This window comes from Chiloscyllium plagiosum, unplaced genomic scaffold (genome assembly GCF_037043375.1).
Source record: "Chiloscyllium plagiosum isolate Xiang-an unplaced genomic scaffold, Cpla_swu_hap1 HiC_scaffold_14, whole genome shotgun sequence".
NCBI classification, from domain to species: Eukaryota; Metazoa; Chordata; class Chondrichthyes; order Orectolobiformes; family Hemiscylliidae; genus Chiloscyllium; species Chiloscyllium plagiosum.
In genome coordinates this window covers 65,828,509-65,889,456 of record NW_028270152.1, presented here as the reverse complement: position 1 = coordinate 65,889,456, position 60,948 = coordinate 65,828,509, and the positions used below count along the sequence as shown (strand labels likewise).

Below are 60,948 nucleotides of genomic sequence, written 5' to 3'. Positions count from 1 at the left end.
TTGCAGCCTAGATTGGAGTTGTGCATGGAAACCCTGCAGAATTCATGATGGAAGGTTCTGATGGGCAATTCTTGAATGTCTGGAACCTTCAAAGTCTTCATTTAAATCTGAGAAATCATAAGGTTCTCCTATAGTAATTCAAATAAATACTCTGGGAAAAGTTGGACTGTTTTTTGTTAAAAGAAGCACCTTTAATCTAACTCCTGAGTAAGTATTAAACTTAGAGCTGGCTTATCCTACACTCCAAGTACACCCTCCCCCAGACCACTTACACTCCTGACCCCTCATTTCTCAATGACAGACTTGACCCTCAATTTCCCTGCTATGCTTACTCAACCTCAGCAACTGATTCTCTCTCTTTCTTTATGTAGGTAAAAATCACAAAATATCAGGTTTGTTTGGAAGTACTAGCTTTCAGAGCGTTGCTATGGAGCAGGATCATAAGACACAAATTTTATAGCAAAAGATCAGTGTCATGCAACTGAGAGGATATATTGATCAAACCTAGATTGCTGTTAAGTCTCTCATCTTTTAGAATGGGTTGCAGGTTTTGGTTCATTAATATGTAAATCCTAGAATTACTTTTAAGTCACGTTCTGGATAACAAGGTTTTATATTAAAAAAGACATCTCAGCTCAGACAGTGTATTAGGTGTGAGGTTAGAGTCTGCCTGAATCCCAAGCTTGAGTGAGTCTGGTTCTATTTCCAAAATAGGAATTTATAAAATATTACATGGGTTGACTGCCTGCAGATTGTGCTTTTTGAGCAAAGTAGAATGTATCTGCAAATGTAGGAATTGTCGAGCTGGCTGGTTCTAATGCTGGAGCTTTAAATCACAGAATATAACACAACTGGTGTGAGAAAGGGTTTTGTGGTCTGTCGTCTTCCTGTCTGTCTTGCTCTACGAGAGACCTGTCAAATATGGCTGTACGTTTCTAAAGGAGAATTAAACCAATTTCCTGTTGGCATTGAAATACTCTTCACATTTTAAAAAAAAAAAATTGCAGAGTGACTGCATGTGATCACCATTTATTGTAAAATTTGGCCCCTGGTTTTTTTATGATAACATTGGAAACACACAGGGAAAGTTTACTGATTCCTGGAATGAAGAGATTCTTTTATAAAGTTTTGAGCAGGTTAGGCCTGTATATGTAGTTTTAAATAAAGATGTGATCTTATTGAACCTTTAGATCCTGAGGGGGCTTCACAAGGCAGATGCTGGGCGGATGCTTCCTCTCAGGCACTCAGTTTGGAAATTACAGGGCTCCCATTTTAGAAATGAGATGAGCTGTGATTTTTGTTATCACAAGCTTGCTGACATTTTGAGTTCCCTCAGCAGTGGAGGTTACGTTATTAGAGATTGAAAGCTACAAGATACTCATTCATTTCGATCGAAAGGGCCCCTGGTTATGGGATATAGGTGAGAAAGTGGCATTAAGCCACAACAAGATCAACCTTGACATTTGAAAGGCAGAGCAGACTTGAGTGGCCGAATAGCCATTGTTCCAGCAGCAGGAGGTGCAGGAGGCTGTCGGGAAGGTGAGCAAAAAAATTTCAAAACTCACCTCTAGCGTCGGGGCCCGCCTTTTTACAGGAGCAGAGGTGAACACTGGAGGCTGTTGGCAATATATTTGGGCAGCCCTGAACCCAAGACACTACACGTGCAGTGTCTCCCACCCGTCATCCTCCTCTAACCAAAAGAAAGGACTCTGGTGGGTTGCTAAGGTAAGCTGATTGTTAAAGATTTACATTTTTATCTTCTATTAATTGGTTAATTGAATAAGACCAGTGCAGAGAAGTACTAGAAATTATTTAACACCAATTTGTATGTATTAATTAACTAGGCAGACATGGCTGGTCAGGTGATATGCTGTAGCTGTAGGATGTGGGAGCTGGCTGATCCCATTGTGAACGGTAGTGATCACATTTGCAGCAGCAAGTGTTGGTTGCTGGGAGAACTCCGGCTCCGAGTTGATGATCTGGAATCTGAGCTTCAAACGCTGTAGCACATCCAGGAGGGTGTCAGTTACCTGGATGTTTTGTTTCAGGAGGCAGTCTCACCTGGTAGATTAAATAATTCAAATTCAGTTAGTGATCAGGGACATCAGGGTGTGTTTGCAAGTGAGGCAGGTAGGGGGATCCTGAATTCAGGAGTAGGGGAGCCTCAGCTTTTGAACTTATCCAAAGGTGAGATTCTTGCTCCCTGTGTAGATAAGGAAAAGGCCTGCGGGGAGGATGAGCCAGCTGGCCATGGTGCAGAAGGTCATTCAAGAGGGGAGAGCAAAAAGACAAGTGGTAGCTATAGGTGATTCTTTAAGTTAGGGGGACAGATAGGACTCCCGGTCTGGCTTGCAAATGATACTATGTGGTGTGTTGCCTTCTTGATGCCAGGGATCAGGACATCTCTGGCTTGAAAAGATATTGGAGCACGAGGGGGAAGGGTCCAGTTGTTGTCCACGTTGGGACTAACCGTGTAGGCGACGGTAGGATGGAGGACCTGTTTGGGGATTATCGAGCACTAGGGACGAAATTAAGGAACAGGTCCTCAAGGGTCATAATCTCCAGATTACTGCCCGAGTCACGTGCAGATTGGCTTAGGGACAAGAACATTAGGGAATGGCGTGGGAAAGAGGGGTTCCGTTTCAAGGGGCATTGGCATCAAGTTTGGAACTGGAGGGATCTGCACCGATAGGACTTTCTCCAACTGAACCAATCTGGAACCAGTGTTCTAGCGAAAAAGGATAAATAGTGTGGTCACTAGGACTTGAAACTAGTGATTTTGGTGGTTGGGGGGAAGGAAGGGAAAGGGAAAGCCACAAGTGTAGTGATAAATGAAAAGGTAAGCAGCAGGTTAGCATGTATGAAGGAGGATTTAAGTTCAAGACAAACAATGAAAGAAGCAAAAATGAAGTATAACTCAGGAGATATTAGAGATGTTGTGAATCATGACAGTAAGAAAGCTAGCATAAAGGCACTTTACCTGAATGGTCGGCGAGTTTTGAGCAGATTTATAGCTCAGGTTGAGGTTCTGGATATAAGTTTGCTTGCTGAGCTGGAAGATTCATTTTCACACCATACCAGGTAACACCATCAGTGATCCTCTGGATGAAGCACTGGTGGCGTGACCCACTTTTTATTTGTGTTAGGTTTCCTTGGGTTGGTGATATTACTTCTTGTATCATTTCCTGTTGTTTTTCTTGGGGATGGTAAATGGGATCCAAGTCAATGCGTTTGTTGATAGAGTTTCGGTTGGAATGCCATGTTTCGAGGAATTCTCGTGCATGTCTCTGTTTGGCTTGTCCTAGGATGGACGTGGTGTCCTTCCTCATCTATATGTAAGGATATTAGTGAGAGTGGGTCATGTCTTTTTGTGGCTAGTTGATGTTCATGTATCCTGGTAGCTAGTTTTCTGCCTGTTTGTCCAATATACTGTTTGTTACAGTTCTTGCAAGTATTTTGTACATGACATTAGTTTTGCTTGTTGTCTGTGTAGGGTCTTTCTTGTTCATCAGCTGCTGTTTTAATGTGTTGGTAGGTTTGTGGGCTACCATGACAAGGGGTCTGAGTAGTCTGGCAATCATTTCCGAGATGCCTTTGAAAGGGGAGAGTGGCTAGGGTTTCTGGACATGTTTTGTCTGCTTGTTGGAGTTTGTTGCTGAGAAGTTGGTGGACTGTGTTCATTGGGACATGTTCCTTTTGAATCAACAAACACATTGACTTGGATCCTGTTTACCACACACTGAGAAAAAGAAGAGGAAATGACATCACCTACCCAAGGAAACCTAAACGCATAAACAAAAGGCAGGCAATGCCATCAGTGCTTCAACTGGAGGATCACGGTGATGTTACCTAGTATGGTAAGAAAACGTCTGAAAAATAACCTTCCAGCTCAGCGAACAAACCTACATCCAGATTCGTAACAAGGTTGATGAGTTAATGGCACAAATCATTGCAAATGAATATGATTTGGAAGCCATCACGGAGACATGGTTCCAGAATGGTCATGTCTTGAAAATAAATATCCAGGAGTATCAGACTGTTCTGAAGGACAGACAGAGGGTGTAAGGGAGGTGGTGTAGCTCTGATATTCAAGGACGACGTCAGGGCAGTGCTGAGAGATGATATATAGATTCTATGGAGCATGAGGTTGAATCCATTTGTGTGGAAGTGAGGAATTCCAAGAAGAAAAAGTCACTTGGGTGTAGTAGGCAAATAATAACATCGCATTGTGGTGGGCAATAAACATGGATATAACTAATGCCTCCAAAATTGGTATGGCTATTATCATGGATTTTAATCTGCATGTGCATTAGCCAAACCAGCTCAGTCAGGGTAGCCTTGAGGTGGAGTTTGTTGAGGGTATCTGTGTTAGTTTTCTTGAACAGTATGTAATGGAACCGATGAGGGAGCAAGCTATCCTACATCTGGTCCTGTGTGATGAGACAGGAATAATTAATGACCTCATAGTCAGGGATCCTCTTGGAAGGAGTGATTGCAGAATTTAGAATACAGATGGAGAGTGTAAAGATAAAAATCCAATACCAGAGTCCTATGCTTAAATAAGGGGGATACGATAGAATGAGGGAGGACCTGGCTAAAGTAGACTGGAAACAGACATTTTATGGTACGACAGTTGACGAGCAGTGGAGGACCTTCAAAGAAATTTTTCAAAGTGCTCAGCAAAAGTATATTCTGATGAGATGAAAGGACTTTAAGAGGAGGGATAATCTGTCATGGGTGTCTAAGGAAATAAGGCAGGTTATCAGAGCAAAAGAGAAGGCATGCAAAGTGGCCAAGAACAGCAGGAAACTAGAAGATTGGGAAAACTTTAAAGGTCAACAGAGCCACAAAAAGAGCTATAAAGAAAAGTAAGATAGAACTTGAGAAAAAAAAACTAGCACAGAATATAAAGAGAGTGAGTAAATGTTTCTGTAAATATAAAAAATGAAGACTGGATAAAGTAAATGATAAGGGGCAGTTAGTTATGGGATATGATGAAATAGCTGAGGCATTGAACAGGTACTTTGCATCGGTCTTCACTAATAACATGCCAGTAAACGACAAAGAGATGAAGGTAGGGGAGGACCTGGAAACAATTATTATTACAGAAGAACTAGTGTTGGGTAAGCTAATGGAGCTAAGGATAGGTCAATCTCGTTGCCCTGATGGAATGCACCCCAGGGTACGAAGAGAGATGGTGGGAGAAACAGCAGGTGGACTGGCGGTAATTTTCCAAAATTCTGGGGCAGTCCCAGCAGATTGAAAAATAGCAAATGTGACGCCAATGTTTAAAAAGGGAAGTAGACAAAAGATGGGGAATTATAGACCAGTGAGCTTAACCTCTCTAGTGGGGAAGATGCTTGAGTCTATTATCAAGGAAGAAATAGCAGGGTATTTCAACAGAAATTGTCCTATTGTACAGATGCAGCATGGGTTCATGAAAGGCGGGTCATACTTCACAAATCTTTTGGAATTCGATGAAAACATTTCAAGCAAGGTAGACAATGGGGACCCAGTGGATGTGGTGTACTTAGATTTCCAAAGGCCTTTGACAGGGTGCTGCACGTGAGGCTGCTACATAAGATAAGGAGGCATGGTGTTAGGGAAAGTATTAGTGTAGATAGAGAATTGGTTGACTGCCATCCAGAACAGTACTCATTTATCCCCACTGCTTGCTTCCTGTCAATCAGTGACTAGTGGTGTGCCTCAGGAATTGGTGATCGAATACAATGTTAGTAAATGTGAAGTTGTACATTTTGGTAGGAGTAACATTAAAATAGATTATTACTTGAATGGTAAGAAGTTGCAGCATGCTGATTTAACAAAGGGACCTGGATGACCTCGTGCATGAATCTGAGAAGGTTGGTCTGCAGGTACAACAATTAATTAGGAAAGCAAATGGAATTTTGTCCTTCATTACTAAAGGGCTGAGTTTAAAAGCAGAGAGTTATGTGGATGCTCCAGCTGGGTTTCCAGTTAATAGGGCCTCTGAATGTTGATTGGAGGGACAATTGATATTCTGAAAGAATAGGGGGAGGGGTGATCTTTCTATTTATTTTTTTTCATCAGTTTTAATTGTAGCTAAATGTATTGCTTTACCTTGTTATTATTGAAGGTTTGCATTCAATATGATCAAAATATCAATTTGTGCAGCATTCCCACTGTCTGAGCATCAGTAGCCTTTGAGCTAGGATCAGCCTCATTTTGGTGAGTCAGACAATGGTTGGACAGATTGCAGATGTGCTGGCCGCCAGTTCAATTTCAGTCCAGCATGATGGTTGGAGGGGTTGCCCTGCGTTCCTTTCTATTGGTTAGATTTTGATGGAGGGGTGGGGTGTGAGGAAAACATTGGAACAGCTCAAGACAGACTCACCTGCCTCTCCTCCAATCTAGTTTACTGTATCCAGTGGTCCTGATGTGGTCTTCTGTTCTCACTGATGTACAATGTAAACTCTAGGCATGTTTTGCCAAGCAGGGCCCTCCTGGTTACCACCCATTTCAACTCCGCCTCCCACTCCCTTTCCAACATTACCATCCTTGGTCACAGTAAATCAGACTGCAAATTGGAGGAACAACCCCATATGTTCTGTCTGGGCAGACTATAGCCTGAGGACTCAACACTGAGTTCTCAAATATCAAACAACCTCTGTCCCCATCCCCCGACTCCCCTTCCAGTCCCCCCTCCTCACTTCTCTCTCACTCTCTCCCTCACACATGCATGTACACACGAGTCGGTTGGGTGAATTTGTAGTTGCAGATCTATATTTGCAGGACATGCTATTTTGTTCCAAAAGTGCACAATATGTAGGCATTCGATCCATGTCTTTGGAATTCCTACTTTGGAAATAGAACCAATCTGACTCAAGATTGGAATACAGGCAGACTCTAACCTCACACTTTTAATGCATTGTCTGAGCTGAGATGTCTCCTTTTTAATATAAAGCCTTAAGTGAAATGTGACTTGAACCTGCAACCCATTCTAAGTGTTAAAGACTTAACTGCAATCTAGGTTTGTTCAAGACATCGATTCACTTGTCTGACACTTCGATCTTTTACTGTAAATTGTGTCCTATGATTCTGCCCAAAATCCACAAACGATCTCCCATCCACTGCCTCCAACCTCATAGTCCCACAACCCCGCACCGCCCGCTTCTACCTCCTGCCCAAAATGCACAAAGGATCTCCCATCTACCGCCTCCAACCTCATAGTCCCACAACCCCGCACCGCCCGCTTCTACCTCCTGCCCAAAATCCACAAAGGATCTCTCATCCACCGCCTCCAACTTCATAGTCCCACAACCCCGCACCGCCCGCTTCTACCTCCTGCCCAAAATCCACAAACCTGACTCCCCTGGCCGACCCATTGTCTCCGCCTGCTCCTGCCCCACCGAACTCATCTCCGCATACCTTGACTCGGTCCTGTCCCCCTTAGTCCAAGAACTCCCCACCTGCGTTCGGGACACCACCCATGCCCTCCACCTCCTCCATGATTTTCGCTTCCCCGGTCCCCAAAGTCTTATCTTTACCATGGACATCCAGTCCCTGTAAACCTCCATCCCCCATCACGAAGGACTCAAAGCCCTCGCTTCTTCCTTTCCCGCTGGACCAACCAGTACCCTTCCACTGACACCCTCCTTCGACTGACTGAACTGGTCCTCACCCTGAACAACTTCTCTTTCCAATCCTCCCACTTCCTCCAAACGAAAGGAGTAGCCATGGGCACCCGCATGGGCCCCAGCTATGCCTGCCTCTTCGTAGGATATGTGGAACAGTCCATCTTCGGCAACTACACTGGCCCCACCCCCCACCTTTTCCTCCGCTACATCGATGACTGTATTGGCGCTGCCTCGTGCTCCCACGAGGAGGTTGAACAGTTCATCCACTTTACCAACACTTTCCACTCCGACCTCAAATTCACCTCGACAGTCTCAGATTCCTCCCTCCCCTTCCTCGACCTTTCTATTTCTATCTCAGGCGACCGAATCAATACGGACATCTACTATAAACCGACCGACTCCCACAGCTACCTGGACTACACCTCCTCCCACCCTGCCCCCTGTAAAAACGCCATCCCATTCTCCCAATTCCTTCGTCTCCGCAGCACCTGCTCCCAGGAGGACCAGTTCCAAAAACTTACAACCCAGATGGCGGCCTCCTTCAAGGACCGCAATTTCCCCCCCCGACTTGGTCGACGATGCCCTCCAACGCATCTCTTCCACTTCCCGCTCCTCCGCCCTTGAGCCCCGCCCCTCCAACCGCCACCACCACAGAACCCCACTGGTCCTCACCTACCACCCCACCAATCTCCATGTACAGCGCATCATCCGCCGTCATTTCCGCCACCTCCAAACGGACCCCACCACCAAGGATATATGTCCCTCCCCTCCCCTATCAGCATTCCGTAAAGACCACTCCCTCCGTGACTCCCTTGTCAGATCCACACGCCCCACCAACCCGGCACCTTCCCCTGCAACCGCAGGAGGTGCAAGACTTGCGCCCACACCTCCCCCCTCACCTCCCTCCAAGGCCCCAAAGGAAACTTCCATATCCGCCACAGATTCACCTGCACCTCCACACACATCATCTATTACATCCTCTGCACCTGATGTGGCCTCCTCTATATTGGGGAGACAGGCCGCCTACATGCAGAGCGTTTCAGAGAACATCTCTGGGACACTTGGACCAACCAACCCAACCACTCAACACTTCAACTCCCCCTCCCACTCCACCAAGGATATGCAGGTCCTTGGACTCCACCATCGCCAGACCACAACAACACGACGGTTGGAGGAAGAGCGCCTCATCTTCCGCCAAGGAACCCTCCAACCACAAGGGATGAACTCGGATTTCACCAGTTTCCTCATTTCCCCTCCCCCCACCTTGTCTCAGTCAAATCCATCGAACTCAGCACCGCCTTCCTAACCTGCAATCTTCTTCCTGACCTCACCGCCCCCACCCCAGTCTGACCTATCACCCTCACCTTGACCTCTTTCCACCTATTGCATTTCCGACACCCCTCCCCCAAGTCCCTCCTCCCTACCTTTTATCTTAGCCTGCTGGACAAACTTTCCTCATTCCTGAAGAAGGGCATATGCCCGAAACGTCGATTCTCCTGTTCCCTGGATGCTGCCTGACCTGCTGCGCTTTTCCAGCAACACATTTTCAGTCCTATGATTCTGCCCCACTAGCTACCTGACAAAGGAGCAGCACTCCGAAAGCTTGTATTTCCAAATAAACCTGGTGCTGTATGATTTCTAACTCTGTCCACCGTGGTCCAAAACTGGTATCAACACTGCTTCTATTCCTCTGACTACCCCTTCCTTTCAGCTAACATCCAGATTCATCCCTCCCATTGACCTGCTCGGCTGTACCCTCTACCTGTGGTCACCTATCCCTATTTCACCACTCTGCCCCTCTCCACCCCCTTTACCTGAAGCATCCCTGATCTCTACACATACTCCTGAAGGGGTTACACCTCAAACAGCTTGTTGTGTTCATTCAGCTTCCTTCTCATCGACCGACCGTTCACATAGGTATAATATTAGCGAGTTTTGAGAAGATTTGTAGCTCAGGTTGAGGTTTTGGATGTAGGTTTGCTCGCTGAGCTGAACCTTTCAGCTCAGCGAGCAAACCTACATCCATAGGTATAATATGTTATAAATTCCACTTTGTCAAATTCTATTTCCAAAGGGTCAGTTAGATTCGAAATGTCAGCATTTTCTCTGGTGGAAATAGAATCCGTCTGACTCAGGATAAGGATACGTGCGTGCGTACGTACGTGCAAAATTAACAGGCCTGAAGTCTGACAAGTTCCTCTGGACCTGACAGTCTGCATTCTTGGTTTTTAAAGGAAGTGACTGCAAAGGCAATGGTCACATTAGTTACGCTAGATTTTGAACCTTTAATGCATTGCCTGAGCTGAGATGTCATTTTTTAAATATAAAACCTAAACCTATCTTGAGAATGAGTCTAAAAAGATGTTCTGGCTTTATGTATTAATGAACGAAACCTGCAACCCAGTCTAAGAGATGAAAGACGTTACAGTAGTCCAGCTTTGTTCAACATATCAATTCATTTGCAATTCTTTAGTCATGTGCTATAAATTCTGTCTGTTGCAGTCCTGCTCTACAGCTATGTCATGAACGAGCAACGCTAAGAAAGCTAGTGCCTCCAAATACTGTAAACCTATTGGACTATAACCTGTTGTGTGATTTTCACCTTTCCAACTCAGTACAACATTTTTCCTCCACACCATACGTTCACGAAGGTTGAAATTGTCACATCAATGAACCAATGAATGAGCAACACGCCAAAGGGTTTCCCTTTACTGACCCGCCCCTATTTAGAATTGACTTGAGTTCAGGCCAATAAGTAGGTAGCACGTGAGAGAATTGCCATCCCATTGGCCATATGGTGTTGGAGTGGCGGGCGGGGTAAGTGTTGGAGATTGATGCACAGATCGACCAATGAGCGAGCGGTGTGTCAAACCCCTGTCCTTTAAATGGATGGAATGGGTGAGGGGCGGCCGGAAGGCGGCGATGACGTCTACGATTGACGCGGGGCCAGGCCAATGGACAAGCGGGGCGGGGGGGGATAGCTGGTCCAATGGCGGGCGGGGGTTGAGTGTCGACCCCGCCCCACTGCCGGAGAGCCCGCTGAGGCGATGCGGCCGCCGCAGTCTGAGAATGCAATGGCGCTCGATAGTGTTGGGCCTCCTGCTGCTGCGGCTAGGCCTCCACCTGAGCCTCTGGCTTCTGTTCGGCTTCGGACCCAGCCTGGGCTTTTACCAGAACCTGGTGCCCTTCCGGCTCGGCTTGACCATGGTACGACAGTCCGAGGCCCCGGCGCGGCCTCGGGCCAGCGGTAAGCCTTCCTGGTTCGACCAGACCTGGGCGAAGCGAGAGGCGGCGGGCGGCGAGCCGATGGTGTGCCGGAGGCGGCGGCCCGCGGCCTCGAGCCCCGCCGGGCCCGGCTACAACTTCCTGGACGGCTTCGGCGAGTACAGCCGCAAGTACAGCGCCTTCCCCGAGCCGCAGCGCCGCCGCATGAAGGAGGCCGCCCTCCGGATGTTCTACTTCGGCTACGAGAACTACATGGAGCACGCCTTCCCCCAGGACGAGCTAAACCCCATCGACTGCCGGGGCCGAGGGCCCGACCGGGATAACCCGTGAGTACGGTCTGGAGGGGATGGGAGATGGGGGGGCGTGAGAGGGAGGTGGGCACGGAGGTGGGGGGGGGGCGTGAGGGGGAGGTGGGCACGGAGGTGGGGGGGGGGGCGTGAGGGGGAGGTGGGCACGGAGGTGGGGGGGGCGTGAGGGGGAGGTGGGCACGGAGGTGGGGGGGGCGTGAGGGGGAGGTGGGCACGGAGGTGGGGGGGGGCGTGAGGGGGAGGTGGGCACGGAGGTGGGGGGGCGTGAGGGAGAGGTGGGCACGGAGGTGGGGGGGGCGTGAGGGGGAGGTGGGGGGGGCGTGAGGGGGAGGTGGGCACGGAGGTGGGGGGGGCGTGAGGGGGAGGTGGGCACGGAGGTGGGGGGGCGTGAGGGGGAGTTGGGCACGGAGGTGGGGGGGGCGTGAGGGGGAGTTGGGCACGGAGGTGGGGGGGGCGTGAGGGGGAGTTGGGCACGGAGGTGGGGGGGGCGTGATGGGGAGGTGGGCACGGAGGTGGGGGGGGGCGTGAGGGGGAGGTGGGCACGGAGGTGGGGGGGCGTGAGGGGGAGGTGGGCACGGAGGTGGGGGGGGCGTGAGGGGGAGGTGGGCACGGAGGTGGGGGGGGCGTGAGGGGAAGGTGGGCACGGAGGTGGGGGGGGCGTGAGGGGGAGGTGGGCAGGGGGGCGTGAGGGGGAGGTGGGCACGGAGGTGGGGGGGGGGCGTGAGGGGAAGGTGGGCACGGAGGTGGGGGGGGCATGAGGGAGAGGTGGGCACGGAGGTGGGGGGGGCGTGAGGGGGAGGTGGGGGGGGCGTGAGGGGGAGGTGGGCACGGAGGTGGGGGGGGCGTGAGGGGGAGGTGGGCACGGAGGTGGGGGGCGTGAGGGGGAGGTGGGGGGGGGCGTGAGGGGGAGGTGGGGGGGGCGTGAGGGGGAGGTGGGCACGGAGGTGGGGGGGGCGTGAGGGGGAGGTGGGCACGGAGGTGGGGGGGGCGTGAGGGGGAGGTGGGCACGGAGGTGGGGGGGGCGTGAGGGGGAGGTGGGCACGGAGGTGTGGGGGCGGCGTGAGGGGGAGGTGGGCACGGAGGTGGGGGGGGCGTGAGGGGGAGGTGGGCACGGAGGGGGGGGGCGTGAGGGGGAGGTGGGCACGGAGGTGGGGGGGGCGTGAGGGGGAGGTGGGCACGGAGGTGGGGGGGGCGTGAGGGGGAGGTGGGCACGGAGGTGGGGGGGGCGTGAGGGGGAGGTGGGCACGGAGGTGGGGGGGGCGTGAGGGGGAGGTGGGCACGGAGGTGGGGGGGGCGTGAGGGGGAGGTGGGCACGGAGGTGGGGGGGGCGTGAGGGGGAGGTGGGCACGGAGGTGGGGGGGGCGTGAGGGGGAGGTGGGCAGGGGGGCGTGAGGGGGAGGTGGGCAGGGGGGCGTGAGGGGGAGGTGGGCACGGAGGTGGGGGGGGCGTGAGGGGGAGGTGGGCACGGAGGTGGGGGGGGCGTGAGGGGGAGGTGGGCACGGAGGTGGGGGGGCGTGAGGGGGAGTTGGGCACGGAGGTGGGGGGGCATGAGGGGGAGTTGGGCACGGAGGTGGGGGGGCATGAGGGGGAGTTGGGCACGGAGGTGGGGGGGCATGAGGGGGAGTTGGGCACGGAGGTGGGGGGTGCGTGAGGGGGAGGTGGGCACGGAGGTGGGGGGGGGGCGTGAGGGGGAGGTGGGCACGGAGGTGGGGGGGGCGTGAGGGGGAGGTGGGCACGGAGGTGGGGGGGGGCGTGAGGGGGAGGTGGGCACGGAGGTGGGGGGGGCGTGAGGGGGAGGTGGGCACGGAGGTGGGGGGCGTGAGGGGGAGGTGGGCACGGAGGTGGGGGGGGCGTGAGGGGGAGGTGGGCAGGGGGGCGTGAGGGGGAGGTGGGCAGGGGGGCGTGAGGGGGAGGTGGGCACGGAGGTGGGGGGGGCGTGAGGGGGAGGTGGGGAGGGGGGCGTGAGGGGGAGGTGGGCACGGAGTTGGGGGGGGGCGTGAGGGGGAGGTGGGCACGGAGGTGGGGGGGGCGTGAGGGGGAGGTGGGCACGGAGGTGGGGGGGGGCGTGAGGGGGAGGTGGGCACGGAGGTGGGGGGGGCGTGAGGGGGAGGTGGGCACGGAGGTGGGGGGGGGCGTGAGGGGGAGGTGGGCACGGAGGTGGGGGGGGGCGTGAGGGGGAGGTGGGCAGGGGGGCGTGAGGGGGAGGTGGGCACGGAGTTGGGGGGGGCGTGAGGGGGAGGTGGGCACGGAGGAGGGGGGGGCGTGAGGGGGAGGTGGGCACGGAGGAGGGGGGGGCGTGAGGGGGAGGTGGGCACGGAGGAGGGGGGGGCGTGAGGGGGAGGTGGGCACGGAGGTGGGGGGGGCGTGAGGGGGAGGTGGGCACGGAGGTGGGGGGGGGCGTGAGGGTGAGGTGGGCACGGAGGTGGGGGGGGCGTGAGGGGGAGGTGGGCACGGAGGTGGGGGGTCGTGAGGGGGAGGTGGGCACGGAGGTGGGGGGGGCGTGAGGGGAAGGTGGGCTCGGAGGTGGGCACAGAGGTGGGGGGGGCGTTAGGGGGAGGAAGGGGGCACGGGGATGGAGGGGCGTTGGCGGGGGGAAGGGGGCACGGGGATGGAGGGGCGTGGGGGGGGAAGGGGGCACGGGGATGGAGGGGCGTGGGGGGGGAAGGGGGCACGGGGATGGAGGGGCGTGGCGGGGGAAGGGGGCACGGGGATGGAGGGGCGTGGGTGGGGGGAAGGGGGCACGGGGATGGAGAGGCGTGGGGGGGGAAGGGGGCACGGGGATGGAGGGGCGTGGGGGGGAAGGGGGCACGGGGATGGAGGGGCGTGGGGGGGGAAGGGGGCACGGGGATGGAGGGGCGTGGCGGGGGAAGGGGGCATGGGGATGGAGGGGCGTGGGGGGGGAAGGGGGCACGGGGATGGAGGGGCGTGGGGGGGAAGGGGGCACGGGAATGGAGGGGCGTTGGGGGGGGGAAGGGGGCACGGGGATGGAGGGGCGTGGGGGGGAAGGGGGCACGGGGATGGAGGGGCGTTGGGGGGGGGAAGGGGGCACGGGGATGGAGGGGCGTTGGGGGGGGGGAAGGGGGCACGGGGATGGAGGGGCGTTGGGGGGGGGGAAGGGGGCACGGGGATGGAGGGGCGTTGGGGGGGGGGAAGGGGGCACGGGGATGGAGGGGCTCTTTTTCTCCCTAATACTTTTAAACGTAATTTGCACTTGGTGTGATTGAGGAGTCCAGGTTCCAGGGAGATCAATCCCTGTGATTTCTGCAACACTGTCCATTAGGTGGACTTTGGAATGGGTTTCACGACTGCTGTATGAGTGAATGAGTGCCAGTTTACTCCAACCTTTTAACTTTGTGAAACGTTTCACTGAGTTGTACTCTCTTTGGAAAGGGATAATCAAAATACATGTAGCATTTATTTTAATATATTTGTTTCTATCATATATTTCCGACAACTTGTCCAGCGCTAGTTTCAATGTTAAAGAAAGAGCTTTCCCACCAGTTTTTTTTAATTTCAACACTGCTATAGTTTATTTCAACTGCAGATTAGTAGAAAATGTCCAAGTTGTTTGTGTTGTGCTAGGCAATATAACTATTTAGTGAGCAGCTAATGCTGGTAGTCTGTTTTGTGGCAAATAATCACTGTTTTTATTTGCATGAACACTTCAGGTGCTTGCTGTGTGAATTGAAACCGATAAATGCAAATGATACTCATTATAGTTAACTGAGATTCCAATACATTTTTAATGTATATGAAGAGTTGTGACTTAATTGCAAAGGTGAAGTAAGAACAAATTTTGAGCAGTGGTTTTTGTGTTGGCATATAGGTATTTCAGACCTTTTTTTTTAAACCATGGTTTTCACAAACCGCTTTGCTAAAACCTAAGCATTTCTGAATTATAAAGGAATGCTTTGAATAGTTGAAATCAACTCGGCAGTCCTAGTTTTTTTTAAGGACTTCCTTATACCTGTTTCTTTGTGAATCTGCTTTCTGTAACTTTCTTCCTTGTATCTATTCTCATTGAGGAATGTCACTATGCTTTTAAAAAAATCTAAACGGCAAAACCTTTTTAGTGGAAAATTAAAATGGAACCCACAAAATTGAATGTCACAAATGGGCACAACTTTCATTGTTCAGTCATAAACTTTATTTTGAACATGTTAAATTCTTTCTGTTCTGTTTGAGCTTTTAATGTGAAAAGAATTTAATTTTGCCACATTTGAAATTTTTAAATAATTGAAAATCTTATTTTTTAACATTTAAATTGCAGTATAGAAGTTAATTGTAAGTCATGTCTTTTGCTAAACTGCTGAAATGGGGAGAAATTTTGTGCCATGCCATACAAGAAGCAAATTTCATGTCAGCTTTTTCATATGGGCATTTGACCTGCTGATAATTTTTCAATTGGTGAAATTGAATGCGATGCAGAATCTGTTTTCAGCTGCTTTCATTCAGTTGGCATTGAGCAATTGTTTAACCTGCCCTGACAATACCACTTATCTCTGTCCAAAATTATTGCAAATGACTGACAGATTACATTTTCTTGGTTTAACTGAAAGGAGCCAAAAGTAGTTAGCAAATGATAATCGCTAACATATAATAGGCAAATAGCTTAATTTAAATTCCTTTAAACATGATGGAGAAAGGAATAGGAGTTTGATCAATGAGTCGAGGAAGTTGCTGTTGAATATAAACCAGTAAGGCTGAATATTCTAGGCTTTATGTGAACACCTGGAACACTTATGTCTGGTATCATGGATAAACCACTTGAATTTGCAGGAGAAAGATCATACATGAGAATAAATTATAGAGTCATACAGCACAGAACAGTCCCTTTGGTTCACCATATTTATGCCTTCCAACAAATACTAAATTACACCAATCCCATTATGTGCACTTGGTTCATGTCCTGGCATTTTAAGTACTGATCAGTTGCTTCTTAAATGTTGCAGGAATATTTGCCTCCGCCATCCTCTGAAGCAGCACGTGAGATATATCTCCTTCCTTGCATCCCATAGCAACCCAGGTCTCAAGTAGTCTTTGCTATTCATTAGGATCTTAGTTGATTTCATTGATCTAACTTCACCTCTGTGCCTACACTAACCCCAATACTTTTAAGTCTCCATACAGGATCAGAAACCTTCTACCTCACCCTTGGATGTATCTATTGACTTAATCACTCTGCCCTCTGTCGAAGAGGATTCCAAATGGTAATTTCTCTGAGGAGAAAGCACCATAATTCCTGGTTTAAAGGAAAGACTCCTTGTTTTTAAAGTGTCCCTAGTTCGAGACTGGAAAGCTTTGTTTAAGCTTTTCATTTGAAAAACCCCTTGTCCAAGATTCAACCAAGTGAACTTTTGCTAAACTCTCTCCAGTGCACCTATATCCCTCAAGGAATCCAAAGCTCTGTACACCGTTCTCAGCATTGTGACTTTTATACTCCACCTTCTCCTCCGTGGATTACTTACTTGAATTGCTTGCTGTGTCTGCATGTAAGCTTTTTTGTAATTCTTTGTACTTTTATACGTTATGGGTGTCGTTGACAAGGCTAACATTTGTTGCCCATCCCTAATTTTCCTTACTTGAAATGGTTTGGCCGGCCATTTCAGGGTACTCTTAAGAATCAACCACTTTGGATGGTCAGCAAAGCAGGCTAGACTAGTTAAGGTTGGCAGATTTCCTTCCCTCAAGGACATTAGTGAGCCACATGGGTTTTTACAACAAGTGATGACGGTTGTTATACTCACTATTGCTAATGGCCAGCTTTATCTTTCAGATATATTAATTGAATTCAAATTCCACCAGCTGGTCTAGTGGGATTTAAACCCAGAACATTAGCCAGGCCTCCAGATGAAGCAGCATTTTATCAACATTTTCCTACATTTGTATGCTGTAAAGGTAGAACACGGATACAGAGTATAAATATAGCTATGCACCAGATAATGTATTTTGGCGAATCATTCATATTGCCACTTTTTTTATGATATGTTTTTGGTTACTTACAGCTGCAATGAAAATCCCTGCTGGATTGTTTAAATGATCTGCAGAAATAAGAGTTAGCATTTGACTTCATTGTAGCTTTGGAGTAGCTTTTCAGATGTGTGCACCAACGACTCTTTTAGAAAGAAAAACTATATGTTAGATTTTTATCATCAATTGTGGTTTTATGCAGGTGTGTGCCATCTCTAAAGATATAAGAAATTGGAGCAAAACTGTACCCTTGTCCTTTCAAGCTGGCTGTTAGTCAACAACACTTGTGCAGCTGAGCTCCACCTTCCAGACTTCAGTCTTCTCAGTTTGATGACAACTGGAGGTCTAATAGCAGCAGTCTCTTGAAAAAGTGCCCCATCTCCCCTATCAAGTATTTGTGCTAATGCTGGTAACGTTTAGGTTTTGAAAGCAGTATTCAAATACTTAGTCCAGTTCCACTCAGTTTGCAGAACAGGAAACAAATCTTTCTCATTATGAAGACTTGTAGTCCAGAACTTGGTAAACCTTGAGCCAAGCTGTTCCAGTAAAGCTACAATATTGATATTTACCTAGCAATGTAAAAGATAGCCTCAGTATATCCAGAATCGTAGAATCCCTACAGTGCTGAAGCAGGCCATTCGGCCTATCGAATCCACACTGACCCTCTGAACAGCAGCCCACCCAGACCCATAACCTGTGGCTGTAAACATAGATATCCCATTGCTGATCCATCTAGCCTGCACAGCTTTGGACACTATATAGGCAATGTAACATGGCCAATCCATCTAACCTGCACCTCTTTGGGCTCTTGCATGGGAAGGTGTATGGGTTATTGGAGTGGAGGAGGAGTGCGTGCACACTGCAGGCCAAATCAAAACTAGCCAATTATTGCACCATCAGTCTAATCTCTATCAATAAACTGTTAGAAAAGGTAATCAACAGTGCTCTTAAGCAATGCCTGCTTAGCAATTACCTGCTCAGTGGTTCTCAGCAAAATGAATTGAAACGAAGAGCTGTCAGTGCTAGGAATCCGAAGCAAAAATAGAAATTGCTGGAGAAGCTCAGCATGTCTGACAGCATCTGTGGAGAGAAAGCAGAGTTAATGTTTGGAGTACAGTGACCCTTCAGGACTGATTGTAGCTAGGGAAAGGTTGGTGTATGTACCGAAAATGGGGCGAAAGGCCGGTGAACAATACATCAATACGGAGCCCAGAGAGAGAAAGCGAACGAGACAACAGCAGTTGGACTGAAAAAGAGTGGGTAATAGTCAGCCTGGGAGAATCAGTAGTTGCTGATGGGGACTATTTGTATCTGACAGTGAGTTGGTTGGGTAGCAGCCCATGTGACAACAAAGCCTGGTGTGTAGGAGTTGGGGGAGGACATGGTATGAAAATCACGAAGGCTGCAGGGTCTCCAAGTGGAAAATGAGATGCTTTTCTTCCAGTTTGTTTCGTTGGTGCATTGCAGCAAGCCTGAGGCAGATGTTGACTGGGGAGCATGGTGCATTGAAGTAGCAGGCGTTGGGATAACTCAGTCATTTTTGCTGAGAGAACATGGGTGTTCTGCAAAGTTGCCACCCAGTCAGTGTTTCATTTCCCAGTGTAGAGGAAACCACGTTGTGAGCAACAAATACAGCAAACTAGATTGAGTGAAGTAAAGGTAAATCGTTGCTTCACCTGGAAGGTGTGTCTGGAGCCTTGGATACTGAGGTGGTGGGGGCAAAATAAATGGGCTGGTGTTATACCTTCTGTGGTTGCATGGGAAGGTGCTGAGGGAAGTTGGGAGTGGCAGAGGAGTGGACCAAGGTGTTCCAGAGGGAACCGACTCTGCAAAAGGCTAACCATTACCCATTCCTTTGTTTGCCTTATTGCTGTTTTGTGGGTTTGATCTCCGTCTGCTGATTACTCTACCACCCCAACATCTTTGGCATAAGTGCCAATCTTTTCCTAGCTACAATCAGTTCTGCTTTCTCTCTACAGATGCTACCAGACCTCCTGAGCTCCAGCAGTTTTTGCACTGATTCTCACCTGATTTGCCATTCAGTTTCTCACCTCATTACAGCCTAGTTTCAAACATGGATAAAAGAGCTGAATTCCAGAGGTGATAGCAAGAGTGCATCAAAGCTGCATGTGACTGGGCCATGGCTGATTAGTCATGTGAAGTCAGGAATTCTAATCATGTTTAAAAATGCTGCTGCACACCTCTGGAGCAAGTGGGGATTGAATCCAGACTTTCTGGCTCAGAGGCACCCTACCACTGCACCACGAGTCCCCCCACCCCCGCCCCGTTCTTTAGGCAGCCACATCATCAATGACATTCCCTCCATAAGGAAAAGATTTGACAGTTTTCTTGTTATAGGTGAAAAACTCTGTTAATATCCCAATCATGAATTACTTGGGGTAAATTTTGCTTTTGGAACTGTTAATTGATTTTGTTTTCCTTCTAGTTCAAACATAAACATTAATGATGTCCTTGGGAACTATTCTTTAACTCTGATCGATGCACTTGATACATTAGCGGTGAGTAACAGATGTTTAGTGATATAACTACGTTTCTCAGTGGGACTTTGCAATCTTTTTATTCTGTTAATTTCAGTTGAGTAAATTTCTTGTTTTCCCAAGTCATTTGTATGGAGCCTTAAAGCTTATTTTGAATAAAAATGTTCATCTGTGTTTGAGCTATGAAGTAACTTGAACATATGTACTTTGGGTGTTAATCCTCTAAAATTCATTAAGATTCTTTTGATTCTTTTTATTTCCTTCACCAAGGAAAGTCGAGTTCTAAATATTTCTGGTGATTTTAACATGGTCATTTTATGCAAACAACAATCAAGATTGCTTGGATCGTGAAATTTTGCATAAATGAAACATGAAACAGGTGTTTCCAATTTACAGTGAACCTGAACTTGATGCAAAATACTTGTGCGTTCATGCCAATAGCATGATTTTACTGGGTGATTTACTAACGAGTGAAGGAGAGAGAAATCAAGTTCCTACTCTCTGTGAAATGTTGCATGATTTGCATCACAACCCTGTTGACTTCCATTGATCCTTAACTGTGTAAAATGTCATGTAATTGCTGGATTTGCACTTAATAAGAAAGGTCTCATTTAAAGGTTGGTAACTCATGTTATAAATCACACAGTTAACAGGCTGCTTATTCAGTCAATCTTGGAAGTGTGGACAGGGAGTAAATGCATCTGTGCTTGTCATCTTAACTGGTGATTTGCTCCTGGTTTTACCATTATTTGCCTGTATTTTTATGTTAGATTTTGCTATGTTCCTTGCAGGTTTTAAGTTCTTATATTTAAGATGCAAGGCTGTTTTGTGACTCAAATGCCAGTTAGATTTATTTCAGAAAACTTTTGGTTAAAGTGCATGACAAAGAATGTTCATGCATTTCACAAGTTGCCCTTCCGTTTACTTATTAATGTCCTCTTGATCAATGCGATAATTTTCAACAACACCTGGTTGTTAGGCTGCTTTTCTGTTCCGTTTTGCCTTCCCTTTCTGCTTCTCTTCTTTCAGTCCATTCTTTCTCTGTCGTTAAATTCCATTGGCGAAGGAGATGCTATTTTGGACCAGACTGTTATGAGATCCCAGTGACAACATTGGTGGGCGGCACGGTGGCACAGTGGTTAGCATTGCTGCCTCACAGCGTCAGAGACCCGGGTTCAATTCCCGCCTCAGGCGACTGACTGTGTGGAGTTTGCACATTCTCCCCATGTCTGCGTGGGTTTCCTCCGGGTGCTCCGGTTTCCTCCCACCATCCAAAGATGTGCAGGTCAGGTGAATTGGCCATGCTAAATTGCCCGTAGTGTTAGGTAAGGGGCAAATGTAGGGATATGGGTGGGTTGCGCTTCGGCGGGTCGGTGTGGACTTGTTGGGCCGAAGGGCCTGTTTCCACACTGTAATGTAATCTAATCTAATCTAATCTAACATTGACGTTGAGGCACTATTTAGTTTCTTATTTATGGCACAAAAATTAGTCTACTCATGATGAGGTAAAATCCCAGTTTATGATGTTTCCTGTTTTAAGTCCTGTTCCAGAAGTTTTTGGGCAGATAAATCATTTTCCCCAAGAAGGTCCAAATTAGATGGGCCAAACAGTGATTACGCTTAAGCCACCTTTTTGATAATGAAGCCAGAGTAGAAGCTGATCTAATTTTCTACTGTGCAACTTACTGCTGTTTATCAAGCTGTTGTAGGGTTTGCTTAGCTCAGTTAGTTCATGGGCTGGGTGGCTGATTTGTGATGCAGAATGTATTCTCACTGTTTGCATCAGTTAGCTAAGCAGTTTTATAGTTTGGTGAGACTGTGATAACTTTTTAACTTCTAATGCAATCAAAAATCCTAGCAGACGTTTGGTGGCAGTGAATGCTGTCTGAGTATTCAGGTCTGACTTAATGCTTACCTGATGTTCTCCCACAACCCTTTTCCTCCCCACCCTCACCATATTGAAGCAGAGACAATGAAACCTGTCTGCTTTGAGAAGCTTGTTATGAGTTGACACTGTGGCATACATGCTGTATCATGAGGTGTCAAGGTGACAATTTAATTGCCCTGTTGCCTCGTTGGCTGTAGTTTCAGATCTTGGCTACATGTAATCCCTTTGCAAGTCTAGCAACAGACTACTATCCAGGGTGATATGCACAGATACTCCATCCGCTGGCTCGTGCAAGAACCTCCCTCCCATTAGCACATTCCACTAAAGCTAAAACAGGCTTTTACCCCTGTCTTTGTGTGCTATAGCTGCAGATTGGCACACATCCCCAGGGATTGGCTTGCTATCGAGCAAGGGTCAGCAGCCCCTTGTTATCTTTGTAGTCTTGAGATTATAGTCCAGGCTGTTCTGACTTGCGTCTTTACTAATGAGGATTCTGGGCAATCTAAGATGAAGACAGGAACATTTTCTGACTGTAACAGCTGCTCCTTTATTGAGGTATTTTAGGTGTTGGAGGTGATTTCCTCGAATTCCAGGAGCAGCAATTACTGTTTTATATGCTGTTGTGTTGTTTTGGAACTTTTGGCAAAAAAAGTCAAAACAACAGCAGTTTTAAAAGGCAGAAGAACAGACAAAGGAAGCACATGGTGAGGTCAGTGCAGGAGAGGGAGAGAAAGAAACTGACACAGCAGTGAACCTGCAAAGTTACTGCCTTTGCTGTTTTGAATTCATGTATCGCTGGACATAGTGCGTCTGGGAAAATTAACAGTGAAATTCACAACTGATCTTGGAGGAATTGTTTGGGCGAAGATCACAGCACAGAAGCAGAGAAGTGTATTGTTTTTAAAGTGACCTACAGAAAGTCTGCAGTAGTGAGTAGAGTGGGTTCTTTCTTGATTTATATATATTTGGAGATATGTTTCTTGATTCAACTTAAAATGTAAGCCATAACTATTAATTTAACCTGGGCAGTGTTTTGTAGAGGAATAAGACAGTGTTATTTGCTGGGTCTGTAGATTGTGAAGGAGCAAAAATGGCTTTTAGTAGAGTGATATGTACTTGTCAGATGTGGGAGTTTAAAGAGAGTTTAAGGGTTACTGCGGATTATATCTGCAATAAATGCTGTTGGTTGCGAATCTTATCAGATTGAATGAATTGGTTGGAGAGACAGAAGCAATGGGGAATTTGCAACAGCAGCAGTATGTGATGAATGGCAGTTATAGGAAGGGAGGGAAAGTCTCAGATACAGTCACATCGATGGGTTAACTCCAGGAAAGGTAAGAGAGGTAGGCAGCTAGTGTAGGAGTCTATTGTGGCTGTACCTATTTCAAACAAGTATGCTGTTTTGGAAAATGTAGGGAGTGATGGATTCTCAGGGGAATGTAGCATGAACAGCCAAGTTACTGGTATTGAAACTGACTCTAATGCAATGAGGGTTACATTGAGTTTCAAGAGATCAGTTGTGTTAGGGGACTCTCTAGTCCAAGGTACAGACAGACATTTCTGTGGCTAGCAGCGAGAAATCAGAATGGTGTGTTGCTTCCCTGGTGACAGGATCAAGGATGCCTCAGAGAGGGTGCAGAATGTTCTCAAGGGGGAGAGGGGTCAGCAAGAGGTTGAGATTCTGAAGGGAGATTACAGAGAGTTAGGCAGGAATTTAAAAAGGAGGTCCTCGAGAGTAGTAATATCTGAATTACTCACTGTGCTGTGAGATAGTGAGGATAGAGCAGATGAATGCATGGCTGAAGAGCTGGTGTATGGGAGAAGGATTCACTTTTTGGACCACTGGAATCTCTTTTGGGGTAGAAGTGACCTATGCAAGGATGGATTGCACCTAGATTGGAAAGGGACTAATTACTCGCAGGGAGATTTGCTAGAGCTGTTCAGGATGATTTAAACTGGTATGGGGGTTGGGGGGGAACCCAGGGAAATAGTGAGGAAAGAGATCAATCTGAGACTGGTACAGTTGAGAACAGAAGTGAGTCAAACAGTCAGGGCAGGCAGGGTCAAGGTAGGACTAATAAATTAAACTGCATTTATTTCAATGCAAGGGGCCTAACAGGAAAGGTAGATGAACTCAGGGCATGGTTAGGAACATGGCACTGGGATGTCATAGCAATTACCGAAACATGGCTCAGGGATGGGCAGGACTGACAGCTTAATGTTCCTGAATACAAATGCTACAGGAAGGATAGAAAGGGAGGCAAAAGAGGAGGGGGAGTGGCGTTTTTGATTACAGCTGTGCTGAGGGAGGATATTCCTGGAAATACATCCAGGGAAGGTGTTTGGGTGAAACGGAGAAATAAGAAAGAGATGATTACCTTATTGGGATTGTATTATAGACCCCCAAATAATCAGAGGGAAATTGAGAAACAAGCTTGTAAGGAGATCTCAGCTATCTGTAAAAATCATAGGGTGGTTATGGTAGGGGATTTTAATTTTACAAACATAGACTGGGACTGCCATAGTATTAAGGGTTTAGATGGAGAGGAATTTAAGTGTGTACAAGAAAACTTCCTGATTCAGTATGTGGATGTACCTACTAGAGAAGGTGCAAAACTTGACCTACTCTTGGGAAATAAGGCAGGGCAGGTGTCAGTGGGGGAGCACTTTGGGGCCAGCAACCATAATTCTATTAGATTTAAAATAGTGATGGGAAGGGATCGACCAGACCTAAAAGCTCAAGTTCTAAATTGGAGAAAAGCCAATTTTGATGGTATTAGGCAAGAACTTTCGAAAGCTGATTGGAGGCAAATATTCATAGGTAAAGGGACGGCTGGAAAATGGGAAGCCTTCAGAAATGAGATAACGAGAATCCAGAGAAAGTACATTCCTGTTAGGGTGAAAGGGAGGTATAGGGAATGCTGGATGACTGAAGAACTTGAGAGTTTGGTTAAGAAAAAGGAGGAAGCATATGTAAGATATAGACAGGATACATAAGAGGGAAATCAGGAGGCCAAAAAGGGGACATGAGATAGATTTGGCAAATAGAATTAAGGAGAATCCAAAGGGTTTTTACGTATACATTAAGGGCAAAAGGATAACTAGGGAGAGAGTAGGACCCCTCAAAGATCAGCAAGGTGGCTATTGTGTGGAGCCGCAGAAACCTAAACTAGTATGTTGCATCAGTACTTACTTTGGAAAAGAATATGGAAGATATAGATTGTAGGGAAATAGATGGTGACACCTTGCAAATGTCCATATTACAGAGGAGAAAGTGCTGAATGTCTTGAAACGCATAAAGGTGGACAAATCCCCAGGACCTGATCAGGTGTATCCGAGAACACTAGGAAGCTAGAGAAGTGATTGCTGGGCCTCTTGCTGAGATATTTGTATCATCGATAGTCACAGGTGAGGTGCTGGAAGATTGGAGGTTAGCTTACGTGGTGCCACTCTTTAAGAAGGATAGTAAGGACGAGCCAGGGAACTATAGACTGGTGAGCCTGACCTCGGTGGTGGGCCAGTTGTTGGAGGGAATCCTGAGGGACAAGATGTACATGTATTTGGAAAGGCAAGGACTGATTAAGGATAGTCAACCTGGCTTTGTGCGTGGGAAGTCATGTCTCAAAAACTTGATTGAGATTTTTGAAGAAGTAACAAAGAGGATTGATGAGGGCAGAGCGGTGGATGTGATCTACATGGCCTTCAGTAAGGCGTTCGACAAAGGTGAGCATAAGAGGTACAGTTAGTAAGTTTGCAGATGACACCAAAATTGGAGGTGTAGTGGACAGCGAAGAAGGTTACCTCGGATTACAACAGGATCTTGATCAGATGGGCCAATGGGCAGAGAAGTGGCAGATGGAGTTTAATTCCGATAAATGTTAGGTGCTGCATTTTGGGAAAGCAATTCTTAGCAGGACTTATACACTTAATGGTAAGGTCCTAGGGAGTGTTGCTGAACAAAGAGACCTTGGAGTGCAGGTTCATAGCTCCTTGAAAGTGGAGTCGCAGGTAGATAGGATAGTGAAGAAGGTGTTTGGTATGCTTTCTTTAATTGTGCAGGGGTTGGGAGGTCACATTGCAGCTGTCCAGGACATTGGTTAGGCCACTGTTGGAATGTTGCGTGCAATTCTGGTCTCCTTCCTATCGGAAAGATGTTGTGAAACTTGAAAGGGTTCCGAAAAGATTTGCCAGGGTTGGAGGATTTGAGCTATAGGGAGAGGGTGAACAGGCTGGGGCTGTTTTCCCTGGAGCGTCAGAGGCTGAGGGGTGACCTTACAGAGGTTTATAAAATCATGAGATGCATGGATAGGATAAATAGACAGTCTTTTCCCTGGGGTCGGGGAGTCCAGAACTAGAGGGCATAGGTTTAGGGTGAGAGGTGAAAGATATAAAAGGGACTTAGGGGCAGTGTTTTCATGCAGAGGGTGCTACATGCATGGAATGAGCTGCCATGGAAGTGGTGGAGGCTGGTACAACTGCAACATTTATAAAGGTATTTGGATGGGTATATGAATAGGAAGGGTTTGGAGGGATATGGGCCAGATGCTGGCAGGTGGGACTAGATTGTGTTGGGATATCTGGTCGGTATGGATAGGTTGGACCACAGGGTCTGTTTCCATGCTGTACGTCTCCATGACTTTATGACTCTATTAGAAGTGTTGCTTCAAGTTCCCTGTTACACTTTTCGGAATGGCATTCCATGGATATTTCATTCCATATGGTGGCTGCTTTTACATCTGCAGCCGTGTTTGGGTGTTGTCTTGACACTGGTCAGAAGTCAGCATGATGCTGCTGTCTTGAAACAGACTGGTGCATGTTGAGGGTTGTGAATGAGCCACCGGCAAGATGGAGTTTTTAAGTAATTGGGTTAGATACACGATGTAATCTAATTTCTTATTTTCAGAGAACAGCCCCTGAGTTTCTCCGGTGTGCTCTAAAGTAATTCAAGTTTTACACATTAGTAAAAAGTACCGAGCACTCCTGGGCAAGTGTCTGATTCAGAAGTTGGAAGTATGTCAAGCTCTGAGTAGATTCTGTAAAGATCTAATGATAAAAGCAACTTCAATACGTTATGCATGTGTTGAGAAAAATAGATAACACTGCATCAGTGTGGAATAAAACTTCGCATGCAGTGATAATTCAGCTGGGGCTTCTCTCGTTGGTAGTGTCGCACAGGTGGAGTGGAGTGAATCTTCTCCAATGTTAGCTGTACTACATTTGACATCTGCAAACGGCGTAGAGTGCGGTGCTTATTTTTATGCAGCAGTGGGTAATCAACATTGATTGGAGTCTGATCTTGCTGAAGCAATACATTTAATATTGTGGCAATAGAAAAGTTTAGTGTTCAAATTGAATGTACAATTGAGAGCAGGGTGTCTCCAGCTCTGCTTGTATAGAATGGGAAAATAGATAATTTATCAACTATCTCTACTTGTCAAAATTACATCAAGGTCAGTTAAGAACATGAATAGTTGATTTTAAAAAAATTAATTCTTACAGGCAAGAATATGGTTGTGACATTCCCAACTGGCTGTTGAGAAAAAGGAGCCAGAAAAGATATCATGGGGGTCAGTGTTTAGCACGGCTACCTCAATGTCAAGGACCCAGGTTCACTTTCAGACTTGGCTAACTGTCTGTGAAGTGTGCATGTTCATTCTTTGTCTGTGTGGCTTACTTCCCACAGTGCAAAGTTATGCAGGTTAGGTGGATTACCTGTGCTAAATTGCCCCATAGTATCCAGGGATGTGCAGAGCTTGGTGGGTTAACTATGGCAAATGTGGGGTAGGGTGGGATGCACTCCCAAGTTGTTGCGGATCCAGTGGGCTGAATGGCTTGTGTGCACTGTAGGGATTCTATGAAATATCCTTTATCAAGTTAAATGTCATTTAAAGAGAGTAATCTGAAGCCTGGTTGACATGTGACTTCAGATCATAGCAATGTACTGCTTAATTAGGAATAAGCGATAAGTGCTGGCTGAGCCAGTGATGGCCCCATCCCTTGAACAAATATACATTAATAAAGCTTCAGGGCTGTAAAAGTACAGGTTCTTGTTGAGGTTTGTCTCTGCAGTTATAACATCTGTAACATCCTCTCACATTGATTAGCACTTCCCAGCGCCCTGTATTTTTTGAAGGAAGTTTGCAATGATTTGAGCTGTTAAAGGCTTCTTGGAAATATAGATTTTAGGAACTGGAATATTAATAAAAGGATTACATTTTTCCTCTGATAAAGCTCTTTTGGCTTTCTAGTAAAAATGTTGGTTTAGCATGCCTGATTTAAACAAGATGTTGGTTGTTCAAAGTTCTTCACAAATAAAAAAAAAAAATTCTTTAGGATTAATTCAGAGAATTTTATTGTTTAATAGTACAAATATTTGTGGTTTTGTGATTTGAGCAGTTCAGAGTTCCCAGTTATCCTAAATTTCGAGACTACGAGACAAAGACAGGGCTGACTTAGTGTTATTTTTTAAAATAATGGAATGTGTGGAAAAGTAATAATTTTAATTTTTGAATGTTAAATTTTTGTATAAATGTGGAATGGAACAACTATTAGCAAAAATGACTATATACATCAATTAACTAAGGTGTTTCTGAACTACGCGCACTATGTACGATTAAGTACTCTAATATTCAGGATTAAAATGAGTTTAATAAAGAAACTATGGTGGAAAACTCACTTGATTATATGGATGATTCAGACAATACATATAGCACTCATCCTAGATTAAGACTGTTCTTCAAAAACCCATTAAAACTGTCTTATTTGCAATAAATTCCCATTGTTCGCTTATGAAGATCGAGCCTTGGAGTTCAACTACCTCAACGACTGCTTTTATCATTCCCATTCAGTCTCTTCCGAGATGGAATGCCCCAGAAACTGTAACAAAACTTCCTCTTTTACCAGGCAACTAACTTTGTAGAGTTGCTGCTGAACTTCAAAAAGTTCCAATCTTTCACAACTAGATCAAGCAAACATTGCTTGTATGCTTCGTACACGTCACTCCCAGCTGTATTGAACGCTATGGTCTAAGGGCTTCCTTATAACCTTGATAATCTTTTGTGGTACAGAGCCACCATTCTGTGGAAATTTTCCTCAGCCCTACTTGGGGTTTGCTAACAATAGCAGTTGTGCTATCTGAAACTACTTGTGCTTCAGTACTCTTTCAACTCTAAACTGCAACCAATTTCTTGGTAAATTGAAGCCAGAGAGTCTTCCTAAGCTCTACATATGACGATGTAGCCAATCCTGTGCCATCTTTAACTGGACCTTTAGAGTTTAAACTAATTTAGCTCCTACCTCCTCTGGACTACCATTTCTACAAGCTCCTCAGGCACTAAGCCTTCAGTATGGTAATCTCACCTGTTTTTATAGCTCCATCTCTATTCTGATACTACTTTCCAAACATGAGTAACTACCTTTTTAGTTCATGTGATATTCATAAAAGCCAAATAGTTTAAATACTTTTCCATTGCCAAATAATCTTTCCAGAACTAAACATTTGTTGTGAAATGTTGACAAGAATCAAATACTAATACTTGCAACAGAAAAATGTGATAGTATTAGAGGGTATTTTTTGACTTGTTAGATCGAAACAATGAATTTTCAGTGTTGTTTGAATTTTGCAGCATTGAAGTTAATTCCTGTTGCACAAAAATGCGAGTTTGTTCAGGAATGTAGATGAAGACCAATACTTGTAATTATTTTAAATTGTCAGTTGTTGTGCTGGGGCAGTTTGGCGATAAACGATGGCTACCTTATCCACTGTTTTCTTTTTGTTTGAATGCCACTTTATGATTCCTGATTAGACTGAGCAGTTTCTTTCCTATTTGACTTGATAAAATTACTATTTTGTTTTTGCAGTCGGCTTGGGTGTCAACAGAAATTTCTAGCTGAGTTGTTACAAATACAGTATGACTCTTTTGAAGTTAGCTAGATCAGAGGGTCCAGACATAGTGATGAAAGCCTGATCGTTTGTGCTGCTGTGTAATTACGCCTACGTTTCTATCACAGCTGAATATGCAAAATTTGTGGCTGCAATGACTTGGCATAAAGGTCCACCCTTAGCAGGAACTTGGTGCTATAGTAAACATTTCATTTCATTCGTGGCCAGTGGGTAGCACTGCCAAGACAGTTGGAGTACTCATCAGCTTGTTAATTGATTCACTTTGGCCTTCCAATTAACAGCTGTCCATATCCCAATACTGCACTTTCCAAAGTCTAAGATTATGTGCTGTGGGATGCATTCGAAGCTTGGGACAACTGCACATAGGGAAAGAGGAAAGACCACTGTCTAGGCCCTTCAGCCGGTGTAGACTGTGGGCTGGAAATTGAAAAATCCCTTGGACTGTATGTTTGATGTAATGGATGTTGTTATTTTAAATGTAATATTGGAAAATAGTTGTTTTGTACTGTACATGGCTGTTCAACATGACATTATAGAATTTAATGGATAATGTTTTTGGGAAAAATAGAGTTATTCGAGGTGTCAACCACATTAGCTGGAAACCCTGTTTCATTGATTACGAATTGTTAGCAAGTTGGGTTTTCAAGGTTTGTGTAAAGACTTGTAGCTCGGGTGCTGGTTGCCGTGTTCTGGGTATGATCACCGAACTGGGAAGTTGATTTGTAGACATTGGGTCCCCTGTCCGGGTGACATCTTCAGTGCTTTGGAGCCTCCTGTGAAGCAGTGCTGTACTGTCTCTTCTGGAATTTATTTGGTTCCGTTCCTGCTGCTTCTATTTGCCAGTTCCAGTTGTTCATTGTAGTGGCCGGGATATGAGTCAGGATTGACCTACAATGGATGAAACCAGAAAGCAGCAACCCCAAGATTTTACAGATTACCTAAAGTACACAAGCCAGATATACCACTTAGACCTGTTGTGGCACTCCCGGGAACGCCATCGCATAAACTGGCAAAAGAACTTCAGCAAAAACTAAAACATCTTATTAGTGGATCCAAGCAGTCCGTATAATCATCACAAGAATTGAGAGATAACATCAAGAGCATAAACATAGACAAGGACAAAGCAATGATCTCATTTGACATAACAGTATTGGTCACTTCAGTTGACAAAACTCTAGCCAGAGAGACAATAACCAACCTCCTGGAGAAGCAAAACAGACAACATGATGGGGAACCAAAGACTGCGTGCTCAAACTACTAGACCTGTGCTTGATGACGCACTCACACTGAAATGTCTGGACAGATCAATGGAATACCTAGGGGGTCACCCATCTCTGGGCTCATAACAGAAGCAGTGATGCAAAGAATGGAACAAACAGTCCTCCCGCAAATCCTACCTAAACTCTGGATCAGATACCCAGGCAACATTTTTGTTATCATTTAAGAGAATAGAAATAGCGAACGTACACTGGATTATCATCAGAACACTGAATGCACCACAAAAGTGTACAGGAAAGCCCCACACGCTGACCAGGTCCTGCATTACAACAGCAACCACCCACACACACCCAAGAGAAGTTGCATTAGGAGCCTGTTCAAAAAGGGTACAACACAGTGCAGCACTCCTGACCTACGAAGGGAAGAAATGGAACACCTCTACAGTGTTTTCACCAAGAACAGATACCCTGCAACTTCATCCACAAAAGCCTAACAGACAGACAACGTGATGAGGACATGCCATGATCTAACTCAGTAGCCACGATACCTTACATAAAAAAAATCTTGGAACTGACAGCCAGACATCTCCGACCACTTCGATTCATGACAGCCCATAAACCGACAGCCACTCTCGGTCAACAACTCACCAGGTCAAAATACTCTATACCCATCATGTGCAAGACATAATTTGAAGGGTTCCATGCAAAGACTGTATGAAACACAATATTGGACAAACAGGCAGACAACTAGCATCCCGCATCCATCATCAACAACTAGCCACTAAACGCATGACCAGCTGTCCTCAGTAGCCCCACGCACCAATGACAAGGACCACAAGTTTGACTGGGACAACACAATGGTCATAAGACAAGCTGAACAGGGCAATCAGGGAATTTCTGGAAGCATGGCACTCAGCCACAGATTCCATCAACATGCACCTTGACCTAGGCCCAATATAACAGCCACGGCAATGTAAAGCAACAGAAATGGAACCAAACAAATTCCAACACTGTGTCGCAGTGCTTCACAGGAGACTCCAAAGCACTGAAGATGTCACCTAGACAGCGGACGAAATGTCTGCAAATCAACTTCCCAGCTCAGTGAATATACCCAGAACTATGACAAGTTGGGTTTTTTCCTTAACAAACTGAGCTTTTGTTGGTATACGCGCCATAGGTCTGCAATTAGATGATTGATATGGGTTTTATGACTTGGAGTAGATTGAGTTGATAACATTGTGAATTTGACTGCTGGGGTTGAACTAAGGAAAGTGGAAAAGGTCAATGTGCACAATGGATACAACAGTTTAAAGTTGGTTCATTGGTCATTATTGTCAAAAACAGAAGAGTGATAAAGGTGATTTTGAACATTGTTTTCCAAGGTAAAACAATAAGCTCCAAGGTATCTTAATTTTTACCCAAAGAAATATTAATAAGTTTCAGTCACTTTGTATGCTTGTATATCCAGTGCAATGTCTGCAGGATTATTTGGTTTGTTTCAAGTTAAAATTCAACCCTCCAATCTATGTCTATATGCACCTTATCCAAAAAACACAGTTTGGAAATTTGGAGCAAGGCCCCTTGGTGTCACTGTATGCCTGCTAACTGGAAATTAATAGAGGCCTGTTCTTAGATTGCCTGGCTATGGTTGGTTTTCCTTTTGACAATATGCCCAAGATTGTTATCTCCCACTGTTAGAAACAAATAAGTGTAAACATGTGTCCTTGATGCCAGACTTTGACTTGTACCATGTCCAGTATTTGGTTCCTCCAGGTGAATAGTTCTCTTTCCCTCTCTCCTTTCTCTAGCTCCCTCGGAGAATATGGGTACATTTGTTAGGACTTTTGTTCAGGTTTGTACTTGCTTTTCTCAATTAAATAGTCATGATATCCCTGGCTGTTATTCCACTGTTATTTTGCACCACATGTCTGATGGCTTATTAGGGAAGCATAGTATGCACTTTGCGACATATTTTGATTTTACACCTAATAGTATGAGGATGTATTCTTTTCTATAAAATAAAATTCCTTTTTCTTTGCTTTGTAGATTTTGGGCAATGCTTCTGAGTTCAAGAGAGCAGTGAAGCTGGTGACTACTACAGTCTCTTTTAATAAAGATTCAACCGTGCAAGTCTTTGAGGCAACTATCAGGTAAACCACAGATTTAATTTTTATACCTGCTGTTTTATTTTCTGTTTTTGTCCAGCATCAACTCTTAGGATTTTGTGTGTTATGTGAAGACTGGGTCAAGCTTGTCTGTAAAGTCTTAAAAAAAAATGTGGGAACAGAGGTCGCTCAGTCAGCCCTCGAGCTCTTTATATGGTTGACTTTGCTGCATGCATGTTGCTTGGTTGAGAGTTTGCAGGTTGGAATGCCTGATGTCTTTGACTTTCTAAGCAGTCGAAGCAGGTTTGGAACATGGTGTCCAAGGACCAGTGCTGTGGTGTTACAGTACGTCTTGCTAGTGGTACACATTGTTGTCATTGGGTGTTGGTGTTGGAGGGAGTCAATGTTGATGGTATTAGATGGGATGTCAGTCAGATTGCTGTTATGTACTGAATGATGTTGAATTTCTTGGATGTTGGAATTTTACTCATCCAGGCAAGTGCCAAGTATTTGGCCATTCCTGACTGTGTCTTTATAGATAGTGGACAGGTTCTGGGCAGTCAGGAAGTGAGTTACTCACTGCAGCAATTCTAGTCTCTGATCTGCTGTTGTAACTGTGGTATTAATATGGCTAGTCGAGTTCACTAATGGTCAATGGCAGCCCCTGCAATGTTAGTTTTGGAGGCAGGTGTTCAGTAATGGTAATGTTCCCTTGACAGAACTATTCCTAATTGCATTTTAACAGCTTGTCTTGTTCTTCTGTAGGATTTTGGGGAGTTTGCTATCTGCACATATGATAATAATGGACCCTGCTCAACCCTTTGGAAATATGACCCCAGATGGTTATGATGATGAATTGCTTCACTTAGCTCGTGACCTGGCTGTGAGATTGCTGCCAGCATTTGAAAACACCAAAACTGGCATTCCTCATCCTAGGGTATGTGGCATGTAGTGTTCGAGTTGTAAGCTGGTGAATTTTTCATACCCGCTCATGCCTATAAAATTGTCATTTTGTAAAGTTGAGGAAACCGGAACAACTTCAAGTGCATAATCTTAATGTTAGATTTAGATAATTTCCTGCTTTTAAGCATGATAAATTTGGTTACAAAATTTGAATGACACTGATTTTCCTGTGGACTTGTGCATCCTTTTTATTTAAATCCACAAATGACAGTTAGTGTTACTTGTGCCATGTTTGGTATGATTGAGCAGAGATGTGATTTCCTGAACAGAGATAAAATTGGGAAATCTCATAAATTACATTTGCACAAATTAGGGAGCAACCAACTTGATTTTGACATGCTGATGCATAGAGTGGTCTATGTTTGCGAAAGAACAAATGAACCAGTGTCTGTGTGAGTTTCCTCTGGGTGCTCTGGCATCTTCCCACCATCCAGAGATGTGCAGGTTAGGTGAATTGGCCATACAAAATTGTCCATAGCGTTGAAGGATGTGCAGGTTAGGTACATTAGTCAGGGGTAAATGTAGAGTAATGGGGGAATGGGGCTGGTTGGGAAACTCTTTGGAGGGTCGATGTGGACTTGTTGGACCGAAGGACCTGTTTCCACACTGTAGGGATTCTATGAAAGTAGACCGGCATTGAATACTTCCAGATTTTTGGAAAACCAGCCCATAGTTATTTGTCTCAAGACATCCAAGCAGTGTTGTAGCTGCTTTTACATTGACTTTGCTATTCAGTTAATAAAATTTCTGCTTTCAAAGCGTTATTACTTGCAGCAACTTCACTCTGCACTGGCCAGCTTTGCTTGCTATTAATTTGAACCTAGGTCTGTGATAATTGTGAAACATGGTGATCAGAAACTAGCTGTGTGAACGCTGCTGTACGGCGACTTCTGTGTGATAACTTAAGTTGCAGTTAATTTTCTTTTTTTCAAAAAGAGTCACTCATTAACTTCTGAATGTTACCAAAATTGTATCCACATATCTTGGACTTATAAATGCCCAGGTCCACTTCAATTGTCAGCAGTTTCAACTCTTTAAAGGCATCAAAGATTTACTGCATAATTTGGTACTCAGCATGAACTGCTAAATATTTTTATTATTATTATTCCTGTGATCCAGGAAGTGATCAACCTCCAATCTGGATTGGCAAGCAACGTTTTACCACAATTCAGCTGAAAACATTGTCCCGGTTTCTAGCTCATCTCTATCCCGTTGCTGTCATTTCTGTTTTCATGCTGGCTGTTCCCTTCTAATTTGGCAGCCTTTGCCAGACCATGGAAGGTCATTTTATATCTAAGTAAATTTATTGCATGCACAATTTTATAAGTCAGGGCCGCACCTTAACTTGTAACAATCCTATGCCAAATGAATTAATGATTTGCTAATGAAACGCCAAAAGCAAGACTTTGGGTATCCACACTAGAAAAAATGTAACAAAAAGTAATAAAAAGATCAATGCAAACCTACTGCAGGGAAAATTGGTGGTACTTCGAGTGCTGGATTAGGAAGGAACAACCTGTATTATATCTTGAGTTAAATATTGCTATGTAGGATTTCAACTGTCAATGCTGCACCTAGTCATTCATTGATTTTCAGCTTTTTAGATACATGCTAAAGTTGCATTATCTTCTAAAAGTAAATTAACATTGCTCTTGTATTGAAAAATGTTTAGTATTTGCAGTACACTAGTAATTGCACTTTTACAATGCTGTGAGATTGTGGTATGGGCAGAAGATATCGAGAGGTTGTCACAGATGCAATTGCTTATTTAAGCAGCGCATGGCATGTTGGAGGAAAGGGTATTCAAACTCAGCCAAAATGTCTTGGAATATATTGTGACAGCTTAATTCCCCTGCTGATTTTGAGTTTATTTTGCAGTGTGGCACAGCAGAAAGTAATTAACTAAAGAAATCTTGTTTAAAACAAAACCTTGCAGGTAAATCTAAAGAAAGGAGTGCCTTCTACTTGCCTTAATGAAACCTGTACTGCTGGAGCTGGCTCTCTGCTTGTGGAGTTTGGAATCCTGAGCCGTCTCATTGGGGATTCTACGTTTGAGTGGGTAGCTCGCCAAGCTGTAAGAGCCCTTTGGAAACTCAGAAGTGATGAGACTGGACTTCTAGGTACTTAATGTAAATGTTCTTGGTGTAAAAATGCAAATTAAAGTGTCCACCATTGAACATTTTGACCTGTTAACAATAAGAATACTTATAAAACTCAACTTATAGCTTGTGATGTGAAATAGGCTATAATGTACAATAAAGTGTTCAGAAATGCTTTATTCCACGTTTGTGTTCAGATTGTGGAAGTAACTGAATTCTTAATTGTAAGACTGGCTTTGTTTCAGCTCATGCTGCATGATAATACAAATGGCATGAGATCACTCTGCAATTTCTTGACATTTAGGTAACATGGTTTTTTTATTCTTCCAACTAAATTGAACAATTTGACATTTTTACCACAGTATGCAACATTTGCCAGATCTTTGCTCACTGAGTAACTTTTCTGTGTATTTTTGTGGCCAACTGTCCAAACCTCTGTACTGTTGTCATTCGCAAATTTAGAACCATAACTGTTGACCCTTCATTGAAGTCACTTGTATAAATTGTGAACACTTGGGGTAATAGCACTGATCTCTGCAGTGCACCACCCCTTGTACCTTACCAACCTGAAAAAGATCCATTTTTGTCTACCTTCTACTTCCTGTTAGCCAACCAGTCTTTCTGCCTCTACCAATATGCTGCCCTCTACACTAAGCGTTAATTTTCTGCAATGTCTTTTGTGGCAACGTATCTGGTATCTAACTACAATACATCCAATGTTTCCTTTTTATCCTCTGAGCAGTAGGCTGTTTAGCTCCTTGAACCTGTTCCACCATTCAGTGCCATTGTGGCTGATGTTTGGCTTAACTCCATATACCTGCTTTTGGCCCATATCAACAGGATATCTTCTCAAAGAACTCCAATAGACTGATCAAACGTTTATCATTTCATAAAACCTTATCATTTCATAAACTCTCCAATTGCACTGCTACGGCTACTTTAATCAGGGCCTCTAACATTTTCCCTAGTACAGATGTTAAGCTAACTGGCCTGAAGTTTCTTGCTTTCTGACTGTCTCTTTGAAGGAGTTATATTTACCATCTTCTCGTCCATTGGAGAGAAGAGGAATTTTGGGCAATGAAACAAATGCCAAACCAATTAAAATGATCTAATTTCATTTTTAAGACCTAGAGTGAAGACCATCAGGATCCAGACATTTGGCCGCCTAAAAATAAAATTTACTCAGTACCACTCCTTTGGTTTTCCTCCTTCTGTTTTCTGTTCATTTTCATTGATTTTGGGATGTCACTTGTATCCTCTCATGAAGAATGCAAAATTCCTATTCAATTCCTATCGAACCTGCTTTCTATAGGACCAACACTTTTAAAGTTTTTCTTAATATTTATAGAGACTTTATGGGCGGCACAGTGGCTCAGTAGTTAGCCTCACAGCACTGGGGACCCGGGTTCGATTCCAGCCCCTGGCACCTGTCCGTGTGGAGTTTGCGCATGCTCCCCACGTCTGCGTGGGTTTCCTCCGGGTGCTCCGGTTTCCTTCCACAGTCCAAAGATGTGCAGGTTAGGGGAATTGGCCATGCTAAATTGCCCATAGTATCCAGGTATGTGTAGTTTAGCTGCATTAGTCGGGAGTAAATATAGGGTAGGGGAATAGATCTGGGTGGGTTACTCTTCAGAGGGTCATTGTGGAACTGTTGGATCAAAGGGCCTTTTTCCACACTCTGGGGATTCTAATTCTTCAAAAAAGTATCATACTGAAGGTTTGGTAATTTTTGAAAATATTCTGAGTAATCATCTAACCTGCCCTCTGCCCTTGTCTTGATAAAATTGTGCTTTTTCTTTTAGGTTGAAACCTTTAACCTTTTTTTTTCAGTTAACCATGGATGGTGAGTCCATTCCTTAGATATTTTCTTTTTCGTTGGAATGTATTTGTTCTGTGTCTTCTGAAATATCCCCTTAAGTGTTTGCAACTGCATCACTGTTGACCTATCTTTTAACCTTTTTTTTTAAATTCAGCTTTCTTGCACTTGTAATATTCCTATTCTGTAAATATCAGGTCTCTCCTCCCTTCTGTAAAATTCAGTTGTAATATGATCACTGCTACTTAGGATGTCTTTTTGTTATGAGGTAATTAATCCTGTTTCCTTGAACAAACAGATCTAGTTTGGCCTGTTCTCTGTTCAGCTTCACATTTGATGGAAATATGCTGAAAGCTTTCTATGAATTTGTTATCCAGGCTACCTTGCCCACTTTTATAGTGTATTTCCAGTAGATATGTAGACTTAAATTTCCCATGCCTTTCTGATAAGCTCTCATTTCTTCCTTTGTGCAGAGCCTTACCATGTAGTTAATATTACGAGACCTGTGCACCACACTAACAAGTGACTTCTTGCTTTTATCAAGCTGTTTCTACATTTGATTTCCTGAACTTAGTCATCCCTGTCGAATAACATCATTAACAAAGTCACCTCTCCACATTTTTATTAGCTCCCTGTCATTTGAAATATCTCACATTCCTCAAGCTTCAGGTCGCAATCCATGTCATCATCTAGCCCGAATGTACTTCCTGTTTATCTACCTTCTCAGTTTCCTCTTTATTTTGAATGCTGTATGTGTTCGGATACAGACACTATAGTTATAAATTCTAGTCTCCTGTTATTTGACTCTGATTCAAGCACTTTATCTCTTCCTGTCATTGCCTGTATATCATTTTACTTTTTAGTACCTTTTTGATCTAAACTCAACTTTATTTACCATATCATCCCAAATTTGATCCCTTGCCCCCTCTATTTAGATTTCCGTCCTCTCTACCTTCCAGCTGTGCAGTTAGCAAGGACAGTATATTCCTGATGAAGGGCTTTTGCCCAAAACATCAATTCCTTTCCTGCTCCTCAGCTGCTGCCTGATCTGCTGTGCTTTTCCAGCATCTGCAGTACCCACTTCTGCCACATATAAGCCCCATTTTCCTCAAGACTGATGTCCATGTCCCATGAACTGGATCCTACTACTCGTGCACAAATCTTCAAGCCATGCAATTAAAACTCTAATCTGATTTGCTTCATACAAATTTGCATGTGGCTTAGGTTGTGTCACAGATTGACATTCGAGATTCTCCTCCTTAGTATGGTTTTCAGCTCCTCTAACTGACCTTGCAGAAACTTCTTGTTTATGTTGATGTTGTTGGTACCCACACTAATCAGGACTACTGGATTCTCCTCTCCAGCCCTAGCACCAGACAAGCAACACCACCTTCTGGATTTGCTATGTTTAGCTGCTCCGAATTTTGTTATCTCCTTCAGTACACTGTCCTACACTAGCACTATTTTCTTCCATTGACCTTCCATCTCTTGAATGGCTTGTGCCATGATGGCATGGTCTGTTAGTACATCCACCCTGAGGACATTGTTCTCAAGTAGACAGGCAGCAAGAACCTCAAACCATTTGGGACAATTATGAATACTGAGGCTCTGCCCTCTTTTCTAGGTCCATTTACCTGCCTGTCACAGAGTCTCATTAATTTCACCTTGACCATTGATCAAGTCAGATTACTCAATCCTAAGAGGTGTGATTGCCTCTTGGTACAAATAATCCAGGTAAATTTCCTTATCCTTTAGTGCATCCCAGCTCAAAAGGTTTGAGCTGCTTTAGCTGAAGTGTTTCTCATATTTGATCTTAGGCACAAACTAAAGTTTTTGGTCTGCATGGCAAATTTGAGGGCTGCTAAATTTAATTTAGTTGATGCATATGGGGAATAAGCCTCTCTTTCTCTCTTAAATGGGGCTTGTTTTATTTCGTGAAGTTCTACTCCCTATTGATAACCATGAGCCCCTCCCAAACCCCTCTATCTGTTCTGATCAGAATTTCCCTCATCATCTATATTATACTTGTCCATCTGAACCAAACCTTGCTCCCGTTCAACCCAGCTGGTCGATCTCTCACACTTACACAATACCAAGCAGTATTATTTTCGCTGTCGTAGTCTTACCAGGTCATAAGGGCTGTTGTCTTCGTTAGAGGATGAAGCGACTGGTAGTGATTTAATCTGAGGGCCACCAGACGTCAGGCAAGGGAAGAGGTTGAGAAGGAGAGTCCTTCATCGTAACCTCAAACTGGTAATGGGAATTGAACCCATGCTGTTGGCATCACACTGCTCTGTAAACCAACAATACAGCCAGCTGAGCTAAATTGATTCCCCTGGTATTACTATAGTGTGAAGTCCCAACAAAGTATAACGCCAAGGCCATTAAATTTCTCATTCCGTCACAGCTTACAGTCAGTGTAACCATTTTTACTTAACTTTGGGATTGTTATATGTTCCTCATCAATAGTTTGTGTTGACGCAGTGAGGCAGTGCATCGAGACTATTCACAGCTGGTTTTTTTTTTGTGGACCATGGTTTCCCTACTTGATATTTGTAACTTGATACTTTTTTCTACAGAAATGGTCAAAATTCAATTGAGTTCTGTTATGAATGGGTTCACCTCTGTCCCTCATCTATGACAGTTGGATAGAGACCCAATTAAAGCAAGTAGATACTACTTTTATTAATTTTTTAAAAGTCCTTGATGGATAACAAAGCTAACTCTTCATCCATAAACAATAGTGTGGAGATTATTTTAAAAATAGCAAGGAATATATTAAAACACACTTTCTACTTCTGAGGGTCTGCGGCTTTAGTGCGCTTTGAAATCTAGTTGTGCAGGTATCACAGACTCTCGTGGGAGTATTTCAGTTTCCATCGTGCCATGAATTTATATAAATGTTGAAATATAGGCAGATGTTCCATTTCTAATGACTGACTTAAACTATTTGTTTAGAACCTTTTTGTTAGCAGCCAGTAGGATTTCTCCACTTTGGACATATTTCCTCCTGTTTAGAGTTTGTTACTTTACCAGATCTAATTGTCAAATTGCTACATCTCTACTCAACATTTAGAATTAAAATTCCACTGAGATCTTAATTGAAGAGTTTGAACTGTTTGAGCTCTGAGACATTGAGAATTGTCTCTTTTTTTTCTTTAACCATAGGGAATGTGGTAAACATTCAGACTGGACAATGGGTTGGAAAACAAAGTGGATTAGGAGCAGGAATGGACTCTTTTTATGAGTATCTTCTGAAATCCTACATAGTGTTTGGAGAAAGTGAAGATCTGGAGATGTTTAATGCTGCTTATGAAAGCATTCAGAATCATCTGAGAAGAGGGTATGATATCCTTGTACTGTGAATTTTAAGCTCTTGGATAAGTACTCTCTTCAGCGCCAGAAACTGCTAGCCTTTCTTCATCTATTTTAATATTTATTTCATTGGCACCGTATTAGATTTTCCTGCAGTTGCAAATTCACTGAAAATTCAGCAAGCAGTAATTTCTGTCATTTTTGTTGAATGTTTTTGAAGTGTTGAACCTTATAATTTGTAATATAAGGATTAAAGGAGGCAAAATGGTTATGGAAATTAACTTAAACTTTTAATTGAGAGCCCCATCCTTCAACTGTTAATGTTAACGTGTACGAAACTCTTGTAGCTCAAAGTCATCTTTAACCTATTATTTTGCTTAATCCTGCACTGAAAAAATTTTGAAAAGCTTGAATGACAGAAACTACTACCTGGAGTAGGAGGGATTAGGCTGTTTGTTTAATTCAAGGCCAAGTTTATTTTATTTTCATAACTTAATATTATGGGGAAATTGAGCAAGTGTTAACAGCCTAAAGCAGATTCTATTAAGAGTGTCGTTATGTTTTCAGTGCCTTTGACAAAGGTTCTACATTGTCAAATACAAAGCTCAGCTTGCTGATTTGAATTAAACTGTCTGTGGTTTCAAAAGGGTAATGGGGATTGTTGGTTGTGTTTCCAGACAACGGTTGTGGTTTAATGTTTGCGAAATATGTTTCCTGCTATGTGAGAGCAGTAACATAATTTTTAAAGCTGCAGAAGTGCATGCACTCCAACTTTTTTCAAGGCAACAGCAATTAATCCGCTTTTTGTAATCAAGATGTCCATCTGTAATTTCCTCAGCAATGTGACCACTTTATAAAATAAAAAGCTTATGCACCTTTTGCAAACTCGAAAACGTTGTTTGCTAAGTAGACTTGATATAAAGTTTATTGGATTTTGACATAGAAAATCATTTCCCGTTGTCATTTAGTGTTTTTCGAAGTTGTACTGCAGTCAACGCTGTACTAAATACCTTATCATGGCAGGGAGTCAGAAATACCTGAGCATATTTGGTCTGAAGACTATTTGTTCTTGAATGTTGAATCTTGAGTGCATGGGACTTCATTCTTCCAGGACAGATATTTAAATGTATTTTAGGGAATGACGGTTGTCAAATAGAGGGTGATTGGAATGGATTGATAGATTATGCCTGAAATTCTGGCACTTCTTCAATTTCATTAGTCTGTCTTACTCACCACGCTATGTTGGTACAAATAAATTTGGGTCTCCAAATCAGAATACTCCACAGCTTGGTAACAGTCCATGAGAATTGTTATCTAAACTTTTTTAAACAAACCTGTAATCATTTACAACATGGCATGGTACATTATTGGCGATATGCAGTTGTGATGAATTGAGATGCTGCCACATGAATATACTGATGGACTACTCATCCTTGTATTTGGGGTGGTGGAGCCAATGTACTCTTCCAGCTTGAAGGTTTATTGTCAGTTGGGATTTACTACTAAAGTCTAATTGTAATTTTGTATTATTTCTTAACATGTAGCCGCGAAGCTTGTAATGAGGGAGAGGGAGATCCTCCGCTGTACGTTAATGTGAATATGTTTAATGGCCAACTCATGAACACCTGGATTGATTCACTCCAGGCATTTTTCCCTGGTCTTCAGGTATATTCATTGATTTTAAAATAGTGATTTTTCTAGGTTACTTAATAGGCTTCCAAAGTGTGGCGATGTTTCTAGAGTGTGAACAAGTATTTATTTGCTTCAGGTTTTAACAGGTGATATAGAAGATGCAATTTGTCTTCATGCCTTTTACTATGCGATATGGAAACGCTTTGGAGCTCTTCCAGAGCGGTATAACTGGCAACTCCAAGCACCTGATGTGATGTTTTATCCACTGAGGCCTGAATTAGTTGAATCCACTTACCTGCTTTATCAGGTATGACATGAGAAATATATTTATGAATAGTACCTCCACTTAGTGTACCTCTGACCTTATCCATTCAAAAGAACTCTCTTCCAGCCTGCTTAAATTATCAGTATAAGCAATTTCAGTTAACATCCCTTTGGCTTCACTGGAGCCTTGGGTTTGGGTAATTGTTACAGGGTTATATTTCACTAAAGTTGACACAATATAGGGTATACTCTGCCACACCTGATCAGGTGAACTGCTGAAATTGCAGGCTATTTTTCAAACCTTCCTTTTATTACAGCAGATTTCATCCTGTGCTACTTCTGGATGGGTGAAAGTAGTGGCACAACACTTACAACTCTCACAGATTGTTTTTTTAGTTTAGGATTTATTAGGTGCAAGAATTTTGAACAAGACAGACTGAATACACTAAGCTGAACATTTCCTCCATGGGTTTGCACTGTTGGTTCACTCAAGGATCCAGCTCTTCTGTCATGGCTATAAATCCCTTTCTGACTCATTTGGCTGGCATTAAATGTTTCTATATGGCATTTAACCTGAACCTTTAGGTTCCATTGACATGTTTGATTTCTTCCTAAATTCTATGTTGTTATCTCACTTTTGCTCAGGTGGTAAACACAATAAGGTCATTTAAAACCAACATGGCAATTTCAGCATGTACCCCTACGCAGCACAATGCTTAGGGTTTTTGGTTTGGAATTTCCACTCCCTGCCTTACAGAGCAAGCGTTCTTTAATGGAGTGTAACTCCAGTCTCACAGCTAGGCAATTTATAATGGACATATGAGTTGATTGTGAATCCTTTGTTTAACTCTGTTGCATGCCTCCATATTTACCTCTATTTTGGAAGGTGGTGGGAGAAAAATTTTCTTTAGACTGTGGCATAGATTGACAGATAGTAACACCCAAGGCTGGATGTTAATGGGACCAATGGTTTTTAGTAGTTAAACTTAACAGACATATTTTATGGGACAATAAATAACAGTTCTTCAGTGCTGACTTTTCCAGGCTTCCAGTGTCTTAGCAGAGAGTCTTTCAGTAATGGCTGCATACCTGTGTTGCAGGATTTTAATGTGTAGATGTGTGTGGACGAATGGTTAGTCTGAACTTCCAGGCTGGACCCCAGAAATTGGGCTTTTGGTCAGTCATAAGAAGTCGCAACTGGATCCTGTACAGGATATGGTTTCTACAGTTCTGTACAGTCAGACATGGAATGTTCTGCATGGGATAGATTTATAGTGCAGAGGAGCCTAATTGCATCCCTTTGGAGGACGGTATCTATCTCATGGTCCAGGTTCAACTAGAGATAAATCATGATTGTGATAGACTTCATCCCTTTGTTCCCATGGATGTATGTTTATGACTACCTTTCAGCTGAGTTTAATTAAACTGGTTCCACATACCTGTATGTAGGAGAAATTAGTTTATTTTTACCCTGTTTTGAAGCCAAGTACAGGCAGCTACAAATTTCTTAGGTTCTTCCTTGTCCTACCCAACACTTCAACTCATACTGTGGTACTATTCTACATACCTATGACTGAGCTTGAGGGTACTGAATTTAGTCAATTGTAGTGTCCATTATTGTTTTACCAAAGAATTGTAAATTAGGCACAGAGCACTGTTCGTGAAATGTGTGTTATTTCTTAAACTATTCTATAAACGCTATATATTTAAACATTCAGACGATTTTATGTGGAGTATCAGCATTAATTGTTTAACCTGATGTTCTCAATTACTAACCACTTCCTTTTTTTTTGTTTAATATCAGGCAACAAAAAACCCTTTCTACTTGCATGTGGGAATGGATATTCTCCAGAGTTTGGAGAAATACACCAAAGTCAGGTCAGAACTGGAATAAGTCTGATTTTTTTATTTCTGTCCATGTGACACAGGCCACATTGGTTCCTCATAAAAATTAAAAGTCCAGAGTTGCTCTGATTCCATTTACTGGCGTCTTTGGATATAGGCTTTCTTTTTAAAACTGATGAATTTTGTATCTCTTTGTCTAGAATCTTTAAGTCAGGGTTAAAAAGGCTTATTGAAATTGACAAAGTAACTTTCCATTGTATTTCTTGCTGGATTCTTTGAATCAGTTGGCCTTGGGGGAAGGGGAAGTTTGCTTGGCTGTATGATTGTGCAGAGTGGAAAACTGGTAGCTATTCAAAATATGGAAAACTGGAAGGAAAAAAGTGGAGTTTCTGTGGGCACCTTATGTCAGAGATGCTCTACCTCAAGTCTATCAGATTGATTTAACTCAGCAATGCCAATTGCATGTAAAGGCTTTTTGGACTTCAACAGAATCAACCATACACAGCATTCAAGCAAACATTAATAGAAATAAGGTTGGCATTTTGCATCCTAGTCTCTGGATAGCAGTGCAGCACGGCAGATCTTGGCCAAGATCTCCCATCGTTTGTTCTGTAAGTGCTGTTTCATTTATGTTCTTGTTGTGTTGTGCACACAAACTCAGTGTCCCCACTTTAGTTTCAGTGCACGATTGTTTGACACAGGCCACTATGTTGCCACCTACTCAAACGATTATGACCATCCTCCAGTCTGACTGTTACATTCCGAAACGTCGACTTCTCTACCTCCTGCTGCCTGGTTCACTGTGTTCTACCAGTCTCCTGCTTGTCTACTTTGGATTACAGAACCTGCAGGGTTTTTTTGTCTCTAACAGAATGCAGTTATGCATGTTAATAGTTAACAGGATTAGTTTATGATCCAGAGCAATGTTATTCAAACTATGGTGGAAAGATGAATGGCAAACTGTTTGGGTATTGCAAATATATAATCAATGGCTTGGAAAGGATGGACGCTAAGAAATTGTTTCCGTTAGGCGAGGAGACTAGGACCCGTGGGCACAGCCTTAGAATTAGTGGGGGTCAATTCAGAACAGAAATGCGGAGACATTTCTTCAGCCAGTGTGGTGGGCCTGTGGAATTCATTGCCACGGAGTGCAGTGGAGGCCGGGACGCTAAATGTCTTCAAGGCAGAGATTGATAAATTCTTGATGTCACAAGGAATTAAGGGCTACGGGGAGAATGCGGGTAAGTAGAGTTGAAATGCCCATCAGCCATGATTAAATGGCAGAGTGGACTCGATGGGCCGAATGGCCTTACTTCCACTCCTATGTCTTATGGTCTTAAAGCCATTTGGACAATTTTCAAGATGGTGCTACAATATGGACTATTGATTTTTGAATTCTGTCATCTGATTTGAACATCTGGGTTGTTCAGAGACTAAAAAGAAAACACTTATTCTTAAAACAACTGCAACAATCAGCTCACCACCCTGGTTTAATAAAAATCATCTGAATTGAAATTAACATTTTATTAAAAGGTGTTAAAACTGGAACTCTGTCAGCCATGAAGAAACCCCCCTCTCCTATTTTGATTTCCACCTGCTTTGCTTATTGGCAATGAACACTAGTGTGCCATTATCAAGCTTGGAAACCAGGAACCCAACATTGATATATATAAACTACCTGTATTTCAGGCAACTACTTTTGGCAGAGCTGAGGAAATGGATTTGTAACTAGAATCAGCTGGAGAAAGTGCTCATATACCTCAAGAGAAAAGTATCCATTGGCAGAAGTGATGAAGTATAAATACGAAAACAGAGACCTCAAAGGTCAACTGAAATAATTGCTACTTCTGAGAATAAAATAATTCTGACATTGAAACCATACAGATCAAGGGCACACAAAGGACTATACACTAAATCTTTAATCTTCCTTTTGTACTGTACACTATCCCTTTTAACTTTGTGTCTTTGTGTACATATGCTTGACATTGGTTTTGTTTTGAGGTTAGAGAATATTGTTCTTTCTTTCACTTCAGGGAACCTTGTATTTGGCTTGTTGCAATAGAGTACGTTTTCATTCGAGATGCTTATGGCCTTGTGCTAAAAGGCGCATAACTTTTACACCCTTCAGAGGAGGTTGCAAAGAGGAGAATCTGTTTCAGCCTTCCTTTCCTGGTTGTTACACAGTGAGATCATGCATCCTGCCTGGTGGCTGTTCCCTGCATAATGTTAACTAGTCATGATCCTATACACAGCTGTGTCTTTGCTTGTCCAGGTTAGTTGTGGCCTCCCTCCCAGTTAACTTAAAAAAAAAGAGTGAGCTGTCAAGTTATTGGCAGTTAATGAAGTTGAGGGCATGCAAATTCCATCTAACAGCTAACAAGGATTAGGCCACAAAATGGCAATATAAGAATTGATTCATTAGCTTGAATTATATAAATCATGGTTGCACCTTCATGTTTCAACTTGATATACCTCACTATTGTTCCCTTAACAAAGTTGCTACTTTGGATCTATTTGTTTTATGTAATTTGCAGCACGTCTAAACCAATGGCTATATTTCCAAAATGACTCAATTTTTCACTTAAAGAGTCAGAAAACAAATGCTGATCTGCACTGTGATGGCGCTGTTTAGGAGCATTTTTCAATTTGTTTGATTTTTGTCTGAATTGCCCTATTATAAGTGTATGTAGGTGTTGCAAGTAAATTTTGTACTTGAGCACAAATTGAGTTGGGGAGAAGAGCATTGTATGCCTGTCTAGAGTTGATATCCCAAGTGGTTAGCTTAATTTTGCTATCATTCACATGTTAGCTTTGACCAAAGAACAAAACTATAGGTGCTGTACAGTCATTCATGAGTAGCTATAATTATATATGGAAAAATATAGCTCTTTTAAGTACCAGGGAGAATTTCTATCTTGACATCTGTCAAAATGATTATTGATGCAGGTACATGCTTGGTAACTTTGCTTACTTTGAAGATAAGCTATTTCCTGTCAACTCCCTTTTAGGTAGGCCTTTACGCTTGCCTTGGGGCCAGGGTCCTCTGGGTGTTGGCAGGCATCTAATTTTATGTACCTATTCAATATGTTAAGAGCATAGAAACTTCAGAAAAATTAGTTTCAATGCAAGAAATTATCAGAAGTTATAACCAATATGATTATCTCCCCAAAAGACTGACTTTAATGAGAAACCTTGTTGTCTTGGTAAAAACTCATGCCAAACTCTGTTGCTGGAGTTATAATTGTTTGTTTTCTTTGCAAACAGATGTGGTTATGCCACACTTCACCATGTGATAGACAAATCAAAGGAGGATCGAATGGAGAGCTTCTTTCTCAGTGAAACCTGTAAATATTTATATTTGGTATGTTACTCAAATATTTGAGGGAAATTTATCATTTATCAAGTTGTTAATATCAGTATGATTTTTCAGGATGCATCTTAATGTATAACTGTGCTGAATAATGATTTACCTAGGACTTGAAAGGTACATCCTGAAGGAGAAAAGGAAATCATTTGAGCTTTGGTGGTTTGCATGTTCTACCTCTTTATATTCGTTGCTTGCTAATTTGCACTGTACTTCGGGAACCAGGGCCAGGTGAGGTCTTAAGATAAACCCCGGTCATGGATGGGAATTAACTGGAATAGGGTATAAGGTGTTAAGTTGTATTTTTAATTTTTTAAATAACAGATGGGAGATGTAGTTTAACACGGTGTAGAGTAATTCATTGTAGTAGCAAGGATGAAAGGCAATATTACCTAAATGGTCAAGTTCTAAGAGGTGCAGGAACAGTGACAACTTTTGAAAGTGGAAGGACAAGCTCAGTTTTGTTTTGAAATGCAGGGTCCTTCTCTTTATTATGAGAATCATAGAATACTCTAGCAAGAATTTATATTAAATCATTAGCGAGGCTCCTGCTGATGGCTTAAGTCTAATTCTGGGTATCATATTTACAAAGAATGTCAACTGGAGAGAGTGAAGAGGATGAATTAATAGAATAAAAAGAAGGGTAGAGAGACTAGATAAAGTGAAAATGTGGGAAGTAACAGGTTCTCAAAAATCGCATTTTAGTCAAGTAAGTAAGCAACAGTTTTAGCAGCTGATAATTAGGACCATCTTGAATGTAGTTGGCAAGTGTACCAAAGTCAATATTTAATTTACCTGACAATGTCTTTTTAATATGAACGTACAAATAAAGAGCAGGATTAAGCCACTCCAGCCTGGTCTGCCATTCAATATGGACATGACTGATCTGATTTTTCCATGTTTTCACCTACCCTCTTTCTGCTCAAGCATCCATCGAGCTGTGACTTAAAAATATTAAGTACTCTGCTTCCACCTTTTGAAGAAATAGTTCGAGTTGTGATCTGGCATCTGATTCAAAAGGGAATCAGATGAATAAATGGAAAATGATCACAAGGTTATCAGAAAAGGGCAGGGACTAAATAGTGAAGTTTAACTCTAAGAATAGACAAGCTAAGTGGCCTCCAATGTGCTACAAAATTTCATAATTCTGAAATTTATGAAGTGGGTAAACAGCATTAGAATCTTTGCTGATGCGTGGGCTCCCAATCTACTGTCTTTCCTTCTAAGAGTCACACCAGGTAGTTTACTGAGCTCTACAGCCGTTCCCCCACCTCTGTTGAAGTATGTCAGTTGGGATTGAGAGACACATTATGCCACCGTCCACTGCTTTTTCGATACCTCTGTTCAAACTTTCTCATGTTAAATCATGTTAACTTAGCTGTAGGGCTGTATGTCAGAAGGCTAGAAGGGCGACCCCTCAAATGTGAGGATGGAAACATTATTGCATGTAGTGCCTCGAGTTCAGAACTACACTAATAACCTAGATAGTTTTCGTGCTCTGAGCTAAATTTGAAGCTTGGGGCGAAAGAAATCAGAGGGTCTGAAAACATATGTGTGGCATTTAAATGTGGATAAATGAAACCCAAAGCAGATATTTAATTTTGGTGGCACCTTTAACATAAAACATTCCAGGGCACTTTTCATTTGCAAACTTTGATTGTATGTCTCTCTGTTCCAAGTTGCATCACTACGTTATGAACTTTCAAGTATACATTTAAAAAAAAAAATCAGTCTTACCATAAGAAGCCAATAACGAAAATTGACAATTTGATCCATCAATGTTCATCTCTCCAATATTCAAATAACTTCAACCAACTGTTTTCATCTCTGTTTACTCCAACCCTTAATAACCGCATATGTCTGCACATTTTAGCTTGGAAATTTAATCTATATGTACTCACTCCATGGGTAAAAGAGGTTCTTATGGTATCTGGCAGTTTTTTCCACAAGCTTATATTTGACCTATATTAGACTTCATTGTAATAAATCAAGATTTTTAATTCAGCCATTTCTGGCATGCAATCCAAATAAGATTCTGTTCAAGTTGCTTTTAGTGATTGTTTCGTAGTAGGAACCAATTTTTAATCTGTTTTTCCTTTTGACTGTACAATCAGCTATTTGATGAAGACAACCCATTGCACAGATCTGGGAGCAAATATATTTTCACAACCGAGGGCCATATTTTGCCAGTAGACAAGCTTTTCAGAGAAAAGCCTTGGGAAGATGTGTCTTCTAAAGAAGAAAGTACTGTGGATAACTCTGGAGTACTGGACCACAAACCTGCCAACTCGAGCATTAATGTAAGTAAAATAAAAGCCTGGAGTTTGCGCATGATTTGCAAATTAAAATGAACACCTTTTCTATATAGTGAACAGTATATTTCAGACTGACATTGTGATGGTCACCTACCTGATCTCGGGTAATGTGCTGTGATAAAACATCTTGAATAGGTCTTAAAATAGCCAGTGTTATTTTTCTGTTTGGTTCATGATTTGACATTTTGTTTCATTGACCTAAATCTCTGTCTGTTCCCAAAGGGGTTTGGTGTTTTATTATTGCCATGGGTCACAGTTCTGAATCCTATCCATTGGTTTCAGTATTGCTAACTTCAGCTAAGCTGAAGAAATAAAGTGAACAGCTGAAGTTAACCCATTTTGTGAGATGTAACCTTTTTTGTCTGGATTCTGAGTTAATCAGAAATGGCATTGCACAAAATGTATAAAATATATGGCACAGAATTATTTGTGGAGTATTTGCTGTTCTGAGTTAGTTTACTGTTCAAGGTGAGGAATGTTGGCATGGATTAGTGAACAGGGGTTTATTAGTGTAACCCAGTTCAGGAATGGATGGTGGTTGTGAACATGCAAGTTTCCTTCTCCTCCTCTCCCACCACCACCTTGATATTACATGAGAATGCTTTCCTTGGTTATTGTTGTAGTATAATTTATTGCTTTTAAAAATCTTTCCACAGTGCAACAGAGTCCCCAGTGAGAGGAGATATGCACTTCCCTTAAAAGGAGTTTACATGCAGCAGATTGACCAAATGGTGGGACTTCTTTAAACCAACCTCAAAGAACTCATCGAAGAATTGGCAGGGACTTAATCTTCAACTATGCAACTTTTTATTTTGTGTACAAATATATTGACATTTATTTATTAAGATTTTTACAACTTTTCAAAAAGATTTCTAAACAAGTCATTTCTAATAGTGATAATACATTTTATACTCCTGCTTTTATGCAGGAGTTTTTTTTGTTTATTTGAATATGTAATTTTGATGCATAGTGTCTTCTGTGAAGGCGTGCGATTAATTGTTTGACTACAGGGCTCTTCCAGAAAGTATAAAATGCAAGATGGCTTACAGTAGGTATTTAAATGAGTTTGAATATTTGTGTAATTTCCCCTTAAATGTTTAATGATTTGAAATAACTAAGTTTCAGAATGCATAGTTATACTAATGTAAGTGCTGCACTTGCATGGGAACACCATGAAATGGTGATAATCTGGCATATGGAAGATCGTTCACACGCTCTTGGGTGCAGGGGATCCAAATATCAGGGTGAAAGTATTTTCTCTAGATTTGCCTAATGTGCCTTGTACTTTGAACAAAAGTAGATCATGGCATCTTGTCTGAGCATTAAATATGCCTTGACATGCAAGTTGTCTGATGTACAGTTGGTATACCCCAATAGTTCTATTCTCGTGTGGTCTCGTATTATAGGAAAACGGCGTAATAGCCACACCATGTGTAAACTAATGGGGCCAGAATCGTGGTATAGCCAATACATGTAAGGAAAGTTCACATTCTGCAAATAATGATCTAAATTCTTTAATTACTTTAAAGCCAATTCGCATTGCAGAATTGGTTACTGCAGAACTGACTGTACATGCTTTGCCCATTATATGGTTGGCTGTTATGGACTGCAACACTATTATGGTCAAGTGTGCCTTGGTTGAGATCTATTCATCAACCACACTTTGTTACATTTTTGTGAAGGATTCCTTATGACCTGACTTCTGTAAATGCAAAAATCACTCTGATATTGTATTACCGGTCCCAAAACCACACAAAGGGAGCAACATGTGTTGAACTTTGTTCAGTACCTCCTCCATATTAGTACAGCTCTGTTTGGGGCTCTAATCGGCATTCTTACGTTCCCTGGTATTGCATAATTGTTCTCGTGTGTCATCTTAATGTGGTTGCCTTCAGTTGAGACTTCAGCAATTTCAACTTCATAATCTTGTGCATGCATGACCACTGAATTCTATCAATGTTTTCAGAGCATCTGTTTCTGAATTATATAGTATAAATGAATCTTCAGATGGGCAATTATTGAATTGCATTTTATGTTTTTGTATCTGATGAACTGGCATTGGGTGACAATGAATAAGTTAGGCTATTGTGATGAAATATCTAAATCTTTTCAGCAAAGTGTGAAGCAGTGTTTAATATTGCTTCCCGGACTTAGACGTAATCACTTACTTTCTGGTCTATTTTGTATATGTCAGTTAGGGCACCCTTTTTCTTAGGTGCATGCATTTTTGTTCTCTGATATAAAATTTCAGCGTGGGTTTAATGTTGTGGAAATTTCAGCTTTGATCTTCTGCGTAGACTACTGGCTAGGACTCTTAATTATCTAGGCAGAAGGGAAGAGATGAAGAAAGAGGGAAGCTGATTCTGTATTCCCTAATCTGCCTGTCTATGTTTCATAAGCTGGCAATTGAGATTTCAAGTGAAGAACACAGTTTCATAGTTCCAAAATGACTGTGTGCATGAAGTTGCGATGCGGTGCAGAGATTGGTCAATACTGCTTCCCGGACAAACAATTTTTAAAGACAATTTTATACAGCACCTTTCACATCTTTATCATTTTATAAGCAAAAGTGAATTTTGGTGATGCTATGCGTTGACATTTTGTGACAGTATTTTCTGACACCAAGTGTTTAAGGAGCTGCTCGTGCTTCATTTAATCCACTGTAATTCCAGCTGTGCAATAGTGGGTTGCATTTCAGTAACTCTTTCTCTCGATCTAATCTCCTAATAAGGCAGCTCTGTGCAATATCTTAAGTGAAATAAGACTGAGAACTAAAAGTAGTGAAATCATGGCTCAGAAATGATAGCTTCTCAGTACTGCATGTCTCATCTAAAGACCTCCAGTTTTTCCTACTGTACATCTGAAATATCTGTACTTCCAGCTGGAAAAAAATCCTAGTTATTCATGGTTTCCTTGATGAATTGAGAGACCTAGAAACTGAGCAGATTTGTGTATTCATTTATTAGAAGGAAGGTATTGGATTGCCTGCATCCTTCTGAAACTACATGTTGTTGTATTTGGCTGTATTTTTTTTTGTCCAACAGTATTTGAAGTTTTGTTTTGTGCAGAGTTACCTACAATTCACCCTTTAATTTTGAGTTTCCTATAGATTTTGAGTGGTCTGTCTTTTTTGGTGTAGATGCGGAAAGAATGAACCTGATCAGGCAACAGGAGCTATCATAGAGGGATCTTCCTTTGGTTAAATGTGCAATGAAGGTGCCAAATGTTGAAGGTTTTAACATTTTCTATTTATATCACACCTTTTTGATATAATTGACCAATCTGCGTGGAGCGGCAGAGAGGATATAAGCACATTTGATCTGACTTTATTTTTAAAAAACATAGGATAGGTGAATTGTCAAACTTTGTTTCTTATGAATAAAAGTATTTACCTAAAACCTGAATGTTTAATATGCAGGATAATGTTGAACCATTAAAGTTTACCAAAATCAATGTGCAATACACTTATATAAAAGGAAAATTGTATAAAGTTTTATTTTCCCAGAAATGAGCAGTAGTATTGAAATTGTGAAAGGACCAAACAAATGTCAATAAAATAAATGCAGTGCCATTGTTTTTATTTGCTGCTCGTATTTGCAAACGTCCGTTCCAAAGTGCATAACTCCATCTCCACTAAGCTCTGCTCATAAGACTTGGTAAAAATGACAGGGTTTCTTCCATAACCAGTTGGTATGGTGCAGCTGATGAGTAAAGCAGAGGATTGAAGTATCCTTTGCTCACGGGCACGTTCCTGGAAAGATGTCCCTAATATCATCCTTTATTTCTGTGACCTTTCCTGCTTATGTTGGTATTTATGGTGCTTACAAACTGTCATAACTCCCTGTTTAAATATAAGTTAATACCTCAGATTTTTGGTACACGATATTTTAAACTCTGTTCTCATCTTTTTTTCCCCCTCTTCCTCTTATTTCTGCAATCTATTCAATTGTCTCTCATTATTGCTAGAAACTGAATTGGGCTAGTGAATATGAGATGTGGCGATACAAGAACAGATCAGAGGCTGGGAATTTGCACCTGCTGACTCGCCGACTGACTTGCCTGGATTAGTGCTCGTCAACGACACTCAAGACTCGACATGATCCAGGACACTGATTAACACTAGATCTGTAATCACTTTCTCTTCTAACCACCGACACTCAGCCGCACTGTAGAAATTCATTGAGGTCATCAACATCTTCCAAACCAATGACCACTTTGATCTCGAAGGATACGGGCAGGTGATAAATGGCAACACTTCTAGCAAGTTATCGTCCTAGCCACTTGTCAACCTGACTTGAAAATGTAGTGCTGTTTTGTTTAGAGATCAGAATCCCAGAATTCCCTCCCTAACAACATTGTGGGTATGCATGCAGCAACTGGGCTACCATGGTTAAAGATGACAACTTGCCACCAAATTAAAGGCAGCTGGCAGTGGGCAGTAAATGTTGGCCGGGCCAGTAATGCCCTTGCCCTCAGAATGAATAACGATGTGCATGATAGGTCTTTCTTTCTTGCAACATTTTCCCCCAAGTTTTCTATTGCTATTAAGTCACGCTTCACTTGTGTACCATTTCCAAGCCATTTATGTACATTTGCAAGCAAAAAGGCTATAGGAGGTGCCTTAGATTTTTTTTTGTTCCTGGCGGCTATTCAAAATTTAAACCAATTCAGAATCTTCCTTAATTAATTAACCCCTGCCCAACATAACTGGACTACTGACCCAGTCTTCTATTCAGTGCACAAAAAAACTTGCTTAAAATCGAAGTTTCATATTTTTGAATTCCTTCTGTCCATTATCTTCAAATTTAAGAAAGTTTGACTTGAAAATTCTCTGCTCTACAAACTTATTTATTCTGTATGGTGAAGACTTCAGCCTTTCTAAACAATCTACATACAACAAGAATATAAGTTCCCAGCTTTATTCTGGGTGAAAGTATAACTTCCATCAATCCTTTCAAACTAATTCTAAAATTTGGATACATCCATCCAATTTGTACAGGTGTATGTTTATGTATCTTATGAGGCTGCTTGATATGTTTGAGAGACCGTGAGGGCTGCAGATGCTGGAGATCAGAGCTGAAAATGTGTTGCTGGAAAAGCACAGCAGGTCAGGCAGCATCCAAGGAACAGGAGAATCGACGTTTCAGGCATAAGCCCTTCTTCAGAAATGAGGAAAGTGTGTCCAGGCTAGGATAAAAGGTAGGGAGGAGGGGCTTTGGAAATGCGATAGGTGGAGGGAGGTCAAGGTGAGGGTGATAGGCTGGAGTGGGGTGGGAGCGGAGAGGTCAGGAAGATGATTGCAGGTTAGGAAGGCGGTGCTGAGTTCGAGGGATTTGACTGAGACAAGGTGGGGGGAGGGGAAATGAGGAAACTGGAGATGTCTTGAGTTCATCCCTTGTGGTTGGAGGGTTCCCAGGCAGAAGATGAGGCGCTCTTTGAGAGAAAGTGAGGGCTGCAGATGCTGGAGATCAGAGCTGAACGCCTACTTGCGGAACGTTTCAGAGAACACCTCTGGGACACCCGGACCAACCAACCCACCCAACCACCCCGTAGCCCAACACTTTAACTCCCCCTCCCACTCCACCAAGGACATGCAGGTCCTTGGACTCCTCCATCACTAGACCATGGCAACACCACAGCTGGAGGAAGAGCGCCTCATGTTCTGCCTGGGAACCCTCCAACCACAAGGGATGAACTCAGACTTCTCCAGTTTCCTCATTTCCCCTCCCCCCACCTTGCCTCAGTCAAATCCCTCTAACTCAGCACCGCCTTCCTAACCTGCAATCATCTTCCTGACTCTCCGCCCCACCCCACCCCACTCCGGCCTATCACCCTCACCTTGACCTCCCTCCACCTATCGCATTTCCAAAGCCCCTCCTCCCTACCTTTTATCCTAGCCTGGACACACTTTCCTCATTTCTGAAGAAGGGCTTATGTCCATGTACATAGATTCCTGAAAGTTGCCACCCAGGTTGATAGTGCTGTTAAGAAGGCATATGGTATGTTAGGTTTTATTGGTGGAGGGATTGTGTTGCGGAGTAGTGATGTCATGCTGCAACTATACAAAATACTAGTGCGGCTGCACTTGGAATATTGTGTACAGTTCTGGTCGCCCCATTACAGGAAGGCTGTGGAAGCGTTGGAAAAGGTGCAGAGGAGATTTACCAGGATGTTGCCTGGTCTGGAGGGAAGGCAGAGGGACTTGGGTTTGTTCTCATTGGAAAGAAGGCGGTTAAGGGGGGGATCTGATAGTCATACAAGATGATCAGAGGATTAGATAGGATAAACAGTGAAAGTCTTTTGCTAGGATGATGACGTCAGCTTGTATGAGGGGCATAGCTACAAATTATGGGGTAATAGATTTAAGACATATGTCAGAGGCAGGCTCTTTATTCAGAGTGGTAAGGGCATTTAACAGATTTAGGGAAATTTAAACAATCCTTGGATAAGCACATAGTTGATAATGGGATAGGCTGAGATTAGTTCACAGGTTGGTGCAACATTGAGGGCCGAAGGGCCTGTTCTACGCTGTATTTGTCCAATCTATCTATCTAATTTCTCTTGAAGTATTTTTCCATTAATGTTGACTGGTATCCCTTGTGATACTGTTTGTAATTAACATAGCAAATCTTTCACAGCACTTAACCTTCCATAGCCTAGATGTAATGGGATATAGGTAAACGGGAACACCACTAAGTGAACAGTTATTTCCAAGCCATGTGCCATTCTGACTTGGCACTAATCATTTTCTGTTGCTTGGTTCAAATGAAGCTCCCGGACTACACCGTGGGTGTACCTCCACCATATGGAGTGGTGATTCAAGAAGAGAACTTCTCCAGGGCAATTAGGGAGAGGCAATAAATAGCAACACTCGCACTACCTGAAATACATTTTGAACAATAAACTTTTCACTTCATGGGTTGAGTGTTGCAGTACAGTTTTCTTGTGATCAAAATTCACAAATACCTGCAAGGTATTGTCTGTAATCTAGACGAGCTTTATTGGTGCCAATATTTCATCTGAAAATTTAAATTTTTTTTATTGGGGTAAGACAATGTTATGCATTATGTTATGGTCTGTTGGCTGACGTGCTTTTCAGTTTTTTTTTTCTGTTCCCTCGATCAATCTGTATGGGGCAATCAAGAATTATTTATCGCAATGAAGCCACATACTGACAGTGAGTTCTCCAGTACACCACAACCCTATAGAACCGTAGAGATCATTACAATCCCATCTTCCTACACGTGACCCATAGACCTGTAGCTTATAGCCCTTAAGGTGCAGATCCAGGTACTCATCAAAATAGTTTAGAGCCTCCACCACCCTCAGCATAAAAATGTTTTTCCTCATGTCACTTGCAATCTTTCTGCCACTTTGATTGAATCTGAGTTCTGTATTTTACCAAGAGAAACTGATTTCTCCTGTTTGCATCCCTTAATCATACCACCCGTTAACCTTCTTTAATTGGAGATCACTAGCTCCAAGCTCTCCAGTTTCTCCTCGTAGCAACAATTCTCCAGCCCTGGCAACATTCTAGTAAATCTCTGCACTCTGTCCAGAGTGGTGTCACCTTCCAATCCAGAGCCCTTCTTTTCTCCTCGCATATATCTTTATAATAAATTTTGATCAAGATAACTGTGCTTCAAAGTTTTAAAACAATTGTGTATTCCTTCTGTATGTTATGTTAACATAGACCACTTCAAATATGTTTTTTAAATCTATGTAACAGCTAATACTGCAGAACTAATTGTAAACAGCATCTCTGGAGAGTTTCTGCATATTTAAAATTTTCTCATTAAGCTATATATCCATTTACTGCACAGAATTTTGAAAGTTTATGAAATTAGCTATAAAATCATTAATGATACCATTTAACTTCGAATCTAAAATAAAAAGCAAAGGTGTTGAACACAAACCAAGTCCCAATTCAACCTGAATGGATACCTTAACATGGCTTTCTTAAAATCCACCACAATCTCCTGTCTTTAGATGAATAAACAGTCCATCGTTGTTACATGTATCATTACTTGGTCCTTATGGATCCTTCAAACACTATACAGTTTGTGAAATGCTTACAGTTCCTCCAAGTCAGAATGGCACATGGCTTTGTAATTAATCTGGATAACAGTTGACTGTTTCAGCTACTGGAGCTATTATGGTAGCTCTAGGTTTTGCAGAAGAAGTTTCACCAAATTTTCAGGATGTAAGTTGCAGGTGCCTATGAAGTGTGTTTCTGGATCTGAGGAAATGCCATCAAGCTACCAGCTTATCCTAGAAACTAACTTGGCGCAACTTGCACAGATTAGTTAGGCAGCGTGAAGAAGTTGTCCAAGAAGAAGGCCTTCTGCAGAAAGGACTATCCATGAGGAATTTTCAGTTCTTGCTTCTCCTTCCTCCATCTTAACCAAAACCAACGCCAGAAATTTTCCAAAAGAGATGATCGCAATACAAAGAACAAAGAAACTTACAGCCCAGGAACAGGCCCTTCGGCTCTCCAAGCCTGAGCAGATCCAAATCCACTCTCTACACCTGTCGCCCAATTCCTAAGCATCTGTATCCCTCTGCTCCCCACTACTCACACATCTGTCTGGACGCATCTTAAATGAATCGACTGTGTCTGCCTCTACTACCTCTGCTGGCAATGTGTTCCAGGCACCTATCACCCTCTGTGTAAAGTACTTGCTGCGTGTATTCCTCTTAAACTTTTCACCTCTCACCTTGAAAGTGTGACCTCTCATTATTGAATCCTTTACCGTGGGGAAAAAGCTTATCTCTATCTACTCTGTCTATAACCTCGATGATTTTGTAGACCTCAATCCGGGTTCCCCCCTCAATCTCCTTTTTTCTAATGAAAACAATCCTAACTACTAACTTCTCTTCAGAGCTAGTACCTTCCATACCAACATCCTTATAAACCTTCTCTGCACCCTCTCCAAAGTGTCCATGTCCTTTTGGTAATGTGATGACCAGAACTGTACAGAGTATTCTAAATGCGGCCAAACCAATGTCTTGTACAATTTTAACATGACCTGCCAGCTTTTATACTTAATACCCTATTCGATGAAGGCAAGCATATCATATGCCGTCTTGATGACTCTATCCACCTGTGCAGCAACCTTCAGGGTACAATGGACCTGAACTCCCAGATCTCTCTGCTCATAACTTTTCGCAAGGTTCTTCTGTTTACAGTATAATTCACTCTCGAATTAGACTTCCCAAAATGCATCACTTCACATTTGCTTGGATTGAACTCCATCTGCCACCTTTCCGCCTAACTCTCCAGTCTATCTATATCCTTCTGTATTCTTTCACAGTCCCCTAGCTTTCTGTTACTCCACCAATCTTTGTGTCATTTGCAAACTTGCTGATCATATCAACAGTGCCCTCTTCCAGATCATTATGTGTATCACAAATAATGGTGGCCGCAGCACTGATCCCTGTGGAACACCACTGGTCACCTTTCTCCATTTTGAATGACTCCCTTCAACTACTACTACTGTCTCCTGTTGCTCAATCAGTTCTTTATCCACCTAGCTAGAACATCCTGCACACCATGTGACTTCACTTTCTCCAATAGTTTACCACGGGGAACCTTATCAAACACCTTAATAAAGTCCATGTCTACGACATCTACAGCCCTTCCTTCATCTATCAACTTGGTCACTCCTTCAAAGAACATTATTAAGTTGTAAGGCGTGATCTCCCCCAAACAAAACCATGTTGCCTATCACTGATAAGCCCATTCTTTTGCAAATATAAATAGATTTTATCCTTCACTACCTTCTCCAGCAGCTTTCCCACCACTGACTTCAAGTGGCTCTGTGGGTTCTCCCGTGTCAATAGGGAAAGGTGCAAAAACCTGCGAAGGGTTCCATTTCACTATGTAATTGACATGCAACCACTGTATGAACCACAATGTTGGTGAATACTATGATATTAGTCTGTGCCCATTATTCTAGTAGCAGCCATGATGCCTTCATCATGAAGTGCTTGAGAGGCTCTTGCTGCCATCTTTGTGCAATCAATAAGAACCACAGAGTGAATGCTTGGAGGCCAGGGATACTCCCACAAACCATGGCTGATGCCTCTTCTTGAGCATCCAACCATGTGAGGGTGACTGGTGGACAATGAAAGCTGTGCTGTCACCAAAGAATACTGGAGGAGATTGTAGGTTTTCACATGCTTCCTTTGCTTGGATTCCACCTTAGGACCCTCCAAGCACACGGCATCAACATAGATTTCACTAGTTTCCTTATGCCCCTCCCACTCAGCACTGCCATCTTGAGCTGTCCTACCTGTCCATCTTCCTTACAACCTATCTGCTTCACCTTCTGCTCTGGCCAAACACCATCAACCCTCACCTACCTTCCCCTGCAACCCCATCACCCCACCTCCAATTTATCTTTCAGCTTCCTTCATCACCCCCCCACACACATTCCTTATGCCTGAAATGTTGATTTTCCTGCTCCTTGGATGCTGCCTGACCTGTTGTGCTTTTCCAGCGCAACACTTTTTGATCCTCAGTCAAAGGTATGCCCATGATACTCCAACAGCTTGTCTGTAAGTTTGTTGTGGTTCATTACCTCCTCCACAGCATCACCCTCA

General features: G+C 43.1%; 1 protein-coding gene across 1 annotated transcript; it reads left to right on the top strand.

Moving 5' to 3' along the window:
- Positions 1 to 10,660: 10,660 nt before the first annotated feature.
- edem1 (ER degradation enhancer, mannosidase alpha-like 1) lies at positions 10,661 to 53,914 on the top strand. Its single transcript, XM_087994500.1, has 12 exons — positions 10,661 to 11,167; positions 19,566 to 19,638; positions 32,672 to 32,775; positions 33,496 to 33,667; positions 35,630 to 35,813; positions 40,777 to 40,951; positions 42,468 to 42,588; positions 42,692 to 42,862; positions 44,624 to 44,697; positions 47,929 to 48,025; positions 50,143 to 50,328; positions 51,000 to 53,914. Exons 1-12 carry the CDS (start codon positions 10,686 to 10,688, stop codon positions 51,087 to 51,089), a joined length of 1,929 nt encoding a protein of 642 aa, XP_087850626.1. The 5' UTR covers positions 10,661 to 10,685; the 3' UTR covers positions 51,090 to 53,914.
- The last annotated feature ends 7,034 nt before the right edge of the window (positions 53,915 to 60,948 follow it).

What these genes read in the sequence shown, in the direction of transcription:
- edem1 (XM_087994500.1), top strand. Translation starts at nt 10,686, where the DNA reads ATGCAATGGCGCTCGATAGTGTTGGGCCTCCTGCTGCTGCGGCTAGGC. An exon ending in CCACTTACCTGCTTTATCAG is followed by an intron (nt 42,863 to 44,623) that starts GTATGACATGAG and finishes GTTTAATATCAG; the next exon opens with GCAACAAAAAACCCTTTCTA. An exon ending in GAGAAATACACCAAAGTCAG is followed by an intron (nt 44,698 to 47,928) that starts GTCAGAACTGGA and finishes CTTTGCAAACAG; the next exon opens with ATGTGGTTATGCCACACTTC.